The sequence below is a fragment of the Mytilus trossulus genome, chromosome 2 (assembly GCF_036588685.1).
Source record: "Mytilus trossulus isolate FHL-02 chromosome 2, PNRI_Mtr1.1.1.hap1, whole genome shotgun sequence".
In the NCBI taxonomy this organism is placed as follows: domain Eukaryota; kingdom Metazoa; phylum Mollusca; class Bivalvia; order Mytilida; family Mytilidae; genus Mytilus; species Mytilus trossulus.
The window spans coordinates 83,293,296-83,365,384 of record NC_086374.1 but is presented as its reverse complement, the minus strand read 5'-3'; the positions used below and the strand labels follow the sequence as shown (position 1 = coordinate 83,365,384).

General features: G+C 31.5%; 3 protein-coding genes across 7 annotated transcripts; 1 reads left to right on the top strand and 2 right to left on the bottom strand.

The window, feature by feature from the left end:
* Positions 1 to 3,947: 3,947 nt before the first annotated feature.
* On the bottom strand, positions 3,948 to 16,128 carry LOC134708175 (protein lifeguard 2-like). Of its 3 annotated transcripts, none has more exons than XM_063568507.1 (11): positions 15,847 to 16,062; positions 14,300 to 14,484; positions 13,422 to 13,519; positions 12,655 to 12,719; positions 11,880 to 11,936; positions 9,604 to 9,694; positions 8,733 to 8,770; positions 7,821 to 7,908; positions 5,955 to 6,071; positions 5,442 to 5,489; positions 3,948 to 4,394 (listed from the first exon to the last, which is right to left on the bottom strand). In XM_063568507.1, the coding sequence occupies exons 2-11, from the start codon at positions 14,463 to 14,465 to the stop codon at positions 4,248 to 4,250; spliced, it is 915 nt and encodes a 304-aa protein (XP_063424577.1). In that variant the 5' UTR covers positions 14,466 to 14,484; positions 15,847 to 16,062; the 3' UTR covers positions 3,948 to 4,247. The 3 variants fall into 3 exon arrangements, with proteins under 3 accessions (XP_063424577.1, XP_063424578.1, XP_063424576.1); XM_063568508.1 differs by lacking the exon at positions 15,847 to 16,062 and adding an exon at positions 15,675 to 15,832; XM_063568506.1 differs by having other exon boundaries at positions 3,954 to 4,394; positions 15,908 to 16,128.
* A 4,525-nt stretch (positions 16,129 to 20,653) lies between these two features.
* LOC134708174 (dnaJ homolog subfamily C member 9-like) lies at positions 20,654 to 27,315 on the bottom strand. Its single transcript, XM_063568505.1, has 5 exons — positions 27,145 to 27,315; positions 24,488 to 24,640; positions 23,095 to 23,214; positions 21,772 to 21,986; positions 20,654 to 20,940 (listed from the first exon to the last, which is right to left on the bottom strand). Exons 1-5 carry the CDS (start codon positions 27,236 to 27,238, stop codon positions 20,740 to 20,742), a joined length of 783 nt encoding a protein of 260 aa, XP_063424575.1. The 5' UTR covers positions 27,239 to 27,315; the 3' UTR covers positions 20,654 to 20,739.
* Positions 27,316 to 35,811: 8,496 nt separating this feature from the next.
* On the top strand, positions 35,812 to 70,670 carry LOC134708173 (contactin-like). 3 transcript variants are annotated; one of them, XM_063568503.1, is made up of 25 exons: positions 35,812 to 35,882; positions 46,501 to 46,609; positions 48,457 to 48,551; positions 49,787 to 49,872; positions 51,042 to 51,202; positions 52,097 to 52,210; positions 52,591 to 52,920; positions 54,103 to 54,198; positions 55,917 to 56,144; positions 56,623 to 56,728; positions 57,977 to 58,158; positions 58,752 to 59,021; positions 60,358 to 60,660; positions 61,034 to 61,203; positions 61,792 to 61,918; positions 62,274 to 62,435; positions 63,193 to 63,354; positions 64,004 to 64,098; positions 64,894 to 64,983; positions 65,813 to 65,960; positions 67,174 to 67,295; positions 67,538 to 67,724; positions 68,609 to 68,724; positions 69,701 to 69,884; positions 70,293 to 70,670. In XM_063568503.1, exons 2-25 carry the CDS (start codon positions 46,549 to 46,551, stop codon positions 70,412 to 70,414), a joined length of 3,717 nt encoding a protein of 1,238 aa, XP_063424573.1. In that variant the 5' UTR covers positions 35,812 to 35,882; positions 46,501 to 46,548; the 3' UTR covers positions 70,415 to 70,670. The 3 variants fall into 3 exon arrangements, with proteins under 3 accessions (XP_063424573.1, XP_063424572.1, XP_063424574.1); XM_063568502.1 differs by lacking the exon at positions 35,812 to 35,882 and adding an exon at positions 36,424 to 36,526; XM_063568504.1 differs by lacking the exon at positions 35,812 to 35,882 and adding an exon at positions 39,136 to 39,261.
* The last annotated feature ends 1,419 nt before the right edge of the window (positions 70,671 to 72,089 follow it).

Here is a 72,089-nt window from a genome sequence, read left to right as displayed (position 1 = left end):
AAAAGCTCACTTGGCCCTTTGGGCCAGGTGAGCTAAAAACGAGTATAATACATTAGCATTATCTTACCCTCCTCAAAAGAGTAAATTTTGTTTGCAAACGAATGTCTTACCTTCTATTCTATAGATATAAACTCTGTGTTAATCAATTAGAAATATCAGACTTCAATTGTATATCAATATGTTATCATGCGATTGCTATAAGGTTAACCTTTTCAACAAATATGATGTTAAATGATGTTCGTCATGTTATCTTGAAGTTAGTACTACAATATGCAATTAAAACATCCAATGTTAAAGCTTACAATGTTGGAAAAGACAGAAAATATTTACTGAAAATTTGTGAAATAGTAGGCAGACCCTGTGTTTTAACGTGCCAAACATAATTACACAAACCTAAAGTTTGCCCACAGCTTGATAACCATATTATATTGTCAGATCATTACGACAGTATAACCTACTTGTTCCATCTTTAAATCTTAAAACTACAGAAGGTGGGGCATAAAATGACAACATAGTTTTTATGCAGTTTTTAGTCCAAAATTATGAGTTTAAGAACAACAGACATGTGCTAGAGAGGAACTTAATCAAACAATATAGCAGTGATTAAAATTACTGATGACAATATAAAAGGACCATTAAGTCCACTTGTGTTTATATCCTCCATAGAGGTTTTAAAAAGTTTGCCAGTATGAATTTGATTTGTACCATGAGGCATCTTCACACAAGATATATAGATTATCCAGATTTTATACCTTCTCAACCAGGAGGTTTAATACAAGAACATATTGTCGATGCCACATTAGACAAGACAATTGTTAGTAAATATACCTAATAACCTTTTGAACCAAGATGAAAAGAAATACAACATTATACAGTACAGAAAACATTTATTTCATATAATTTTGACTTTAACAAATGTATACTAAATATATTTACAACAATATACAGTATAGAGGACCTTCCTTTTTATAATATTGAATTTAACAGATATATATCAAATCTCTGGGAAACGGCATCAAGAATGGTCGAAAAATGTATATCCGAAAATATAAAACACAGACCATAAACCTACTTTTACATAAAAACAAGATATATTGACTAGGGTTTACCAAAGATATTCAAATCTGAAACAAACAGACACAAAAAGTACCCTTCAGTTCATTAACAGTTTTTAATTAAAAAAAGAGCCAGTTTAACTAGTAGGTATTTTACTATTGCTAGGCTATTATATTGACGAATTATATATACAGAATGTGTTATTAAGGTGGTATGGGTGTCTTCTGCCATCTTGGATTGTAAAAAAAACAGAGAACCTAAGGTCCACAATTTCTATCAAGTTAGCAAAATTTTATACAGGAATGCAAATATTCAATTTGAATATTTTCATTTAAAAGAACCAATTTATAAGAATATAATTATAAATATTAATATTTTTATAAGTGTTGATTATTTTTGGTTGTTTTAAAATATTTATGAATTTTCCTGTTTTGTATTTAAGCCGGTCAAAAACGTTTGGTGACGCTATCTTTGGTTTTGATATTCCCAAAGCATGGTCTGAAAGCCATCTTTTCCTAATTCATTTTACAATTATATCATTGTTTAGTGTGTAATCATCAAATGGTGTTTTTTTCCTGGATAATCCATACAAAATGTGTGATTTTGTCTCAACCTGTAGCTTGAGAAAATGTGCGGTGACCTATCATTTTTATTATATTTTTGAACATATATCAATAGATACTACATTTTGGCAAAGTATGAACAAATTCTATTATTTTTATTTTAGACTCCCATACCATCTTAAGCCTTGTATCACTATACATGTATATGTGAAATGTTATTATAAAGGAATGTGTCTATGCAGACTTGTATAAATATATGTCTCCATGTACTTTTTTAACACAATTTATTTATAAAAATATCTTCTGGCAAATACAGCAAAATTGAAATAGCTTACTTTGGTACACTAGCAAAGGGACATTTACATTCACATTTAAACTCTAAATTCCAACCAAATTTTGTTAAGACAGTAAACAGTTTATACACAATAAAAGATGAAATATATTACAATAAAACATACACATATCTTCCCATGATGCTAACTTAGAAACAAAACTGTACGAGCAAATGACTCACTTCACCAGTCCCCTCCCCCCAAAACAAATGGAAATTAAGGTGGTAGACCTTGGTTCAGGGAGATAACTCTTTAGATTAGTTAAGCGTTTGTAAAAGTCAAGTTCATCAATGTATTTTAAGCATTTACCTGAAACAGATTGAAAATAATCTATGTAACATAGAAGCTTAGAATATATTTTTGAAAATGGTTGACACAAACGTACTGATGATTTAAAGAGTTATTTCACTTAACCAGGTCTACCTCCTTAAACAATGATGTTTATATATCACATCTTCATGATGATATTTACAACATTAAGACATCAACACTTTGATAACATTATAACAACAATCATGACAATGTAACATTTAATTGAATAAAACATCAATTACAAAGTCTAGCAACTTCATATCACAGTTACTTCAATCTCAGGCTGGTCATTTTTAAAAATAAAACTTTGGTCAAATTTCAACTGTAACAATGCAATACCAACCATTCTGTAAAATTTAGACTTAACTGGCCAGCTGCCAAAATAACCAAAACATTAAATGGTCAGATACTATAAAAGGAACTAGTTTGTGTTTTTATAAATGACCACATGTAAAACATCTTACTATCAACGTTGTAGAAACAATCTAAAACAAAACACTCAATATCCTAAAGTAACCTATTATAATATACTTATGAACTGATAAAAGTCCAATGTCTTCATATTATTATAATGTTGAATATGACAAGTTATTGAATTAGTTAAGGCCTAAGAAAGGGCTGTTCAATTTTTGGTCTTTTCAATTATCCTTTAAGTTAAGAACTAAGAGGGTGTTGTTAAATTTCTTGGCTTATGTAATTATCTTTTCAGTTAAGGACTAAGAAGAGTGTTGTTAAATTGTTTGCTCTTTCAATATTTCCATATTATAAATTGTTTCAAGGCCTACAGCACAGTACAATTAAAAAATTAAAGTGTATTGATTTTTCTTAGATATCTTTGATCTGTTTCGTCAAGAAAGCATAATTCTATTGTATAGTGTATAACCAATGATCATATAAAATTTTGTTTAAAGAATATAAAGATTCAAATAAGAATAAGAAATAATAATAAATTATCTTCTGCTGCATGAGGTTATAGCGTAAAAAAAAATTTACAGGGTAAATACAATGAAATTAAAATATTCAGTATAAGAAAAATATATAGTCATAATTATACCCTTTCATCAATATTCATGCTACTGGAATAAATTCCTGCATAATTTGCAAAAAAAAAAAAATCAGCAAAGTAAAAAATAACAGAATAAAAAATATCAAACAGATATATCATTCCAGCAAAAAAATGCTGTTGGACAAATACATTTTTGAGCTTGAGCTTTTTTCTACGTAAAATACGAAGTTATTTCAAAACATATAAATACATCTTGTATTTTTTTGACAAAGGAAAGATAAAATTATTCCAAAAACATTTGATTGCAAAATAATAATAAAACAGTTGTAAAATAAATTTGAAGATGATATATAAATAAAACCTAGCGATGTACAATTGATAAAGAAATACTTTGAATGCACTTTTTATCTATTTAAGTTTGTAAATAAGTATTCCAAAGAAAAGAGAATGCAATTTTTCTAATTAATTACATCATTGTAAAAGTATAAATTTAGAATATCATGTAAAATAAGTTCTGATCATAAAACATGATCTCCTTTGTGAGTGGTTGACTGCATAAAGTATAATTTTATAAAAATCAATTAAAAAAAAATCGAAGAAAAATTGAAATTGAATCATCATCACTCAAATCTATTAAATAGTTATAAATTAGCTTACTTACATATGCCCAATACTTTGAGAAAAAAAATTGGATGTGTAAAATCACAGACTGCAGTAGTCAATTAATTTTTACTACTTGAATCTATTTACTACTTAATACAAACAAAATTTTTCTTTGTGCTTTAATTTAAACTATGATTTTTCTGAAACTTTGACAGAAAATCATTTGTACCAAAAAAAATTGAATTATATAAACTTTTGATTTTAATAATAATTACTGACAATAAAAAATATCAATTATATAAACTTTTTATTTTAATAATAATTACTGACAATATCTAACAAAGTACAATACAGCCTTGAATATTCTGTTCCTGTTTAATTACTCTTTCCAAAACAGGCCAGGAGGATCAAGAAGAGGTAGACTATATCAATATACAGCTGTAGGGCTCCATACACATACTCCTCGGGAGAAAGCTCATGTTTCTTACCACCTACTACCATCTGGGTGTCGTACACAAGGAACTGCAAGAATGACAAATTAATTTATAAGTAAAAGTATTGTACATGTTTAGGGGAAAATATGACTTTTGTTGTCTGGCTTTAATTTCAGCTTTTTTCCCTAAAATTAATCAATATACATACATATCTATTTCTCTTTACAGAAAAAAAAGGTATTCCATATATATTTATGATGACTCAATCAGAACAGGATTCTTTCAATATAGTAACTCACCATTCTGCATCTGTTTATAAAATAGGTTGTGTAAGTTGTTGATATTTTAATTTTGAAATATTTCCAAGGAGCAATAGAAAAATTACAACATTCTCTGCTAAATTATTGTACACTAGTTTCAGATAATCTTTAGCTCAAGTATCAACTTCTTACTACTTATACTTTTACCATATTTCACTTGTTACTTGATAATCATATCAAAACAATGTAATGTGCTTAAAACTTTTCAAAGAGAATTTAGGTGTGAAAATCTATTTGCCCTTTGATAAATGTACACCATTAATCTCTGAATTTTGTAGAATATTCATTATCATCCTGTCTTTAAATATCCAAATTCACCGGGGTTTGAAACCCACAACAAAAACAGGTGAGAAAAATTAGTTTCAAAGATTTTTCAATATATGTTTGTTTAAATAAGAAAGAAAGAAGTGAATTTTCAAAGGTTACTGACCCAAAGATTGAATTTTTAAGTACTGTAAATTATTGAGAGGTTTTTAATAATGCTAAAAATGTGACTGGGTGAGTATCACAAAAATAAGAACTCGCATTCTTATATCTGATACAAATATCTAAATGCAGTTTTTCCTGACATCGCAATAATTAATCTTGCATTTTTGTCCATTTTTTCCAAAATCGCAATAATAAATGCATGCAATAATTTCTGAATTTACAATAGTTGCCCATCTTGTATTTTATGAGTCAACAGATTTCTCATAATGAGTAAAATATAACAATCTTAAGTGGCCCACGTCTAGATTAAGGGGCAATTAGCTTCTGGGCCCCAGCTATATTCACATCCCGTGGACAACATCAGGCCATTATAATAAATATCTTACAAGGCTGAAAACCAGAGCAGCAAGGCCACCATAGACACAGTCCAATATCTGAAATTAATTAAAACATTTAAAAATATTATCCATTGAGAATATCCATGTTACATCACTAGTTAGGGAGAAGGTTGGGCTCACTGTTTAACCCTGCCACATTTTTCATGTGCCTGAAGTTCAGTGATTGTTTTGGTTCATGTCTGTTATACTTTTATTGGTAAATTATTTTGTTGTAAATAAGGCCATTTTTTTCTCACTTGAATGTTTTGGTTTTTTTTTCCATTTTATAGACATACTGTATGCCTTTTCATTTATGATGGCCATACAGTTGCCTATAATTGCTTACATCCATTTTATTTGAACTTAGGTGGATAGTTGTTTCATTGGCAATCATACCACATATCCTTATTTTAACAGATAGACAAACTATTGCTTAAATAGCCTTTTGAGAGAGGTGAGCACAAAAGACTTAACAAAGATTTTTTAAAAGATCAAACATGAATAATAATTAAATAGACCTACCCTCCAAGCAAAAATATTGGCTGGGAAAATCAAATAAAAAATCAAGCAGGACCATCCAAAAAAGAACAGTACCATCACCAAGGCAAACAACAGACCACTGCACAAAGTGAAGTCAATCTAAAACATAAAATAAAATTAGTTAAATATTACAGAACAACATAAAGAAGTGTATTCCTAAATGGCAAAATGTATGCTGTTATCTGCTCGTTGATGGGTTGTTGTCTGTTTGACATATTCCCCATTTCCATTCTCAATTTTATTCACCGGTTAAAAAAATGTCATTTTGATATATATTTCCAAATTTAACATAATTATAAATAAGACATGAATTATGATTTTTTTCAATAAATAGCTTTGAACAGCATACATGTAAAACAAATGAATATTACTGATTCATTTTTCCTTCAGTCCAGACCACCATTTATTTCTTTTTGTAAAAACATCAAAATCTCCCTCCTTCCTTAGAAAAATCACATTCCCTCCACATAGTAGGTAGATCTTACTATGCTTGTTTATCAATAATGTCCACATAGTAGGTAGATCTTACTATGCTTGTTTATCAATAATGTTGTTTTCAATTTTATTTTATTCATTATTGCAATCAAAATAATATAATATAACTGCTCATACAAAAATCATAATGAAAGGGCAATAACTCCAATAGGAAATCCACTGACAAATTAGATAGGGAGAAAATGTCAGAACAGCTTAAATTTCAGTTTTTTCCCTCTATCAGAATCTTCTTGTCAACTTCAGTTTTCAAATCATAAAACAATTATTTTTATTTTTCTCCCATATTTTATTTCTAGTTATTGCAGAAAAAATAAACGACAGAACAAAATACAATTTTAGTAGAAAGGGTTACTCATGATAGAAAGCTGTGGTGTAGTGGTTAATGCATCGGACTACTAGCGCAAAGGTTCCTGGTTTGATCCCCAATCCACGGAGAAAATTTGAGGGACTGAATTTTCAACTCTCTCTTGACACCATTTGCCAGTATGGTCTCGAGGAAACAATGATAGTCCGTCAAAAGGGGACTATAAATGGCTCACCCGTGTTAAGAGAGAGCCATATCTTTTGCACATAAAAGACATCCATATAGATTTCGAAAAAGAGCAGGCTAATGCCACTACAAGGCAGCACTTGGACCCGCAAAGTGAAAAGGGATTAGTATAAGTTGCAATAACTTGTTTACAATCCACTATAAATGAGTAAGTTTAAACTAATTCATGATTTCTCAGGTTTGATTTATTTTGTGTTTAATAGTTTCAAATATTGGTAAAATATATTAATTCTGGTAAAATGTGGAGAGGCATCTTTAAGATCAATCAAGCTGTGTTTGGGTGAAATTGGTCAAATCGTTGCAGAGAAATTACGAGGTGATAGCAATATTTCATACAATCCTAAAAGTCTAGCAAATCTTAATATAAGTTCCATAACTGCCTATTCTACAATATTTATATGGATTGAGGAGACAACAGTGTCGTATTCATGGGATTGGAACCTTCCCCCTTTTTTACAGCCATATTCATTGGATTGGAACCTTCCCCCTTTTTTTACAGTCGTATTCAGGGGATTGGAACCTTCCCCCTTTTTTTACAATCATTACATTTGAAAGGGGATATATAGGTGGAAACACCCCCCCCCCCCCCCCCCCCCCCCCACCTCACCCTCTCAATTGGAAAATAGCTGGATCCGGATCCACCCTGGGATAAAGATCTGGCTTGGGTGCTGTTGAGTATATTGATAAAATCATCTTTACAATTTTCAGGAATGAAATAATATTAAAGTACCAAGGCATTTTCATTTTAGATTTCAAAAGATTGACTTGTTTTTATGAAGAATCCAAAATAAATCATATTGTACCTTAGTCTGGATGGCAAACAGAGATAAAGACAGACAGACAAGGCATGTTACTCCTGCTGCCACAAATACACTGGTTGTGTCATAAAAGCTACAAAAATAATACAATTTATAAAACACATGACTGCTAAATTGACAACTTTAATCCTATATCAAAAGTATAAAAAAGCACATAACTGATTACTAGCAAATATATTCCATATTTTGATTTAACACCTAATGAACATGACAATGCATTTATATTAATGCTGCAATGGCTTTTCAAAGCTTTTTGTACAGATCACACAAAAAATGGACACAATGAATTTGATATGTGTAGTAATTGATTACTTCTTGCAGAGGAGATGCTTAGATCATTGTTCTGATGTGGATGTGTATTGTACGAATCAATGTGCATGAAAACATTAAAGGTACGTGTATTTCTTAGATTTGAAATAAAATTCCAAGCAATTTCTGGCATGTGTTCAGGCATTGTAACAGGTTATAGGTTCAAATTATTCATCTAAACAGTGAACGGGTGAGAAAAATAAACCAACACAACAAGGAATGTAGGACCTTAAATAATCAGACACATATTAGAAAAATTTAATATAACTACTTAAGGTGGTACATGTCACTACAGGGAGATAACACTGAGCGTTTAAATATAGATCTTTTAATAAGGAAATATTAAGCTTCTCAATGATCAGAGTTAGTGTTTGTCAGACTACTATAAATCCATTGAAATTTTCCAATAAAGTGTGTGGTTCATATTTGTTGAAATTTTTGTATTTTTGTCAAAAGGTCAAAGTAAATATTTTTTCTTTTTTTTTTAATATTAAACTAGCAAAATCAATTTTAGTCAAGGTGTTTGGTACCACCTTAACTTTGACAACTGAAAATAGATAGTAAATATTTGTGTGATATATGCCCTACCTGCTGATTGTTCCAACCATGTAAGAAAAAGCCAGGGTCTGAAAAAAAATAACAAGAATGTTATTCCATAAAAATTATACTGTGGAGTGTCACTCACTCACTGGATTCAATAGTGGGTCTCATTGGGGTCTAAGTGTGAAGTGGGATTCGTGACTTTTTGTAAGTGTGACACACGAAAGTCAAATAGTTGTGCTGTGAAAACAGAAAATGAAGTGTAGCGGAACACGGGAAATTACAAAACAATGAGAATTGCTTTAATATGTACATAGTGTAAGCGGGATACAGGAATCTAACAAAAAACAGTAAGCAGGATCTGGGATCAGAACCCCCTTAATGAGACCCCTACAATATATATCTCTCAAAGATTATTATGAGAAACACATTTGTATGGATTATTGTGAGTAAAGGCAAACCACAAAATTAATATCTTCAGCAAAATACATTTTTTTTATAGACTTGAATTTCGGCGTCTGCAAAATTACGAAATCTAGTATCCACAAACCAGTCAGTTCATGAAAAGTATATATATAGAACTATAATATGATCAAAATTGATGATACACTTATATATTTGATCAAAATAACTGTCTTTTTGATATTAACTTTTTAGGAATTGGTGGTAAATGATTGCTATCCTTTATTAAGGAGTGACCAAGTCAATGTCTTAGCCTGAGAAACTGACTGTTATTTAAGAAATTTGATTGTCCATTATCGTTTTTTGTAATTACAAGAAATGTTGCACACAAATAAAGCTTTCAATATTCAAAATGGGATTTATTTTTTTATTTTTGTGAAACTTTGAATATACACTGTATATGCCTTTTGAAATGTAAATATTTCTAAATTATTTATCCATGGTAAATTGTACTTACAAAAACTGTCAAGCAAATAAAGTTTCCTGGATACTTTCGTCTAACTGATGGGATACACACTAGAACTATGTAAGTCACAAGGAATGTAGCACTGAAAGAAAATCATACATCACTATAAAAAAATATTAATAAAAATATAAAAGCTATGCTCTCATTTCACTTTCATTGTTCATTGACAAAAAATATACTATTTTTATATTTTAAAAAGTTTCACTTAAATCTTTGAATTACTATACAAATGTAATTTTCCTTAAAGACATGTATCATAAATGTCTACATTTGAGAAATAGATAATTTCTTACTTAACCCCGCCGTATTAACCCGACCACATTATTTATGTATGTGCCTGTCCCAAGTCAAGAGCCTGTAAATTCAGTGGTTGTCGTTTGTTTATGTGTTACATATTTGTTTTTCGTTCATTTTTTTACATAAATAAGGCAGTTAGTTTTCTCGTTTGAATTGTTTTTCAGGGCCTTTTATAGCTCATTATGCAGTATGGGATTTGCTCATTGTTGAAGGCCGTACAGTGACCTATAGTTGTCAATGTCTGTGTCATTTTGGTCTTTTGTGGATAGTTGTCTCATTGGCAATCATACCACATCTTCTTTTTTATATAAGTAGTAAATACAAGTAAATTTTGTGAAATATAAATCCTTAATATTATTGATAAGTCACATGTACAGGCATTATCAAAACAAAAATTTGTCCAAAAAGCTGTTTGAAGTATAGGTGTCAGACCACCAATTACTCCCTCCAATTTAGAACGTATGTAAAAGTAGTCCTCCTTTGACACAAAATAGTGCTTTTGATGTCAATGTTTACTTAAACTAACCAACAAATTTGCAGAAATGAAACTTTTGGTGAAAGGGACATATATTTAGACCATTTTGAGCCAAAATTCACTGGCCTATGAGTTTGCATAAAAAAATCAGGATTAATGCGCTACATAGTACACTAATTTAAGATTTCCAGAAAACCGGGAGTTATTTTGGTAGTACCTGTCTTTTCAAGTTCAGATATTTGTTACAAGACTTTAAAAATTAGTTGAAAATTGGCATGTAGAAAGGTGATACATGTACAATTCAGTATATACGTGGTTTCCTTGAAGTTAAACTTATTAAGGTAAAATATTTAGAAAGCTGTGAAAATTGCAAAATTTGGTTAAACAGATAGGGATTTCTAATTGGTGGTTTGACACCTATATAAGTGTATATAACATAGCTTGCTCAATATCACACACAACATCCCTTAACCAAAATAATACATTTTTGTACCTCTAACAGAGCTCTCGGGATTATATTGGTGTCTTCAGTTGATATGGTTATGATATTGAAAAAGATATAGGAGATTCTCTATATAATAATGGTAAGGAGATAAATAAGCAAGAACTAGTTTCATTCAAAGTACACAAAATAAAATAAAACATGAGCACTGATGAGCTCTTTAACATACTAACTAATGGTCAACAACAATAATCCTTTTCTATTATCTATATTTATCCTGCAATTTGTGTTCTACTATACACATACAGCCCTACAGATATCGCTATGCTGTATCTGTATACTATACAGAATCGCTTTAAAGCTCCGCCCACTGCCGGACTGAGTATTGTTTGAACCTGTGTGACCTCAGAATGTGTATTCCAGTTGCATTCCAATGACGATGACAATAGTCGATTTCAAAACTTGAATGTGTACTATTGTGTTACAAAATCAACCATGTCAATTTCAGCATGCATGTTTAGTGAATGTCAAGTCTGAAGCATAGGACAACTCGTACACTTCTGTTTCAAATTTGACAATGTTTTGTTATTTGTTTTTACTGTTGAAATTAGTTGTTATGTTAAAATAGATAATTATTTACCTTGAGCGATGCATTATTGCCGACTATTCAAGATTTTTTTTTTGCGAACCCACAGCGTAATGTGGGATTTTGATATTACTACACAGGCCTCAAGGGATTACTAATCGAAAATAAATGCTAAATATGTTTAGATTTTGTGTCTTTCAAAACACAAACAATATACAGAATTAATTGCAGGATAAAGACAATAACTGTTAAGTGTCTTTAAATATCAGCTGTATTTGTACTCGGCTCGAAACAGGTTTAGTAGCTCGCTAAAAGCTGGCATACACCTTGTTTCCTAGCCTCGTACAAATACAGCGGGTATTTAAAAACACTAAACAGTTATTGTCTATATAAAGATGTGATATTGAGAAAGCCCTATACCACTGTCTATATATACAGGTGTGATATAATATTAACTATATACTTACTAAGATACCCAATAAAACCAAGATCCTGTTGTCTGTATAAATGTTTTGATTGGTTTACTGAAAGGAAAAACAAATGATAATTGGTTGTTTAACTTGAGAAAAATGTAAATATTCTGGACAGAAATGATCCACTTGTATTATGTGGCGCTAGCTATTTGTGAAATTGGATTGAATTGTTCCAGGTTTCATTTCTATGAAATGTACTACAGAAGGACCTAAAATTGGTGGTCTTTTAACACAGGTTTTTGTTTTATACAGAAGTCATCTTGACAATATAGTATGTCTACAATTAAGGTGGAACCTAACACTTAAACTAAAATTAATTTGGCTCTTTTAATTTTCTTTAAATTTTGACTAAGTATTTAATCAGAAAATTATACTGGTTATATAGCAGTTTAACAAACACTTATTTTGATCATTGAGATGCTTCATATTTCCTTTACAACACAACGTAATTAAAACGTTTAGCTGATTTTTGTTATTTGGATGGAGAGTTGTCTCATTGGCACTCACACCACATCTTCCTATATCTATTTACAGAGTTATCTCCCTGTAGTGTTAGGTACCACCTTAAAACTGTAATACAGTTAATGTTTGTGTTTTCATAGTAACAGCACATTTAAAGGTATCCATAATATTAACTGCCTCTGTGTTGTACACTCTACTGGAAACATATTATAAAAAAGTTTGTTTTAAAAACTTAGTACACCAAAAATTGAAAATAATACAAAATATGCTTTGATTTTAATGAATGCCATTGTATGTTATAACTTACACAAGAGAAAACAGACAAACAAATCCAAAGGTCACCAGTAACTGAACCATCAGTATAAGGTACACCTAAAATTAAACAAATATATGCATTATCAAAAATTTCAAAACAAATGATTTCTAACTGTAATGTATTACACTAGCACATTGTATTTGGAAATTTTAAATGTATTCCATTTTGTTTGAACATGTTACCTACATTTATGTTATTGTATATTAATATGAGAAATACATTTAACAGGCTATTATTTAAACTTGGAATTATTTTAATTATGGAATTTGCCTAATTTCTTGTGCTTGAAATTTTTTAATAAATTTCATGTTTATTCTGTACTTAAATGTTCTGTGCCATGCACAACACTTTCTGTTACAAAGAAGATAGTACATTTTCAATAGAATGTACTGTGCCGCGAACAACACTATCTATACAAAATACATTGAATATAAAGTGTTATGGGCAGCTCAAAACATAATAATACAAAATAAAGAAATTATGCAAATTCCATAATTGAAAATAATTCCAAGTTCAAATAATAGCATGTTATTTATAAAATTGCAAAAAAATCATTCTTCTCTTGTTGGCTGAGACATACATGCCTCTATATTTGTTATCTGTTATCAAAAGAATATGCAATTCCACATTTATTTTGTTTAAAATTTGTATCTTTTTATGTAAGATCCTGTAATAATGAAGTACAACTTTGTCTAAGTCTCTGAATTTCTTTACTTATAAATAAGTAGAGAGGTAGAGAGAAATTCATCTAACCATACCTTTCTGATGAATGCATGTCTAACAGCCTTGTCACCGAAAGAACTACCAAAGGGACTATCTGCAAAGTTTGTCTCATAGTTACTGTCAGCTGTTCTATCTGAAAAAAATGTATTCTGGTTATCATATTCAATTTGACGAATTTGCTAAAGATGCATGAATTTCAATCATTGAAGCAAGGTAAGTTAAATTTAAGATAGAGTTATCTTTCTTTGTTCATGATTGTACATTTGTAGTTGGTTCCATTTCTTTAACAGATTCATCCACCATTGATTACTTATGTATTTTTTAAAGGTATGGTAATTCAAATACATGCATGTTGTAATTTAAATATCACAATATAAACATATCATCAATAAATTGCATGACATTTACTAAAAAGGACCTAAATAATAATTCACTGCAACATTTTTTTTTAACTATCAGAGATCATGGCCATGGACATACAACCTATGAATATTAAGATATCAAGTCATAACCATAGGGTTTTGATTGCAGTTCATGCAATCTTTACCCCAAAAACTAAGGTTTAATTATCAAGTTCATTTTCTAATATTTCATACAAAATAAAACGTATATCAACATACCATACACAAAAACTATACAATGTCATATATATGTTGTACCCAAACTTTTGTAGTATGTTCACAATTTGTAATTTTAAAACAAAATCTATTACATGTAAACCAATTTCTGTGGATTGTGTAAGTAAAGGTAAAACAATGAATATGATGTTCAAATGTACACACCTTTTTCTTAAAGCAATTTTAGCAAATAAAATATCCATGAAAATATAAATTTTCCTCAATCTAAGAAAATTGGTATACATGAAGATAAATGAATCCACATTGTTTCTTTATGTTGTATAAATAATTCTTACTTTTAGGTACATGTACATTGGTTGGTGGAGGATTATATGACTTCTGTGGAGGAGGATCTACTGCTGAAGCATATGTTGGAGGGGGTGCTGCTGGTGTACTGTACTGTGTATTATAATTGGACCCCAATGGGTACGGTGTCTGATTTGGTTGCTGGTTATAGGCCATTATAAAATGTATCTTCTATCTACAAATAAAAACAGTACATCGTAAAAAGACCTCAATGTCTACAAATAAAAAAAAATACTTTTCACATATAAAGAATGGCCACTTAGATCCATTTAGGATTTTTCAGTAAAAGGAAATATAGATAGTAATTCTAATATGACGTCCTTATTACGCTTTGTAAACAAAGCAGTGTTCTAATGAGCACAAAAAATATGCTTGACACATGCGCATGGACTTACTGCTTATATCAACGTTATCCTTTAAAATATCGACAAATATAATGCCTACCCATGTTAAAATGAGCATAGAGCATGACATGAAGGAATTATTTCTTAAACTGAACATTGCTAGAAAACAAACGAAAGTTGATACCAACGTATCTTAAACTTAAACAATATAATAATATAAAAAGACATGGTTACCAAGACCCTGCACTTGCTGCCTCTTATTCAATATTATGGTAACATTTTGGATGTAAGGAAATATAGCAGCTGAACAAATGTCTGTGATGTATTATTGTGTCTTTTGAGTGGGTCTCATTTGGTTCTAAGCATGCAAGGGATTGGCCAATGTTTAAAAGTGTGACACATGAAAGTAAAATTTTTTAGCGTGAAAATGGAAAAATAGAAACAAAGTTAGGCTGGACACTGGAAATAGCAATTGCTATTATGGCCATGATAGTGAGATATAGGATTCCCCTATAGTCCAAATAATTATGACGTCTTGAAAGGCTATTTTATATTTTTTCTTTGACGCCTTACATCGATGTCAAAGAAAAAAAATATAATAGCCTTTGAAGACGTCATAATTATTTGGACTAGTCGATGTAAGGCGTTAAAGAAAAAAAAAATATAATAGCCTTTTAAGACGTCATAATTATTTGGATTAGGATTCCCCCTGAATGAGACCAACTTTAAAAATCTTTCGATATATATTTGTATGATGCCACACCCTTATCAAGGTATAGTAGAGACCCATTGAAGAAAAAGATGTCGGAATATAATTTTTATTGTTTTAATTGAAAGAAATATATAATTATGAGCAAGTGCATGCTTAAATCAAATATATGGATACTTGTCTCACTCTGACATGGAAACAGTTCATCTAACAATAATATATATGTACCTGCTCTGGCAGAACCTGAAAAGGGGGCTTCTGACTTAATTTTGTAACAATTTGTAAAGCATCAACAAAAACCATTATATTGACCTTTGAACATGTTGTAGAATTCACTTAAGTTTTGATTTAACACAAATCAGTATCCACATATTTGTTTTATACGGACCCCGGTCTCTTTCAATTATGTCACACCCTATTTCACACCTCAACACCTGGCTGCTTCGTATTATTTACATAATAAAATCATTTGTAATACTAATACCATGTCTTCTACGACGTCATGATTACATAAACAGCAGAATGATTTACAACAAAAATCTTACGATATAAGCAATTCTAAATATTGTCTCCTGTCAATGTTTGTTGTGAAGCGCAGTTCCAAATACCAGGAAGTCAAATATAGATTAGGGGATCACATGAAAGGGGGAGCGGAATTACGAAAGTGTCGTCTATTTTTAGAAATAACTAAATTCAGGGCTGCCTAAATTAAAGAAGTATTTTTCTGATCGTGAAACCAAGGTTCGCTTACGTTTAACTTAAGATTTCAATCAATGGTTAAGGGAAGTGCCTCACCTGCTCATATGATGTCATAGAGCCAATCCGTACAATAAAGGCAGGACAGGAGTTTTGAGTTTAAAAAATGGCAGGCTGAGCAACTTGGCAAAATAAAGGTCCGATGACAAATAGTGTAAAAAAAAGTCAAGAAAAACCAAGGACGTATAACTAACATATATATATCTAATATACGTCCATGGGAAAAAATTATAAAAAAAAATGCAGAACCGAATAGAATGGGGAAAAGGCAGGACAGAGATCACAACTAAACTTAACTTTTTGAAAATGCAGTCACACAAAATATCTGTCATCCTAGCCCTCCCTCTCCCTTAAAAATCAAGGCAGTGTCTGCGCGTACCCGCATGCGGGTACGAATAGTCAAATTGCCGTTCTAGGCTGCGCGTACCCACATCCGGTTTTCTAATAAAATGCCATTGGATCGGGTATAAAACGTGAAATATCTACGGAAATTATCGATAAAATGGGGATATCGTGTAGAACGAGTGAAAAGTCTGAAAAATAATATTTTCAAATTGTATTTATCAAATAATGATACATAATAATCATTGCAAAATTAAATGCACAATGATGGAAAATGAACCTGTACAGTCCCTGTAAAAGAAAAACATGATAGAAATTAATACTATTATAAAATTTTAATGCAAATTTAAATAATATTTTTTTTATAAATTAAAAATATACCCATATGATATTTTAAAATAATCTTTAAGTAAAATGTAAAACAGAAACTAAAATTTTAAAATATATAAAACTACTAAAATTAAAGCATGAGTTTATAAAAATTAAAATTTAAAGAAGCAAGTAATAATGATTTATGAAACGTGAACGGAGGCTGGCAACATTTGAAATGTGCAGCCGGGTTGAAATCCGTGCCAAAACAATCATATTTGATATGCAAAATGTGTTCCAAATCTTAATTAGTTACACGAATCTTTTGTAATTGGTTTAAATTGATATTATAACTTGCTTCTTTAATTTTTATAAACTCCAGCTTTAATTTTAGTAGTTTTATTTTACTTTTTTCTTTTCAGGGACTGTACAGTTTCATTTTCCATCGTGATTGTGCATTTAATTTTAATTAATAAATACAATTTGAAAATATTATTTTTTCATATTCTTCACTCGTTCTACACGAAATCCCTATACTATCGATAATTTTCTTACATATTTCACGTTTCATTCCCGATTCGATGGCCTTTTATTAGAAAACCGGATGTGGGTACGCGCAGCCTAGAACGGCAATTTGACTATTCGTACCCGCATGCGGGTACGCGCAGACACTGCCTTGTTAGCTAACAATTCCAGAGAGCCAACAGTTACTAGAAGTATCAAAATCCAAAAGCTAAATACTAATATAACCCAACTGTAAAGAAGAACTAAATGAGACAGCATAAAAGAAGATATGGAATTTTTTTTATATTAAAATTAAAAAAAAAAGCCTGAACAAAAGACAAACATCAATATACTCATGTCCACAGCCAAGATGGCCACCAGCAAGGGACTTCTTTTAACAAAGGACCATATATGGACAATACAAGCAGATGTTTTCTTTTAGTGAACCCCTGAATGGACTGAAACCAAACATGGAATATATGTTCCTTATGAGGTGTTGACCAATTGCGGTTACTTTGAAGCCGATCAATCATTAAGATCTGAGGGTCACTAGTAAGTCTGTCTGTAAGTCTGTCTGTAAGACAGACAGACAGACAGACAGACTAGAATAGAAGAGACAGAAACAGAGACAGACTTCGTCGGTAGGGGAATACTAAAGCATGGCATAACAGCTCCTAATGAGGTGCTGACCAAGTGTTGTTACTTTGAAGCTGATCCATTTGTCTTCTTGTGAAAAAGCACTGAATGGAATGAAGCCACTCATGACATGAATATTACTTATGAGGTGCTGACTTAGTGTTGTTTCTTTGAAGACGATCCATCATCCAAGATGGCCACCAGCGGGGGACTTCGTTTAACATAGCGGACATATGGACAATACATACAAATGTCTTCTTTTAGAGAACCACTGAATGGAATGAAACCAAACATGGCATGAATGTTTTATTATGATGTGTTGACCATGTGCTATTACTTTAAAAATGACCCTTCATCCAAGATGGCCACGAGTAAGGGACTCAGTTTAACACTTCATAATCTATCTCGAAAAAAGAGATGGTCCGATGGATAGCTGCTCGGTATGCCTGCAACAGGTATCATAACACTAGCAGTGTATCAATCATGCGCAATACACCCAACTGGTCACAATTAACACAACACAGACTATGTGCACGCCTGGTTATGATGTATTAGATCACACATCATGTAGTTGCTATACCATCTAGCACAATTATCATCAAATCATTCTCACACCTTCAGACATATTTATACATCCAAAGACTAGTACAGATTTTCATTTTTCCCATACTTATAGGTTTCATAACGAGTGAGAATTAGATATCGCTTGATATCAACTCGAGTTATTTAATTTCAATATAATAATAAACGAGCCTGTGGCGAGTTTGTTATTACTATTTAAATTAAATAAAGAGAGTTGATATCAAACGATATCTAATTCTCCCGAGTTGTGAAACCTATTTCTCTTATGGTAAACATGCTTTTTGTGCTTAATTAAAAAAAATCCGCGAAACGTCGACCCAGTCGCTTGAACATAACTGCATTGTGACGTCATATGTCCTGTTCGTCGTCAATCTTCAACATAAGACTTTTTTAAACATTTTGTACGCTTCAGAATGTAATAATATTTGAATAAGAATATATAATAAGGTGAAAAGTGTGCGTATTTTCTATATTATTGAAGAAATCGCTTATCTCCGTTGCAATGGAGGAAATGTGCATCATTGTGACCTTTAACTGTCAACAATGACCTAAAGAATAGCCAATGAAAATGCCGCAATATCGTTTCAGGAGGTTTCGTTGGCCAATCAAATTAACGCATTTTTCGTATCACTTTTTCGTATCACACTCCGGACAGTGTGATACGAGAATTATCTATTCATGCGAGAAATAGATAACAGGCCCCAACCATAAGAGAAAAATGGATATTCCTTATGAAGTGCTGACCAAGTGTTGTAACTTTGAAAACAATCCATCATCCAAGATGGCTACCAGTAGGGGACTTAGTTTGACATAGGACCCTATGGACCATAAATACAAATGTCTTCTTTTAGAGAAATACTGAATGGAATGAAACCAAACACGGCATGAATGTTCCTTATGATGTGTTGACCAAGTGTTGTGACTTTGAAGACAATTTCATTGAGCCACAACTCCTCTAAAATCATACAAAGTCGAAAAATATTTGATATGACATACAAATGAAGCGTTTTGTACTTCTTAAATTTGTCTTTCTAAAGAATCTTTTTAATAGAAAACGCTCAGAGAAGTAAGAGATTGAGTTAAGATGTCAGGCTTACTACCTGCAAAATTCAAAATCTTATGGTATTGAATATGTGTATTTCCCAACCAAGATGAATGGGGTCTTTTGCATTATATATATATATATATATGTTTATCTTATTATCTCTATGAAAATGTGTCTTGCAAATCCTAATACAACTGTTTACCAAATATTATTGACAAAACATTGATAGTTAACCTTAAAACTAAGCTAACATTTAAAGTTAATAGACCATGACTGAGTGGGTGGAGACAAATAATAATAAGTAAACCAATGCTAATAATTCAGCATACCTAATCAAGCTTCACAACACTTTCAAAAATAAAGGCCTGGCCTTGAAGGCATAAAACTTTGCTCAGTGCTTGGAGCACAAAAATCATGCTCGAAACATGAAATCCAGCAATTTGATTGGTTGATTTTCGAGTCTGAGTACAAAAATCATGCTCGAAAGTTTTATGACTGTGAGGCCTGGAGCTAAATTTTAGGCTAAATTTTGTTAAAGGCCCTACAGAAATTTTACAAGGTCGGGCTGCTGTGCCTGTGGTTAAGTGTGAAGACCTATGTTATTGACCTTCTACAAGTGGTTACCCATAAACTGACCTAATCGTTAACTAGTAGTATTAATACATGTAAACTTACAGCATTTAATCCCTCTGCAATTGTTTGCACCTGTCAGGAATCTAATGTTCAGAAGTTGTCGTTTGTTTATGTAGTTCATAAGTGTTTCTTGTTTTTAATATAGATTAGACTGTTGGTTTTCCCCATTGAATGGTTTTACAGTAGTAATTTTGAAGCCCTTTATAGCTTGCTGTTCAGTGTGAGCCGAGGCTCTGTGTTGAAGACCTTGCCTCGACCTATAATGGTTTACTTTTATAAATTGTGACTAGTACTTAGATATTTTTTTTTAATGGCGGGCTCTGCTGGACAGTCTCCACAATGACAGATCCATTCCAACATTGAGAAAGTGTATCCTGTGGTATACACAAATGCCAGAATTGAATTAACATATACTAGTAAAAAATATACATCTTTTGTAATTAAGATTCTGTACATCAGATTGTCATCAATAAATACTATAAAGTTAACAATGTAACATGCCTTTTATTATTTGTTTTGTTCAACAATAAATTATATAACAACAGGTTCATAAACAAATTACACATCAGTTCATTTTCTCTTAGATTTTCCTTTACTTTTTGTCTTTTTTTCTGGCTCTGCATATTTTGCCTCTAGATCAGCAAAGAAACTGTCCATTTGTTTTGCCCGTGACTGCTGATTTGAATGAATTAGAGATTTTAATGCCTCGTCTTCCTCCCCAAGTCCTAACTTCTTAGCCTCTTCCTCAGCTTCATCTGCCTCCTCATCAGCCTACAAAATGGTAAAATGTCTCTTTGAAAAGATTCTTGTTATGCAGAGTTAAAAGGTTAGCAGACCATGCAAGACTCTAATGGGAAAGGTCAATAAAAGAAACCTTCATAAAAAATTTGGTTTACAGCAAATTCCAAGGAGTATGTAGCTAAAGCCGTAATATATGTGGTTTAAAGCTTGCTTGCTAGCTGAACTGTGAAGTCAGTGTTAGGTAAGGTACACAACCCTCCTTTAAGAGTAGACTAGTCTGACAGGTGACACATTTATCTGTCTGTAGGACTATAATACTTCTATAGGAGGGTAGTGTATCTTCCCTAATAATGACTTCACCGTTCAGCTAGCAAGCAAGCTAACCAAAGATATTACCTTTAGCTACATACTCCTTAGAATCTGCTGTAAAAATGCATTATTCAGCAGTTTTCATGTCCTACATGATACACGTCTTTACTAAAAATTAAAAAAAAACATGCAAGACTAACAAAGACAAGAGGCTCCAGACTTGGGACTGTTTGTTTACTTCACTTGTGCCCTTCATAAAATGGATTGGCAAAAAGTCATAGCATCACCATATTCCAAAAAAAAAAACAACATTATTTGTACCTTTATCAAAATAAATCTAGAATGGGGACTATGCATGCACAAGACAGAGAAATAACAACATTTTACAAAGAATGGATAAAAATGAAGACAAATAAAATAAAATTTCCTTTTAAATGAAATTAATAATTTGTTGTAATATAAAAGTTATCAATCTACTGGAGCATCAATTAAGGGAAAATATCTATTGTGTTGAAATTCCCTGTTCACAGAATATTGTGTGTTTGTCCCTACCTTTCGTTTTCTCTCAGCTATTTTTGACTTAGTTATGCTTTTTGTAAAGCCTTTATACTCTGTAATTTCCTTTTTCTTTATTAAATCTTTGATGATTTGTATAAACCTTGGTTCATCCTCGGCAGTACAACACATCACTCCATCCATAATCATGCCCATATCACCTTCATATTCACAGTACAAATCTTTTAAGTCAGCTAACTCTTCATCAGAGCCTGAAATTCAATTACAAAAAAATCATGTAAATAAAATTAATAATACTTTTATATAAATATGTAGGTTATTTTATTTTTTATTTCAGTAGTAAGAAACAACATGTATATCCCCTAATCAGAGCCTGAAATTCAATTACAAAAAAATCATGTAAATAAAATTAATAATATTTTATAAATATGTAGGTTATTCTAAAAAAAAATTATTTCAGTAGTAAGAAGCAACATGTACATCCAACAGTCATTGGATTTGCTATATTTAAGAACAAGCACTAAATTAAAGTTTTATGCAAATATGGAATTAAAAGAAAGATTTTTTTTTTAAATTGTCATTCTACATGTTTTATGTATAAAAAAAGGTAGAGTGGGGTGCCCATATTCGCCGGGGACACAATTTCGCCGTTTTATGATTTTGAGGTGTTAAAACTTCAAAGGATGGCTTAAATGGAAGAAATATACCGGTAAATGATATTATATAACAAATATGATTATTTTTTAAAGCTGAGAAAAAATTGCGACACCTTCCGAAAATCACCGAAAAACGGACAACAATTTTCGGCCAATTTCCTGAAGAAACAAACACAAATTCAAAGCAGTAATTCTAAGTAATTCTTTGACTGAATGCCCTAAATTTCAGTTCTCAATACCTTTGGATAACTGCTATTCATCTATAATGAAATTGATTAGATCAATGTTGTTTAAAGCTGCGGTTATTTGGTTTTAAATAGATGTGTAAAAACGGCGAATATGTGTCCCCCATTAACAAAAAATCAGGAAATTTCAAACACCCTTTAATCTTACTTTTCAGATGATTATGTTCAAACAAACACATTTACAAGCTTAGAAATAGTTTGCATTTGAAGTTATCTTCATATAAAAACATCAGTTTACTTCAAAAACATTTAGACCTGAACATAAACTGTAGAAAACATGAAAAGATGTGGCGAAAATGAGCACCCCACTCTACATGATCACAGGTAAACTGTAAAGAAAAATGCATTTGTTCTTTTAAACCTTTCATGTATAAGTTCATTCAATGCTTAACTTGAGTTGTTAGTTTGCTGTCTCGTAACCATTTACCAAACAGTTTGTTTATTCATACTTGCATTACCTTTATATTTTTCTTCAAATTCTTTAATATCCTGAGGTGTGACTTGATGAAATAGAATTCTCCAGTAATCATACCAATCCTTGTCTTGTGTCAAAACATCATCTTCATCATCAACTTCACCTAAATGTACAATATCAGTAGTCAAAATAAATTTGATGATTTTAGACAGGTCTCCCTGGAACAATTTTTTAGTCCCTTCATAGATTTGTTGAGGCCAAACATACATGTTTCCTGTTACCAGGCAGAACAAATATTGGAAGACAGGAAGGTTAAATGATTTTAATTTTCTAAGTATTTTGCATTTACTATACAGTACAGGTAGGGACTTATTTTTATGGATGCCTTAATCCGTCTAGATGTCAGACTAGTCGGACAGTAGTCCCTGTGTATATATTGTAGAAAAATTATATGTCACCTAGAATTGTGTATTCTTATAAAATATGTTACAATTATTGTATGAAAATGGTAAACCTATTCTTATATGTATATATATATAATTACAAGGAATGCCTGCAAACATAGCAGCATTCAAAAATTTGAATATATATATACATGTATGATGGACATAACATGTAAATAAAGGTCTGAGACAAATGTATTAATGACTTTTATTTTCTAGTAAGGCCTAAATTAAAATATTGTTTGTTTCCCCAATCCCAACCCTGTTGGTAGGTCTGGGAAATCATTTTATTTTTCCAAAAAGCTTGAACATTGTCATGATTGTCGGATGATTCGGCAAGCCTGAATATCCAAAACAAATAAAACAATATTTGACTTAGTTTTGATAATAAAATTATATGAGTAGCACCAATTTTCTAGGGTTGATCGGGATTGGGGAAACAAACAATATTTTATTTTAGGCCTAAGATTTGGTACAAAAATAAAATAATGTCCAACAAAAAATTGCAGTTTAAGGCTTTTCAGAAAGGTTATACTTGATCATATGTTTATACTTGTGTGCACTGCTCAAATATACGTAGGAGCCGCCTAAAATTTCAATACATTTTATATCAGTTCTGAACATGCTGAAGTTATTTTATAAGGCATTTGAAAGTTTAGTTTACAATCAATAGCATACATTGTACATTGTAATCTGAAAAAGCTGAAGCTTCATATATAGTTACCCTACGGAAAATGACTAGTTACAGTGAACTTATATACTGCACTAGCTCTCACCCCATTTTAAATTTACTGACCCTGTATATATTGTATTAGGTAACTATCATTTTGTGTAACAATTTATCTTACAGACTATCTTGATATGTGTAGTTTATATTTACTCTTTTTCTTGCGCCCACCGGAAGCGTTGACGTATTGGTCAAGTTTGACATATCAACGTAGAATGTAGATGTATATATACACTTAGTCAGACATTGTTGTAATCATTTTGTACCTGTTTCATCATATACTGCTCTTTTGTCTTTATCTGACAGAATACAGTATATCTTTCCAAGGACCTGGAATTTCTCTGTGGCCGTCTTCTTTCCATCTCCATGGACTCTGTCAGGATGTACTTTCAGAGACAGCTTGTGGTAGCCTCTTTTTACTACAATGAAAGCAATAGACATAAAAATATTGTGTTTATTCATGTAAAATCAAAGTAAAAATGATGAACTAAGGAATGTTCAAAGCTGTAGAAATAACTAGTTTTTTGACATACATGTCACTACGTGAGTACCTATGAAAACAAATATTATTTTTTGTTAATCTTCCATACATGTACATTGTGTAATGACAATCATGAAGAAGCTCGATGAACTTAACATGTGATCACCTTTATGTGGTATTTTACATCATAACATTAAAGAGGCTTGCATTATTGACAAAATTTTCCTGGTAAGGATCACAGGCGCTTGGGTCTATGATACAGATTTTTTTTTTTTTTTTTTTTTTTTTTTATTAAAATATTCAATTTTCTATATTTATAATACATATCTATCACTTCTGTGCATGTCTCACCTAGTTTCGAGTGATTTAAACGACCCAGAGAAAATACAAAATTTTACTATCCATACTAAGAAACTAGAGGCTCCAAAGAGCCTGTGTCGCTCACCTTGGTCTATGTGAATATTAAACAAAGGAAGCAGATGGATTCATGACAAAATTGTGTTTTGGTGATGGTGATGTGTTTGTAAATCTTACTTTACTAGTCTTGCTGCTTACATTTATCTCTATCTATAATGGACTTGGCCCAGTAGTTTCAGTGGAAAATGTTAATAAAAATTTACAAATTTTATGAAAATTGTTAAAAATTGACTATAAAGGACAATAACTCCTTAGGGGGTCAATTGACCATTTCGGTCATGTTGACTTATTTGTAAATCTTACTTTGCTGAACATAATTGCTGTTTACAGTTTATCTCTATCTATAATAAAATTTAAGATAATAACCAAAAACAGCAAAATTTCCTTAAAATTACCGATTCAGGGGCAGCAACCCAACAATGGGTTGTCAGATTCATCTGAAAATTATAGGGCAGATAGATCTTGATCTGATTAATAATTTTACCCCGTGTTGGATTTGCTCTAAATGCTTTGGTTTTTGAGTTATAAGCCAAAAACTGCATTTTACCCCTATGTTCTATTTTTAGCTGTGGCGGCCATCTTGATTTGATAGTCGGGTCACCGGACACATTTTTAAAACTAGATACCCCAAAGATGATTATTGCCAAGTCTGGATTAATTTGGCCCAGTAGTTTCAGAGGAGAAGATTTTTGTAAAAGATAACTAAGATTTACGAAAAATGGTTAAAAATTGACTCTAAAGGGCAATAACTCCTAAACGGGTCAACTGACCATTTCAGTCATGTTGACTTATTTGTAAATCCTACTTTGCTAAACATTATTGCTGTTTACAGTTTATCTCTATCTATAATAATATTCAAGATAATAACCAAAAACTGCAAAATTTCCACAAAATTACCAATTCAGGGGCAGCAACCCAACAACAGGTTGACCGATTCATCTGAAAATTTCAGGGCAGATAGATCTTGACATGATAAACATTTTTACCCCACGTCAGATTTATTCTAAATGCTTTGGTTTTTGAGTTATAAGCCAAAAACTGCATTTTACCCCTATGTTCTATTTTTAGCCGTGGCGGCCATCTTGGTTGGTTGACCGGGTCACGCCACACATTTTTTAAACTAGATACCCCAATGATGATTGTGGCCAAGTTTGGTTCAATTTGGCCCAGTAGTTTCAGAGGAGAAGATTTTTGTAAAAGTTAACAACGACGACGGACGCCGGACGACGCCGGACGCCGGACGCAAAGTGATGGGAAAAGCTCACTTGGCCCTTCGGGCCAGGTGAGCTAACAAAAAGGCAACTAACTCGACGCCATTTTTCTGCTATCTATAAATAAATAGATTGACCTACCTGGATTCCCCAACGATTTCTCTGGGAAAACGTGCCTTCCTTGCCGTCAGATCGCACACATCGTTGATATTTATCAAACTGGTATTGTTCGTAACATTTTTAGTCCATCTCCAGGATATAATAAAGAGATTTTAACTATTTTGACTAATTTCAAATTTACGTGCCCGGAAGTTGACTGTTTTTCCCGAACTTTTGTTAAAGGGAAGTAATAAAACAATTGAGACATGTATTTGTTAAGAACAACCAGAAATACTGTGGCCAAATGGACTATGCCTTTAGACTATGGGCTAAACCGATGGCGGGATAAATCATAAATTATTTAGGGGGGGGGGGCTTCATACTTTTCTGAGAATAATTTGGTTGATTAAATAGGGAATCACTGAATCATGACCAGAGCGAGCCCGCTCTTGCACAGTCAGTGGGCCCCCGCTTATGAACATTTCTGGGTCCCCACTAGTCCAAATAATTATGACGTCTGGCAAGGCTATTTTAATTTTTTTCTGGGACGCCTTCCTACGACTTATGTTGTAGGAAGGCGTCTCAGAAAAAAATTAAAATAGCCTTGCCAAACGTCATAATTATTTGGACTAGGTCCCCACTGTAAACGACTTGGCCGAAACGTCTCGAAAGCACAGAAATAATCAGAACTGGGCGAATTAACCGATAACCTTACCTTCACTAGGAGATGCATTTTTGGGGAGTGAAAGAACTTTGTACAGATCTTTAGTTTTGAACAGTTTCTTGCAAGACTCTAATAGTCCTGGCATTGTCAACCTTATTCTCAAAACCTTTTGTTTATTATGACGAAATTTGGCGCGTCTATTTTTAACGAAGAAAATCGCATTAAAGGGAAATAATCCAAAGGAAGGAAAGTCTAAAACATGGAATGTGAAAATGATAATTTTCTTTCATATATCGATAATAACTCAATCTAGGTTTCAGATTAAAACATTATTTAAATGAGATTAATTTTCTTAACACTGTCAAATGACGATTGATTTTCACACGCGGTTATTTTACCGACATTTAAGGCACCAAAGTATTGAAACATCTTAGTTCAAGCCGCCAAAATAGCCCTTTTCTATAAAATTTCACTGGCACCAGCAGTGAATTTGTTGCCGGCGCTGGAAAATAGTATATGTTATTTAAGCGCATAAAGTGAAGTTAAAAAGTATTTTGTTTCGCCATAGATCTATGCAATTCAAAATCAACAACAACAAAAAAAAAAGCTAGATTTAAACATTGAATTTTGAAGCTATGTGATTGGTTTTTTTTTTTAATTTGTATGATGTTTTAAATTGTGTTATTTACTGTGCATTATTGTAATGCGATCATGTTTTAAGTTATTTTAAAGTTGTATAACACAGTTAAAAAAATCATTAGATTTTATTCTTATGCATAATACATGTAGCACTAGACTGTCTGATTTTATCAATAATTCCAACTACATGCTTTGATAAAACTGCAAAACCAACAGACACAGAATTATTAAAAAAAATATCTTCCGTCCATGTCACTGAAATATCATGATTGCAAATTTCGTTGCGTTTAAAAAACAAAATGCAGATACTAAGAACCGTTTGATTCATATCATGAGTAGGCCTATTACGCCAATCGTAACTACTCGGCCATTCTCGCTACGCAGTAGTTATTTCTTCGTGCAACCAGAAAGGCCGAGTTGTTCCGATTGCCTATTAAGCAACATTCCATGAACCTTGCATATTCACTTGATGCATTTTTTTAATTACTTTAATCAATCCCCCACCTCCCACTACGCACATAGGGTAAAGATACGTAACAATCTTACCTAATCCGACGCAAATCAGCAACCTCTGATATTTTGTGGTTAGTGAATTAATTTGTTTACTAAATAAACATAAAAAAAATATTTAAATCTTGAAGTTTAAAAACACCATCTTCATCCATTTTCGTTTTGATTCCTTTTTTTCCAGTAGCAAAAAATATCACCAGAAATTTCCGATACGTTAATCATGTGGTTACTTATCTAATTTGTTTATCAATCAAATAAGGATAAACACATACTAGTATAAGAAATCCGATTTTGATTATAGAATATTTATGAATAAAATCTTCAGCAGATAGATACATGTAAGTTACTCGATTTAAATTTTACTGTTTAATGACCCCCGCCGAAGTCAACGGGGGAATTAATAAGTGTTATCCTTGACATTCCTCATCCGTCCGTCCCATTTTTGATTCCGCACTCTAACTAACGATTTACTGATCCAAATCTTATGAAACTCGTATAAAGTGATCAGAACAGAGTTCAAATTTGGGCAGTGAGTCACTAAACTTTCTAGAGCTATGCCCCTTTTTCATATTGCGAAGCTTGAACGGGGCATTCGTATCCTCAGACACATTTTTATTTGATTTTTTCTCTAATTTAACATAGAAACAAGGTTTGGACCATGTATTAGTCACAGCTAAAGGCACCTTTGTCCATAGGCAAACGTTAAATAAGTCCTCTTTGATAAGAAGACAAATTTCCGTACTTGGATATCATAACATCAATGTGGGTCTTTTGACTATTAAAATTTTAAATGTAGAAAGACAAAACGATTTTACCACAACACTTTTTTAGATTTTGCATCATTGCAAACTTCAGAATTTGAAAAATGAAAGACCAAGATGTGATCTATGTTGCCAGTAAGATAACCGTCCAATAGAGACAAAAGGACGTGGATGTTCGGAAATGTATATAAGGCCATGTATATGGCCGTCAACAATGAGCAAACCCATACTGCAAAGAAAGCTGCATTCTATAGTTTAAAGTAGAAAGCCAATGGTCTAATTAATGGTAGAAAGTTCAAACAATAAAAAAAAAACAGTTGAGGCAGACATCAACCATGGACAACAACTGAATTACTATATCTTGACTTGTGACAGACACATACAGAATTGAATGATGCGGGTTAAAGATAATTATTAGCGCTCAAATATCACCTATCTCGGGACAGTAATGTACCAGCACTACATAAGAACAGACTGTATGAATCGGTATAAGAAATGGTTTGATTCATCAGATCGATACCAAGCACAGCAACAGCTAGTACAGAAAGAGAAAGGACACATAGTACGACTGTATATGTATACATAATATAGTAAATAAAAAAACATTATTTCAGGTGTCATATTGATCAAATATGATAATTTTCTTTTTGAAGTTTTGATAAAGATAGAATATATCTGTGTCATATCTCTATGTTAATAAAGATAATACGTTCAACAATTTATCTACACGAATTATGTCCTGTTTTCACAACACTAATTGATTGTCTCATTAACTTTGTTACGTTGGTAAACTATCCGTGACATATGATGATACAATTTGATAATTTTACGAAAAAGTGGTGATATGATTATATGCAATATTATTATAAATCATTAATCCTTTCTATTCATAATTACAAAAACTACATAAACCTGGGGTAAAAAGAGGCACGAATTTTTAATGTTGAACTCGTGTGTTTTTAAGAGGAAAGAAGTATACTCAAGGATTTTAGAAACGCAACACATATTTTGGTGATTTTGTTTTACCAAAATCATGGTTGATCCTCATAGAACTACTATTCATGCCTACCAGGCCTATTCATATTTAGAAAATTCAAAAGGAATTCAGTACACGTGGAAACTGGTTTGTAACCTCTATCCATTGGGGTGATAATCATTGATTTTAAAGTGAGAAAACACATAAATTTACCCTTTACGTTGTTTGAATGATTGTTGTTGCGCGAACGTGTAAACAACAGCGCGACCAATCTTTTTAACAGGAATAAGTGACCACACAGCTATGTGATAGATAAATAAAAAAATAAATAATTAAATAATCTTTATTTCAAGAGGATGATCCCATTAGTTAAAAACTAATCTTACTGAGAGTCCTCAAAATAATAATAACATAGTTATAAGTACAGACAGTATTATAAAGTTATATTATACACAATATACAATTGTATTGAAATGATAATGAAAAGGCATATTAATTTGCACAATTGATGAAAAATTTGTAACATTTTGTTTTAAAAGATACAAGTGTATCACTCATTTTTATTTCATTTGGTAAACTGTTCCATATTTGAGAACCTGAATATGTAAATGTTTTCTTTAAAAAAATTGTTTTTGGTTTTGGAAGATTTAATAGTTTTTCATCAGCTGAACGTAAGTTATAGATTTGATTATCAGTAAAATGAAAATTTTCTTCTAAATAGTTAGGAACCATGCCATTAACTGATTTAAATACAAGTATTGCCTTTTGGTATTGAATTCGTTTTTCCACATTTAACCAGTGTAAACCTTTAAACAATAAACTGGATGATGTCATAATGTCAGCTTCTACTATAACCCTAGCAGATTTCTTTAATAACTTATTAAGTTTATTTATTCCACTTTCACAACAACTTCCCCATATATTGCAACAATAATCAAATAATGGCAAAATATAAGCATTAAAATAGATAATACGTATATGCATAGGTAAATATTTTCTTATCTTTTGTAATAAATTGATTCTATTTGATATAGTAATTGACATTTTATCTATTTGCTGATTCCAATTTAAGTTTTTGTCAATATATAAACCAAGTAGTTTTTCACAATCTACATTTTCTATTTCTTCATTTGAAATATTGATATCTAAACTGTTTCCAGTTAAGCAAAGCCTTTGTTTTGAACCAATAATCATTGGCATTTAATTTCATACAATTTTGCAAACACCAGTTTTCAATAACATGAATATCATTTTGAAGGTTAGAAGCTAACTGAATAACATCATTACCTCTACAATGTAATGTAGAATCATCTGCATATAAATCTATTAATGAATGATCTATATTAAGTGGTAAATCATTGATATATAAAATAAATAACAGATGGCCCAGGATAGAACCTTGTGGTACACCAGTTTTTATGCATTTAGTATTAGACATGACGTTATTGACCTTAAATTGTTGGCTTCGTTCAAACAAGTATGACTTAAACCAGTCTAGTGTACTATTTGAAACATTATAATATTCATTTTTTTTCAATAAAATTATATGATTAACCAGATCAAAAGCTTTCTTTAAATCTAAAAATATAACTCCGTTTATCTCTCCATTATCTATATTTGCTAACCATTCATCTACTAATTTAGTAAGTGCAGTAGTACTCGAATGCTTAGGTCTGAAACCTGACTGTGTAGTATTAAGAAGGTCATTGCTATTTAAAAATAAATACAAACTATTAGCTATATGTCGTTCTATGATTTTAGAGAGACAAGGCAAAACTGCTATTGGTCTATAATTATCAGGATTACAGGCATCGCCACTTTTAAAAATTGGGCATACTCTTGCAGGTTTAAAAATACTTGGAAATTTACCACATTTGATACTTAGATTAAATATATATGTCAAAGCTGGTGCTATGACATCGCTGCACATACTCAAAATACTTGGTCCGACATCATCTAAACCAGTTGCTTTCGACTAGTCAAGTTTTTTTTAAATACATATTTACATCTAAAATACTCATTTCTGGTATAAGGAATTTTTCACTACCCCTTTGTAACCTTGATTTTACAAATGTATTGAGTGCATCAAAACTGGCACCATCATCACTATTACAAAATTTGTTATCAACTATACCTTCAGCAATATTTGTGAAATGCAAATTAAATGTATTTGCTATATCAACATCATTTTGAATTACACTATTTTTATATTCTAAATGCGTGATATTATTATGTATTTTTTTTAGGATTAAGACTTTTGACATACTTCCAAATAGTTTTACTATCTTTACAATTTGAAATAGCATTTTGAAAATATTTTTTCTTTGCTTGTTCTACTAAAAATGTAACCTTATTACGCCAAATCTTATAATTGTATATATCATTAATTCTGTGAAAATGATCTCTTTGGTGTCTAGCGCTATTTATATCAGAAGTCCACCACTCTGGTTGTTGGGTATTTTTTACCCTTTTAATTTTCTTAGGAGCATGTTTCTCTAGAGTGCTTTGAAATATATTATACCAATAATTAGCTGCTTTGTCAACATCTCCAATCGATTCAATGAGATGAAAAGGAGTATTTGTTAAATTTTCAATAAATTTATTTTTATCAAATTGTTTGAATGATCTATATTCTATGGACAAGTGCTCCATTTTTGATATTTTTGGGTTAAGTTTTCTTGTTACACAAACAGGATAATGATCACTGACAGCATAACTAGGCACATTTACTTCTATAATGTGGTCTACATCGGTTGTATATATATATGGTCTATGATCGAAAGTAAGAATCAATCCTTTCTATCGTGCACAGTAGATTCAAGTATACCACAGAAAACACTACATAGTATGCTGGATTCATTATATCCCGCCTCCTAAAATAATCATTGCAGGCGCTTGATGTGTGGTTATTCATGAAATACGCTACAGAATTACAATGTGTCAACTTGTCTAGAAAAATGTTGGCAAACTGCCTTTATATGAACATTGTGATGAAGAAGAATAGCGTCAGAGTCGGAGTCACAGCAAATCTAAAACGAGACCTAACGTCTTAGTCAAAAGCACATCTAGCAAGGTTACAAGACATGACGAACATAGCTTGCACTGCAACAACGAGACATGACGACTTAGTCAAAATCACATTTAGCAAATTTACAAAGAGACATGACGACTTAGTCAAAATTACACCCAGCAAGGTAACACGATATGACGACTAAGTCAGAATCACAGCACGCTTAACTACTATGAGACATGACGACTTAATCAAAATCACATATAGCAAGGAAATACGCCATGACGACTAAGTCAGAATCACAGCACGCGAATCTACAAAGAGACATGACGACTTAATCAAAATCACACCTAGCAAGGTAATACGCCATGAAGACTATTCAGAATCACATCTAGCAAGGCGTCATGAAGACTAATTCAGAATCACATCTAGCAAGGTAATACGCCATGACGACTTAGTCAGAATCACATGCATCTAGCAAGGTAATACGCCATGACGGGCTAATTCAGAATCACATATAACAAGGTAATACGCCATGACGACTGATTCAGAATCACATATAGCAAGGTAACACGACATGATGACTAAGTCAGATTCACATATAGCAAGGTTACACGACTTAACGACTAAGTCAGAATCACATCTAGCAAGGTAAAACGCCATGACGACTAATATAAAAAAAAGAAGATGTGGTATGATTGCCAATGAAACAACTATCCACAAAAGACCAAAATGACACAGATATTTTACAACTATAGGTCACCGTACGGCCTTCAACAATGAGCAAAGCCCATACCGCATAGTCAGCTATAAAAGGCCCCGATAAGACAATGTAAAACAATTCAAACGAGAAAACTAACGGCCATATTTATGTAAAATAAAAATGAACGAAAAACAAATATGTAACACATAAACAAACGACAAACACGGCTCTTGACTTGGGCAGGTACATACATAAATAATGCGGCTGGGTTAAACATGTTAGCGGGATCCCAACCATCCCCTTAACCTGGGACAGTGGTATAACAGTACAACATAAGAACGAACTATAAAAATCAGTTGAAAAAGGCTTAACTCATGAGATAGACAAAAATAAAAGTGGACGTGGCCGGGTACTTATACATCCCGACACAAAAAGAAACAATGAACAGATCTGAGAGTACTCGCAGTTATCCGACAGCTAGTTCAAAGCCACTAACAACTAATAAAAAAAATCATGCATCTAAGACTAAGTCAGATTCACATATAGCAAGGTTATACGACATGATGACTAAGTCAGATTCACATATAGCAAGGTAATACGCCATGACGACTAAGTCAGATTCACATATAGCAAGGTTACACGACATGATGACTAAGTCAGATTCACATATAGCAAGGTAATACGCCATGACGACTAAGTCAGATTCACATATAGCAAGGTTACACGACATGATGACTAATTCAGAATCACTGCACGCTTATCTACAACGTGACATGACGACTTAGTCAGAATCACATCTATGAAGATTACACGACATGACGAACAAATCAGATTCATAGCTTGCAAAATCACAACAAGATATGACGAATAAGTCAGACTGATAACAGATCGCACATCTACAACGAGACATGCCGACTAAGACAGAATCATAACTCGTAAATCTATAACAAGACATCACGTCTAAGTCAGAACCACAGCTTTTGACGGAAATGAAATAATACTTATTTTGAAATTCCAGACAAATAAAAATGGTTTACCTTCTGTTAATGGAAGCAAATTAACAACATATTTAAAATGCAGAGTAACAACCGATAATTGTCACCACGAAACTAGGTGCAATATTTGAAACAAAGAAATAGTCCTCTATTTTGTATTCGATTTTCAAAAACAACATTAAATAACCTGCCTCAAAATTTAAATAAAATAAAAAGAGAAATTTCAAAAGACATTTTGGTCTTTAACCTGTTTATATGAAAGCATGCTGTCCTACACTCTAGTTCTGTCGGTCTATATATAAACTATAAAAACAAATAAACAAACACAACATCAACAACAACAACAAATACAATAAAAAAAATATACAAATACATTATTTGAAATTTCTTTTCACTGAAATAAAATATTCCAGACTGTAAAAGGTTTGTTATTGTATTTCTCATAAGATAGTGAACTATAATATGGTAAACAAACAAATTATATAAACTGTATCATATAATTATATACATATCAAATGCATATGATATTCTGATGCTCAGGGCAAACATACATTATGAATTAAAGAAGGCTGTTGTTTTAGATCATCTTCTATTGATATTGGCAATTATTCAGTATTTTTTTTTAATTATTTTTTCTTTTCTTTTTTTGAGGGGGGGGGGGGGGGGTAACCGGGGGCTGATATGTTGTACAGAAAATTTTCAAACATCGAAAGCATTCCCAATTAGGGTTCAATATAGGAGTAACTAGACATGTACAGTTGGTTTCAGATTACAATCACTGATCATTACATCTGATACCATGTTTACATGTATAAACTTTTAAGTTCAATTTAAATAGTACATTACTGTCACAACATTTAATTCCACATCTGTTTTATATACATATCTGGTTTACATCACAAGTTCAGGTTATAACCTTACTTTATTCAAATGTTATTATGTAAACTCCAAGAACTCCTCACGTTTGGTTTTAGGCTCAGTTCTTAACGTCTTATGAGTGGAGATATGTATTGTATATAACCTTGTCATTATGTTAACATTACATGACTAAATAAGGCAGATCAGTGTGTAATCAGCTACTGTTATCAGGTCTAGATAAAAATTCCCTATGACAGTACTGGTCAATTTTATCAAAGGTTATACACATATCATGGTTGATAGGAACGGAATATCTACAGGGCTGGTTTGTCGACAGGTACGTTTGTGCGTTTAATTATATTGAGTATGAGGTTTATTTTTTAGATTTAAAAAAAATAGAGGTAAGATTATTAGTTTTGATGTTCCTATTTTGTGTTTCCATCAGTTTTTTTTTTATTCAGTTTTCATTCATTAATTATTCAGGTAACAATAAAGTAAGAGGAAAAGGAGCTTTAACTATAAATTTGCCACTTATAGGTTTGATCTAAAGACTAAACAATTTACTAATGTTGGTAATTCGAGATGGTCCTTTGATTGAGGTATTTCTTTTTAAGAATATTTAGGCTTTCTATTACTAAAATAGTACAATTTTGGAATCTTTATATAGAATGTTGACCTACATTGTCCTCCTTGTAGTTTTTTTCTTCTGGTTGATATATTTAAGTCAGTTTTTACCCGATCGGTTTTGAATAGTATTATTTCAACTCGTTTCATTTTGTTTAAATGCAATGTAGCTTTTGACAAAGTAATGCTACGATTTTCATACATGTATTCTATGAGGAAAACAATCCGCCAAAAAAGGGTAGTACTATGTGTAACATAACGACAGACACTAACTGTAGTTACTTCTGATAACACAACGGAAGCAAAGAATGCGCAAGAAATATTTTCAAACAGGAAACCATTCAAGAAAACAGAAAGGTAATTTCACACAAATACATTTCCAATGCTTGATAGTTTTAATAGAACTTACAAAGTCTAAATTCCAAAGACATAATTGTACTCTTTATATTTTAAATGTTGGTTTTTTTCGGGTTCTTTTTTCTTTTATCTTAAAAGACATGGGATTTACTTTTTTTAATTCGGCGCTCAGCATTTTTGTATACATAGTTTTAATAAATTTTTATATCATATAATAATCTTTATTTGTCATATAAGTAACATTATACTTGTGATATAAACAAAAGTAACAACAACAATAAAATAACTGAGTTGAACACACACATATCTATATAAATACAAGTAAAACTAACTAAGAGTCCCCTGTCCTCAGCTCTAAAGACTGTTTTATAAAAGAACCTGTTTTTTTTCACTTGGTTTATATTAGAAGGATTTAGAAGGACTTCTAGTTTTTAAGTATCAGATAGATTTAGAAACATAGGATTATTTTAATCTGATACTACATAGTTTGTTTATACTTATTGAACGATATGGTAGAAAACAGTGACACGATTACTGTTTATAAACACAGATAATGAAATTCATCACGATTTTCCTCAAAACTCAATATATTCTATAGTGTACTAATCTATAGAGATTTATTATTGGTATTATGAAATTATGAATACCGACGCCATCTTCAAAAAATCAACATCTCTTTATTAAATGAAATGAAATAATTATTCGTATTGGAAGAGTATTTCATCATTATTATTATTCTGGTATTGCAAATGTTTTGTTTTTTTCCATTTCAATGTGTGAAAATGTTTGAAACACCGTTCATTGTTCGGTCACCATGGTTAACTCTCATATGATCAACCAATTCGTTTTTTTCAATGAATAAATTTTGTTCTCAACCATTCTGAAAAATATTTTCTTGTTTTCAATAAGACTCCACCAGAGTTTGACATGTCTGGTTCTATTGTCTATAATAGTTAAATGAAGAGACTGCAACAATTTCCAGAATAATTTTGTAAAAGAAAACTGGTTGTCGCCTAGCATATAGCTTGTTTGTCTTTTGTCATCCGGAATTTGTTAGTTGTGTTTTGATTTTCATGCCGATTTTATTTGATACGCCAACTTATTATTACAAGTAGCGCTGTCAAATATTGGGAGGTTTGCGCACCAACAACACATTTAACCCACCACATTCTCCAAAGTTTTTATCATGAAAAACGATTTCGTTGAGTACTTTCGTCTGACTGTATATTGGCTCTGTTATTCCTTGTTTAATTTAAATGCTAAATAAAAGAATTTCAGCGTATGGTTTCGCTTGTTTGGACGAACATGCAACTTTAAATCAAAATTGTATTAAATTGTTTAAATGTAAAATAAATCTCTTGTTTACTTTTTTACCTGTTGCGAATTGATTACAGAAATGGCCTTTTAACAGATAAGAATATTCATTTGAATTACATTTTTTTGAATAAACTATATTAGTTTTTTTTAGATTATTTATTTTAGTTTGAATATTATTTTTTGAAAGAAAAGCTCTGAAGGGATTTGACAGACATTCCCAATGGAAACACAGAACATGTTTTAATTATAATGACGAAAACGATGTTGTAATGTATGTTCTACAAAAACAAAAAGAAAACACAAAGAAAAAGGTGCAATATAAGTTAAACCAAGTACAAACTTTGCTATCTTTTTTAAATTTTAGTGAACAATTCATCTGATTATCTTATAAGTATACATAAAAGAATGGTATATTAAGATATACAATTTCTTGGTATATAAAAATAAAAAGGTAACTTAGCATGATTGTTCCATCATAAGATAGGACGAAACAAACCTTTACACAACACCAATAGGAAACATAATTCCAATTAAATTTTGATCCCTCATAATACTAATTATCTCCCCCCCAAGACTGCTGCGCATTTGCAAACTTGAAATGAATATTCCAAAGAAAAGTCAGTGACATTGCATATCAAACTATAGACAGTTAGAACCTTGAAATTTTCACTTATTGTTTTAGCTTTAAACTTCTCAGATCACAAAAAGAAAATAAATTTCAAAGAAAAGTCATTGACTAAGAACAGTTTAATAGAACCTTGAATTCTTTACTTTTTTAGTTCAAATCACCAACAGAAATTCGTGTTATGTCAGGTTCTGGTTTCAACTAGACTGATCACTTCAGAAAAAATAAAGCATTTAAAGACTTATTTAATCCGGTTATTTGATTTGATATGAATTCTACTACGTACATCATAATACTGCTTCAATCCAGTATTCATTCATTTCCTATGTAAACCGAGATTTATGATGCTGGTTAAATACTTTCAAGTGTTAAATTCTTCCCTTTCTAACCTTTGTTCATTGACAGATAACTCCAAAACAGTAACTGTGAATTATAAATGAGAAAATAGGTATCACTTGTATTGTATGAAACTGTATAACATGTAAAGTAAAGTATTTAGTTACCCGTGTGATACCTGCTGCGATACTAGAAAAAACCTATCTGAAAGGAACATTAGCATATTTATAATTAAATGTTTATTTTTTAGCTTGTTTACTAACTATTATGTTTTATTAAGTTTAAAGGGGTATGAAAATACTGGGGCGTCTTATAGCAAACCAATAGTCGATCGAGAAAGGTTAAATTGTTTCATCATAGATCAAGGACTGGATGTTCACATTTGAATCAAAAGATTGAAGTTAAATAGCATAAATTGGAATAATTTGGAGTCTAACTGATTGATTAATAAATAAATGTATGTATTTATTTATCTAAAAAATTATTTATTCATTAATTTTTATTAATTTTTTGTTATTTTTATTTATTTATTTATTAACTTTGATTTATTTATATTTTTTTATTTTTTTTATTTATTAACTTTTATCTATTTATTTTACTATGTATTTATTTATTTATTGTTTATGTATTTCTATGCATGAAAGTAAGAAAATATAAAATCATAAATAGAACTTTACCATAGAACACATGAATACATTGGCAAACATTTTCCCGCAAATCAAACGGAAAAGACCAAAGTACTGTGCTAAACAAGATCCTTCTCAAATATATGAAGGGTCTCAGGTTATCCGAAAGGGCATGCACTTCCTGTCCCACTAATGACATGCGTCACTTTGCCAAAGCTAATATCTGATAAGTTATAGACAGTGCTAAGGGTTCATCATGTAGAAATTAATTATAAAGTAAAAAAAAAAAGTAACAACTCGAATTAATAATAATTTCCTGTAATCTTCTTTTTATGTTTAATATCTTTCCGACTAAATGCGCCGAAAGCTAAATTTGATAAGTTGATTGAAGTATTGCACGTCATCTTTTATTGCATCTGGTCTCACAACTGGTTCAGTTGATAATATTACAATGTGACTCTCACATTTATTGACTAGCGCAATAATTTCATCTATCCGGCCGAGTTTCTAAAGAAGATAAGTTTATGTGTATCGAGGGATGGGGACCTTAAATGTCAAATAAATCCCTAAACGAAAGAAAATAGACAAATAGCTGCTCAAAGGCAAAAGACAAAACAAATCAAAAGTAATGAAACATTACACAGATAACTAAATATTGAAAACTAAATAACTCTTATGTTGAAACATCGCATTTTTTCTGACTAACCCTTGCACTTAAACATGACAAAGGAATTAATTGGCCATACGCTTTCAATATAATTGTTTACTTTTTAAATTGTTATTTGGATGGAGAGTTGTCTCATTGGCACTCACACCACATCTTCCTATATCTATTTTTGAGTAATTTGTTGTTTTCTAAGGTCAGCAATATAACGGTGAATCACCATCAACTGATATGTATGGTGGTAAATGTATTTGAAATCATTTACATATATATGTTTCACTAATCATATACAACACTTTTAGCATGCCGGAAAACCAGGTTCAACCCACCATTTTTTTTTTTCTTAAAATGTCCTGTACCAAGTCAGGAAAATGGCCATTGTTATATTATAGTTTGCTTCTGTGTGTGTTACATTTTAATTTTGTGTTTCTGTTGTGTAGTTGTTTCCCTTTAATATTTGATGAGTTTCCCTCAGTTTTAGTTTGTAACCTGGATTTGTTTTTTTCTCAATCGATTTAGGAATTTCGAACATCGGTATACTACTGTTACCTTTATTTAACAGTCGAATAATTTATTTTAACTGTTTTTATATCAGTTAATAAGAAATGAAAGAATAATTCATGTTAACATAATTATAGGTTTTAGAAAAAAGTAAAATCTCAATAAAACTGAACTAAGAGGAAAATTCAAAACAGAAAGTCCTTTATCAGATGGCAAATTCAAAATCTTAAACTCATCAAACGAATGGATAACAACTGTCAGATTCCTGAATTTGTACAGGTATTTTCATGTAAAAAATGATGGATAAATTAGATATAAGAAGATATGGTATGAGTGCTAATGAAAAAACTTTCTATCCAAGTCACAAATTATGAAAGTAAATCATTATCGGTCAAAGAACGGTCTTCAACACATGCTCAAATCGAACAGCAAGCTAAACCTCTCACTTGTATGGCAGTCGCATCAAATTCCATTATATTGACAACGATGTGTGAACAAAACAAAAAAAATAGGAAAAATGTCAAAAATAGGGGTACAGCAGTCTATATGTGATATAATATCAATCATTATAATAAAGATAACAAATATATAGTTAAGAAGCACAAAGAGTCATATAGACAAAGCATATTAGCAAATATGAAAGACATAAATAAAAAAATTACCATAGCCAAAATGGTACGTAGACCTCAGACGAGTTTAATCTTAAAACATCGGATTAAATGGTTCAAATCTTACCTTGAGGGGTTAACTATTTTAGACGACCGACTTCACTTGAAATGAAAATAATGTCAAGGTATAATATCAGAATATTATTCTGTCTCTGGAATACATGTACTTGCATAAATATATTAACTGAAATCGCTGGTTAGAAAATGAATATCATGCATAAAATAGATTGAAGTACAAACAGCATAATAAATTATTTTTCGTTCCATATTGTTCATTTTCTTTTTTTTTATGTTACATTCCTTTGGCTCCTTCTTCTGTTGTGAATCTTACCTAACTGTCATATTCCTGACTTGTTACAGTCTATACAAACTATAAATGCGCTGACGTTTTTGCCTAGTTTGTAAAAAAAAAGACGTGTCGTGTGTAAAAATGAAAAAAATGCGGTAACAAATTTCGTGCGTCCGAAACGATAACTCAAACATAACTTTTTAAAGTTAGAGATGTACGAATAAATAGAAACGTTATTTATCTTTATTAGCAAAATCAAAACAAGAATAGCAAAATGCCTTTAAAAATTGCTATAAAAATTGTTATGCAAAATATTTTTTACATTATTTTCATCCTTAAGGTGGTATTGGAGTCTAAAATAAAAATGATAGAATTTGTTCATACTTTGCCAAAAACGTAGTATCTATTGATATATGTTGAAAAATATAATAAAAATGGTAGGTCACCGTGCATTTTCCCAAGCTACAGGACGTGACGAAATGACACATTTTGTATAGATTATACAGGAAAAAACACCATTTTTATGATTAGAAACTAAACAATATACTAGAATTGATAGATATTCAAGGAAAAGATAGCTTTCAGAAAATGCTTTGAGAATATCAAAAGAAAAGATAGGGTCACCGGACGTTTTCCCCCAGCTAAAATGCAAAATAGGAAAATTTCATGTAGAATCCCTTCAAAAAATGCACTGCTTTAGAGTTACCTCCCCTTAAAATGCCATTTTTTTTAAAAAAACAACCAAAAATAATCAATATTTGCAAAAAATATTAATATTTATAAGTTATATTCTTATACATTAGTTCTTTTAAATGAAAATTCACATTAAATATCTGCATTCCTGCATCAAATTTTGCTAACTTGACAGAACATCTGGACCTTTGGTTCACTGTTTTTTACAATCAAAGATGGAGGAAGACACCAATATCCCCTTAAACATTACATAAAAAAATAATTACATTTTCAAGTCCAATTCAAAACAGTCTTTCATGTCATGTCCAAATAATCACAGTAATGCTTCAATACACATGCTATCCCTATAAGTTGCATTATGCAGCGACGTATATTTCTTATTTTATTTTCTCTGATTTTAATACACAGGTTTAATGTCTAAGGGATTTCACCAGTTATATCCTTTTTATTTAATATCTAATTATGTTGAAACGATAGTTCACCGCCTCATTTCTTTTGTTTTTTTGGAGAATGAAAACAAATACGGACCACAAACTAAAACCGAGCGAAATGCATCAACTATAAGATGAAATTAACGAAACAACAGAACACGAAGTGCAAATAATGTGTGTATTCAAAACTTATAAATTGACATAAAACTGACAACGCAAAAACAAAATACTAAAGGTGGTAAAAAGACTATATCGAAACTTCAGACTGTGTTATATGCACACCCTCAAAACACTGGATGTAAATTTTATGTGCCCGAAAGGGTTGTCAAGTTATGCCCTCTCATGTCATGGGTCGTGTTGGTCGATATAAGTATAAACTCAGTTATATGTCTCATTCGGTTACAATCGCAGAAAAGAGGACCGCACTGTGGTTGTGACAATTGAAATAGTAATGTGTTCTGTTGTTTGTCTGTTTGTCTTCTTTCTTTTTTTGACAGGCGTTGTCAGTTGTTTTTCGAGTAAGGATTTTGACTGTCCCTCTGGTATCTTTCGTCCCACTTCTGAAACTCATAACTTCGTTGAAAGCAGCAACTCGCTATTAAGAACAACATGATAGAAAACAAATCTAATTTGAGATATATACTGAATATACAGGCGCTTCTCAAATACTGCTACATAGAAATAGAAAAATCCTTGTAATTTTTTCCCAACCTACACCATTGCAGAAGTCACCAACATTTAAATTTATTGGTTTTCGTCCATTTTTGGGAGCTCATGTATAAAGTCTCAACAATACACAAAAATCTCAATATCAAACTCATTAAAATATACTTATAACAAGAATATGTCCTCAGTACACGAATGCCCCAATCGAACTATCATTTTCTATGTTCAGTGGACCGTGAAATTAGGGTAAAATCTGTAATTTGGCATTAAAATTAGAAAGATCAAATTAGAAAGATCATATCATAAGGAACATGTGTACCAAGTTTGAAGTCGATTGGATTTCAACTTCATCAAAAACTACCTTGACCAAAAACTTTAAGCTGAAGCGGGACAGACGGACGGACGGACGGACGGACGGACAGACGAACGGACGAACGGACGCACAGACCAGAAAACATGATGCCCCTCTACTATCGTAAGTGGGGCATAATAAAAATTAGTTGACCGAAGCGCTTTACTGTATTAATTGGTCATCAAAGGTACCAGGATTATAATTTAGTACACTAGATCTTTATATGTGACACTTAAAGCCGAATATCTAAGAGCCATGGATGGATAAGAGCTGAAACATTTGAAGCGTTAAATGTGTAAAAAGTAACTACACAATAGCCAAATCAATCTAAGATCAACTTCGCTTCATGAAGTTGAAACCGTAATTTCTTATTAGTTTCTAACTTTTTAAAAGGTAGTGTACATCTCCTTCTTATGAGCATACCATAATGAAAAAAAAAGTAAACCATTCCTTCGGAGATTTGACTAGGTTCAATTACATGTTTACATTATTTTCAAGGTAGTTTAATAAAATGCACTGGATAGTCCTAATTGTAATAAGACATATTTAGTACCCATTATTCAATTATAAATTACGTAACACCAATGATATGCTTTTCATTAAAAAATCACAGTAACGTAAAAGATATTTTTTAATCGTTAAAGGAGCAAAAAGTAACTACGAAATAGCCTTATCCATCTAAGGCCAACTTTGAGTTAAAACCCTTTTTCTCATTAGTTTATAAATTCATTACAAGAAGTGTACAGGTTTTTTTGTACAAATCATGTCAGTTCTGAAGTTCTAAGTACTTTTTAAAATCTCAAAACTGGACAAACGTCTCAATATGAATATTAAACCAAATTAGACTACATTCGATACATTGTATAAGTCATGAAAGTGTGCACCATTGTCCATAGTTGAGGCCCCTCATGGGGGGGGGGGGGGGGAGGGGTCCTAGTAATCACATAATCACAATTTTTTTGCCAATATAATCACATAATCATTAAATATTTGCTTATCTTTAGTAATCAAATAATACAGTCCTAGGTAATCAAATAATCATGAAATATTTAGCTTAATTATCAAATAATCATTAAAAAAACGGCCAAGTAATCACATAATCAAAAACCCCATGAGGGCCCTCATAGTTAAATAAATTGTAGCACATGGTATTAGTTTTCAGTTGTACATCTTCTTATGAGCATACCATTATTAAAAAAAAACACCGAACAAAGTAAACCATTCCTTCGGAGATTTGACTATGTTTGATAACATGTTTACATTCTTTTCAAGGTAGTTTAATAAAATGTAGTGGATAGTCCCAATTGTAATAAAACATATCTAGTACCCATTATTCAATTATGAATTACGTAACACCTTTGATATGTTGTTCATAAAAAAATCACAGTAACGTAAACGCTAATGTAAAAAATATAGAATGAAATGTAATACACTCACAACAACATACACATACTGTAGAGTTTCAATTTCCAAACCTTTAATTGAATGTGTAATATATATTGCTGGGATTATAAAACAGTTTATGCGAAATGAAAAATTGTTGCCTTTCCGATTTTTTTGGTGCTTTTAACATTTTTTCATTCGAGCGTCACTGTTTAGTCTTTTGTAGACGAAACGCGCATCTGGCGTTAATACAAAATTTCAGTCTTGGTATCTATGATGAGTTTAATTAGATAAAGACAAGCGCATAATAATCATAGAGCAGTACGCAAGGTGTTACCAAAATATTCCAAGTAGTCATAAGACATGAAATCAATTTAGCAGAAACATACTTCTGGACATGTCTTTTGTAGTGCATTTCGATGTAAAATATTGGCCGTATATGCTTTAAGACACTGATTTATCAAATGAAAACGGATAAGTATAAAGGTTTTTTTGAAGATATGAACTGATTTGAATTACAAATAATTAGGGATGTCAACGAGTACTCGTGTACTCGAGTATCGCTCGGTAGTACCGATTATCGAGTACCAAAATGATACTCGACTAATCGGTTTCTTGTTAGGATGTTGTGGTTTCTTAGGTCTATAAACAAAACCAAATTTTATTGTGAGTGCCTCCAGGAAAATTATTATACATTAATCAAAATCAATAAAAAAAATTATATACGATTCCAATGTTGGCGTTTAACTGTCATTTTGAAATATCTCCTGGCAAATGTACATATAGGATATATGAACAAGACTTACGTTTTTAGCTAAATAATCTTAGTCACTCTCCTTTCTCTGTACCAGAGCATTTCATCAGCAAGACTGTTAGTTACCTTAAAAATTTGAGAAATCGTTACGTCCCAGACGAAATAATACTGTTAAATAAGAACAAATTCGCCGCACCCTGTGTCAACCCTCAGAAAATAATTAATGGTTTCAGTAAATTCCAATCATCACCGCTTTGTTGATCACTAAATATGTTTTTCTACGGTTCCCAAATACTGTCATTTGAGTTATATTTTTTTTTAGATATTATTTAATTACTGGATTAGATTATTACCATTTTACATAATTAGTACATGTAGTAAATGAGCTAATAATTTTGGTATAAAATTGCTTGGACTATTATCTAGTTCTAGGTAAAAATGTTGAGGGTTTTTCGATCATACGACAACGACCCAAAATACATGCATATAGACTGGTATTATTTTGTGTTTCCACTTTTGTAAATATTTTATCGAGCGAGTACTCGAGAATCGCTCTGTAAATCCAATGAGTAATCGATTAGTAAGTCTTCACCGAGTTGACATCCCTACTAATAATGTTTTCTTTATCATTTTTTTTTACATCAATTAAAAATGACTTCTTCATTCCAGGTGCATAATAATTCTAACAGCTAACACAGACATGTAACAAAGAAAACAATGTCAGTTGCTTTTTCGTTGTTGTTTCTAGTGACTGTAGTGGCATCACAAACACTGACAGGTAATTATTACAGTTTCTATATACAGGTCAATATCAAGAGCTCTCTTAATTACTAGGAAGTACTCATTTTAAGTTATGGTTTCGGTGGCTTAAAAATTGTCTTCTACACACATTAGCATCCTTTTTTTCCTTTGATTAGCGTTCATTTTAAGGGGTTAGAATTAAACGTTATATAAATGCTATTTGTGCTTCTTAGTTAAATATTTGTTAGTTTTTGTTCTAATAGAGATTGTAACACAGTGATGACTGTTGTACCCATATTTTGACAATTTTACCTCGTATGTCTGGTTTGTTCACGCACCGTTGTAGATATAATGAAAGTTGGTGCGACTTTCATACAAGTGACAGGTTTAGCGCTATGAAACCAGGTTCAATTCACCATTTTCTACGTTCAAAAATGCCTGTACCAAGTCAGGAATATGACAATCGTCTATTTGTTTGATGTGTTTTATTATTTAATTTTGCCATTGGATTAAGGACTTCCCGTTTTGAATTTTACGCGGAGTTCAGTATTTTTGTGGTTTTACTTTTTTTTATACATATATCTACTCTATGGTCGGGTTGTTGTCGCTTTGACACATTCCCCATTTCCTTTCTTAATTTTATTCTGAAGAGACAAAGGCATGGATCACAATGATCACAAAGATCTTATAATCTCAATCGATTTGAGGACACTTATTTTTTCAGAAGGTTATGCTTTTAAAAATCAGACATCTTTTCAGTTTTGTATACTTCATATTTTCAGCTAAATAAACTCATCATAGAGACCAAATAGACTAACTATTGTAAATACGCCAGACGATCGTTTCGTCTACAAAAGACTCATTAGTGACCCTCGAATCCAAAAAAGGACAAATAAAGTACGAAATTGAAGAGCAAGAGATGGATTTTGTGTTTCCCATTCCTATCAATTTACGAATGGGCAGCTTTGAAAGACACTATTAGGAATTTCTATTTTCTTTATTATTAAGTTTTTAATTTATTTGCATTATTTCTTCTGATCCATTATTATCAGCATAAAGAAAAAAATAAGAACAAAATACTGAACTCCAATTTATATTCGAAATGGAGCAATGCATAAAAACTAACAAAATCAAACGCTATTAATCAACAGAACAAGTTAAATAAAACACCTGCCTTATTTCCGTCATTTATAATTCTTCAACTGCAATGTTTTAAATCTCTTTGCTTTATTTCTTCCAATCCAATCCCAAAAAAGTTAAGCAAAAAAATTTGAACTCCAAGGCAAATTCAAAATGGAGAATGTCGTCATGACAACTGATAAAATCAAATGTTTTCAATAACTGGAAACTGAGTAAAATCTCCTTCCATATTCTCATCATTTATAATTCTTCAATTGCCATCAACATGATCAAGTCATCACTAATAATTCTTTGACATCACGATAATACTCGTAATATCCTTTTCGTTTTAAACAGTTGCCCTATTCCTCTTGTTTTACTTATTTATTCATATGATTTATATTGATATTTGTTTATTCCACCATTTTACCAAGTCATAAATATGACAGTTATTATCCATTCGTTTGATGTGTTTGAGCGTTTGATTTTTTCCATTTGATTAGGGACTTTCATTTTTGATATTTTTCCCTCAGAGTTCAGTGTTTTAGTGATTTCACTTTTTGCATGACAATTTTATTTAGCAGGAAAGGATTTATATTACCCTTCCATGTACACATGACTTCGCATCCATTTTCTCCTGTTGTTTTAAAAATACATACTTATAATCTTAGTTGTTTGTATTTAGAAATAAGTCATTGAGACTCTAATAATCTGCTATCAAAAATAGAAAGTTGTCTGATTAATTTTTTTTTTTTTTAATTTCAGAATGTCCACTGGAATGGATTCTTTTCAACAATAATTGTTATTTATTCAAATTCTATCCACTACTGTCTTACGAAGTTGCCGACAAGACATGCTTGGTAAGTAAAGTGAAAAATCACCTATTTACATTATCGACTTAACAATATTGGAAACGAATGTCCAGTAAACTTATGGTTGTATTATAGAAATAAACTACCCCAATTATAAACAATCCTGACAATATCGAATGTTTACATAATATCAATGATCCGAATGTAAATTTGCCACGAGCAACCTGACGGATACTTCTATAGAAACAGGGTCTTCTTGTCCTTCCGTAGCACACAAGATTACTACGACGGGGAGCGCGTCTTCTATGCATTAATCTTCTTCGCTTTTTGAATCCATACTTAGTCAAACTGTCAAAATATGGAAAATAGTTCACACGACTCTTTCTGGTATCTAAGATGGCGAAAACTTGTAGCTAATGTCTACCAATCCATAATTCATCAAATGTCGATTTCAATCGTTTTTCCTCACAACTCTGTTGGAAAGAAGTTTCTGTTAGAAGCACTTTCCTGTTAAAACAATTCATGTCGTATGAACATGCACGCAAGTGACAATATAATGGAGATATGTTAACGCCTAACGATGGATCAGTGAGTATGTTTCTGTCCATAAATGGTAATCACCGCGTTTGTCATATATTCATGTTTTAGTCGCCTATTTGTGTCTTTATCGACGAGGAAGAGACCAGCATATGAAGCAGACCGGTCTTAATACGTCATTTCACGTTTGCTAGGATATATGAGATTCAAGTATTCTCGGAAATTTTGGTTATCGAGAAACAAGACATAATCAATATGCTTAAATGTGAAATATTAGGACTAAGCAAACATTCATTTTGATTTGTCTTGAAAAGAATTTGTATGAATTCTACTTCTGCATCATTTAAATACAAAACAAGTTAATAGGGGTACACAGTAAGCACCCAAATGAAAAAGCGACTATAATTCATGTTGCAATATCGGTTGAAAACATTTTACAAACGATTCACCAGTGATGGTTGAATAAAAAAGTTAAAAGACCAAATACGACCCGACGAAAAGGTATTTAGGAATCAAAATTCCGAAATGTTTTGCCTAAACAGTTCTTCTCCGTCTTAAATGGTAGATAAGCATAACGTTTTAGGTTGTTTTTTTGCGTCCGTCCATTCAATTGCGTTTTTTTTCGGTAAAAGTTTTGATTTACGGTAGGTTGTTGTTTCATTAATAGTAGACTTTGTATACTTGTTGCCTGGTACTTGTTATTTTGTATTACTTCGTAACTATATTATTACTATGTTCCATTCCAGGCTAAAGGTGCCGGGTTAGTAAGTGTAAACAACGACGACGAAAACAATTTTGTAACATCAAATATAAATCAGTATAATATTCAGGGGTAAGTATAAAGTAAAAATACAAAAATATTGAACTCTGAGGAAAATTCAAAACGGAAAGTCCCTAATCAAAAGGCAAAATCAAATGATAAAACACATCAAATTAATGGACAACAACTATCATATTCCTATCTTGATGCAGGTAACTTCAATTGTAGTAAATAGATCATAAATAAAATTGTTTTCGATCTTCAAATCTTGAAAAAATGATTGAGAAGAGAGAGATACCGGGTGCATTAACAGGTTAAACGCTTCCTGTTTTGCACGAATCACCCATCATGCTAATTTAAATTCAATCAACAATTCAACAATCAGGAAAATGACAAATTTGGTTAAATTTCAAATTTGACGACTTTGGTATGTAAGATCTAAGACGGCGAAAAATATGTTACAATATCATATCAGGCATGTACAACCTGTGATCCAGGACCTTTGATACAGTTTGATTGGATAACTCTAAATTATTTCTATGAAAAATATGCGCAAGCACAGACGACATATGACAGATTTTGAATGTATGAGTTAACTTTCTCTTCTGTCAGTTTCATTAGAATGGAGATAATAATATTGAATTTTAAGCTTACGCGTAGCAAGTAAACTTAATTTTCGATCATCAAATCACCAATTGATGCCGTTGGAGATTACAATTCAATGCAGTTATCTCATAAATATCAGCCATGTGCCAACTGTATAGCAGGGCCTTTGATACATTGTTAAAATGCTATGCAAATAGAAATATCAATTGCTTTTTATAACTTCTATACATTTTTATTGTAAATCAAGTAACCTTATTTAGCTAAAATTTCTTACTCACAGAAAAGTGATGTTTTGTCAGTTCTATATTTGCGAAATATTTGTTATGTTGTTTATGGTTAAACAAAAATCTTTAGTACTTTTATAATCACATGTAATTGTTGGTCGTATACAAATTTTTCCAATAATATCTGATAGTAAATTTAGTAAGGAATTTACTCATTTTACTATTGAAAAACATTGACTAGAATTTATAGGAAAAATGATGTTCCATTCTCAATTTTATGTTAAGGTATTTATCAAGAACTGGTACATGAATATGCTTCTACACTACATGTCTTTATACATATCATTTTCTACAGAATAAAAAAAAAGATACATTATGAGTAAATACTTAATTTAAAAGGAATTATTTTAGTCGATCAGTATGGTATACAAGCGGATCTTATTTTGATATGAAGTTAATATGGGAAGGCGATGGAACAGCAGGGAATGACGACGATAGATATTGGATCAGCCTAGACAATAAACGGTCTACATACCAGGGTATGCGGATTGCATACAAATACTTTGTCTCAGGTTGGTTCTTCATCTTTTATGTGAAATATCAAGCCTTTAATATACAAACTCATAAATTTGCTACTGTCTTAAAAATGTTTTGTTGATTCCATTATACAATCTCATTAAAATACGTTTGCCACACTTGCCCCGTTACTTTATACAATTATTGACACAAAAGATCATGAAGAGCAGGTATGTAAAGTTCCTATTTTATAAGATTGATCCCTCTTACTTGCCTTAATCGATACTCCGTACAAGTGACAAAAGACGTTGAGATAACATTTAAATCATGTTTATATTTTCTAACATTTGGCTAAAAAAAAAAATCCGGGAAAAATTTTAAACGGAAAGTCCTTAATCTAATGGCAAAATCAAAAGCACAAAGACATCAAAATAATGGTAAACAACTTTCATATTCCTGACTTGCTTATGTAGAAAATGTTGGATTTAATCTGAACTTAAAACTAGACAAACCCCTCATATGTAAGACAGTCGCATCGATTACATTATATTGACGTCAACGTGTAAACAAAATAGACAAAATGTCAAAAATAGGGGAACATAAGTCAGGTTGTAATCTTAATGACTGTAAAACCAAACAAAAATGTCAACAACAATAAATAAGAAAGCATATTGACAAGACACATAACAAATACAAATGTTCTTTAAATATCATATCATTCAAATAAGCAAAGGGTTAATAAACTATTACGGGAAAATGTTATTATACAAATAGGTCCAAATAGTTTGTCATATATGAACGTAATATGCCAGCAATTTGTCATAAACATTTAAAGTAACGTTTGAAATGTATGTACCTTTTATTCTAACAATCCGACTTCTTAAAATAGAAATAAGACTGGTTGCATTCAGAGAAGACGATTTTCTATTCAATTTGATTTCCATTTTCAGGATCAACTTCTTCATACAAATGGTCTAGAGTGACAGAAGATACACTGGCTAGTTATATATGTGAAATACCTCTCGTCGAAGTCTCACGAATAATTGAAACTGGGCGAGATTTTAGTAAGATAGCAATTAAATATATATTAATTGAAATGTTTTCGTGATTATATATATTTTATTTTTTAGTACTTTATGTATAGTGGAGGTACATCGAAGGTTTAAGGATAACAGATGAAGTCAGCATTTTTTTGTTTATTAATATAAGATCATGAAATACAAGTATATTTAAAACAAAACCCTGTTCGTTACTTCTTGACGTCGCCGTTTGGTTTCTTATTTGACAAATACACATGATCAGTGCAGTAAAATTACAGATTTATTAACATGGTTCTCTACATAAACAAATTATTTTGTTCTATAAATACTTCCATTTTAAAATTATGCTATTTCACTTACCATTAAACGGGAACTTATATTGTAACTTTTTTTTGTATTACCAGCGTATGGCTCTTCGATATCAGACAACGAAAATGCACCAAAGGGTCCTGCAATGAAGATACAACCACAAAACCTAGTAGTAACATCACATTCTATCGAGCCAAACTTAGAATGTGCCGCTGTAGGAGTCCCACAGCCTCATTACACGTGGTACCGATTAGAAAATACGGCTAAAACAGTGATTACAGCATCGAGAAATTATGTTATAACTAATGGCAAATTGACGTTCTTAAATGTTTCATCAGAAGTTGCCTATAGTGGCAATTACCATTGTAAAGCCGAAAACCAGTTTGGATCGATTTTGAGTAATGTTGCAAGGATAACACATGGATGTAAGTTTGAGTTTCTATTCACAAAATATATAAAAAATAAGATATCGTGTTTGAGACACATATATACAATAATTAGCAATAAGCCACAAAAGGATTCAAATCGCTTTTACTTGTTTTTTTTAGGAATCTGTTTATTTATTTGAATGTTGGTTTGAATTTTTAAATGGGCTCTGTTTGAAAGTGTGTGATCTATGTTTACAAAGTTTTGGCTACTGGATCCTAATTTATTTCATGCTTACCAATTATGTCTATTTGTATTGATGACCCAATTTTGTCAATGAAACGGAACAGCGTTAGTTAAATATTAAGTTAACTATACAACCACGGTTAAACTTGCATGTTCTTTAGAAAATGCATGCAGACCAGGTATTTCATATTTGTTCCGTTGGTTGATCTAGTAGAACACTTGATTTTGTCTGGATTTAAGGATTTCCACCTTTTTAATTTACTTTGGTTATTTTGTTTATTTTTTGTTCATTTTTTATACTTTTTCCCGACTAAATCCAACTCTTTCCGGCAAATATGACTTTAGCATTATTTTGCATCACTGTTTCAACGTTTCTTCATCATTGCCTTTCAATGTTTTAGATTTGAACGTTCGTAGTGAACCTAAATCTACACTAGGGACCATGAAATGTTTTAAGTATCAATTTGATTTGAAAGAACATAAATATGTTATATGTCAGAAAACGTTTGCCCCTTCTGTGTATTTTCTACAGCGAGGTTACTAATAATATACAGCAAGAAACAGACAAGAAAAAGGAATATCATTCTCTGTAAATTTTCAATATTGTATATAAACATATAAGCTTTATTCAAATTATCTATGAATGACTTCTGGACTTCTCTGAGACAGGTGATATATATAGACTTAAGACGTTATTACGAGCTCAACATCCTATCGATATACCAAAACATATTGTATGCATAGTTTTCAAGCTATTTATCTATGAATGATATGATGGGGGCGGGGCATTTCACCCAAGGATAAAACTAATTATAAGTGTCTGATTGTTATCAAAGTACGTAAAGTCATGTGGTTGATATCGAATTCCAGATGTCTATTATATCAAATTATGAAAGAAATTTGATAAAGTCGTCAAACCTTCTGTTACATAATTATGAAAACCCTTGTCAGTGCTGTTTAAGCTTGATAACTAATGATACCATATTTGTTTTCAGTTTTAAACGAGTTTTCAAACGTGGTACCCGGAAGATTTAATGTATCTTTATACAAAGGGACATATCTGAACTGTAACCATCCTACGTATAAACCAGGTAGTTATATCCAGTTGGAATTGAATACTTGAAATGTTACTCTTTTTTTATAAAAGGTTTCAAATGTTATAGATTGGCATATTTGGATTGTTTATATCCGTTCCAATTGCTATTAAAAGTTCATAACCGGATTTTCAGCAGTTCAAGATACTAGTATTGGAATTTTTTATAGTTATTTACAACAATATACATGTATAAAAAGCAGTTTCGTGATTTTATGGATCATTTAAATTAAAGAGAAATACATGCTACTACAGTTGGTTAAAAAATTTGAAGTACACTTCTTTCGCCTATTTTACCCTATTTTGTCATGGAGTAAAATACCTTATTCATGACATACATAAAGGCAACAGTAATACAGCTGTTCGAAATTCATAAATTGATTAAAATAAAAACAAATCCGGGTTACAAACTAAAACGGAGAAAAACACATCAAATATAAGAGAAGAACTACGACACAACAGAAACACAACATAAACATGTTACACAGACAGACACAAACTTTAATATAAATAAAGGCAACAGTTTACTGCTGTTCGAAACTCATAAATCGATAGAAAATAAAAAATCCAGGTTACAAACTAAAACTGAAGTAAACGCATTAAATATAAGAGGAGAACAACGACACGACATTAAAATGTAACACACACAGAAACGGACTAAGCATTAGACAAAATCCGATAAGAATAACTAATATACCATCAAAACTAAATACATGAGTTTGAGATAGAAAAGTACCGTGTCACGTCTTTTAGTAAAGTGAATTCACACTCAAATATAAGAGGAAACAAACGATACAACAGAAACACAACGTTAAATGTAACACACACAGAAATGAACTATAATATAACAATGGCCATATTCCTGATTTGGTACAGGACATTTTTTTAAAGAAAAAAATGGTTGGTTGAACCTGGTTTTGTGGCATGCCAAACCTTCTGCTTTAATGGCAATGTTAAATATAACATTACAGGACTACAATACAAATAGATTTTTGACAACATTTTGGACAAAGAAACACACGAATAATAGCTAACAAAAAGGCACCAGGTTAAAAATTATATAACAATTGCTATTTTCCTGACTTAGTACAGACTTAATTTAAACATATTTGTTTATAGTTGATTGGGAAACAAGTTTTACAACTTATATTAATCCCTTTCCACTTTGCGGGTGCGAGTGCTGCCTTGTAGCGGCATTAGCCTACTCTTTTTCGAAATCTACAAGGGTGTCTTTAACGTGCAAGAGATATGGCTCTCTCTTAACACGGGTCAGCCATTTATCGTCCCCTTCCGACGGACTATCATCGTTTCCTCAAGACCATACTCGCAAATGGTGTCAAGGGAGAGCCGAAAATTGAGTTCCTGAAATTTTCATCCCAAACGGGAATCGAACAAGGAACCTTTGTGTTAGTAGTCCGACGCACTAACCACTACACCACGACTTAATACATAAGACAAAAAGTCTGGCTCACAATTCAGTGACCCCTATAAATTCTTTGAAAAAAACAATATGATTACTGATATTTTGGTTTTAAAACAAATTCGACAATATTGCTTTTGAACAATATGAACACAAAGATGTCTTCTGGTATGCGTATGTGCAATTATAAAATACCTTTTAAACTATAGTGTCAAATACTTACTTTTACCCTAAGAACTGGGGTTGAACTTTTCATTTAAGTATTTTTTACATTGAACTATCTTTTTAATTTACAGCGGCCAATTACCAGTGGCAGAAAGGCGATGAATTTCTGCAGACATCACTAAATCAGTACTATTTCTTATCAAGTGATGGTAATTTATATTTCTCTGAAGTTCAGGCTCAGGATAGTGGGTACTACCACTGCCTGGTTACATTAACGTCACTTCCGGATGAAAAGATGTGGACGTCACAGCCACCTAGTGTTACTAGTAAAGGAATATACCTAGAGGTGACAGGTCAAAGTATGTATGTTATATTATATTATAAACTGTTTTTTAAAAGTGTGATTTAAAAAAAAAATGGGTTTTTTTTATTACTGGTCTCATTAGTCTATTATTTCCATTTCTAATTCCAAAGTTGTACTTGTCAAGACGGAAATATCGTGAACAGACAGATAGTAAGCTCTATAGCTCTATTAGAAATGCAAGTGAATATTATGAATTGAAAAAAATATACAAATATATTCTGCTATAGATGAAACAAATGTCTGCTGAAACAATCATCTGTGTTTAAAATTTCAGTTCACACACACACTGACACTCTGATGTTCAAACAATTTGCGTGTGGTTGGGGTGGGGAGATGGATACAATCACTTAATCGCTAATAATTTTTTTGGGTTGATACTGGTTCAATATTTGAAACTGTATCTTTTTTCCAAAGAACGTTTTTGATTTTAGCAATTCGATATTAAAAGTATGAGTTCGTTTATTATGTTTAAGCTGCCGCTGACTTTCCACCTGAGATACAGGATAGTTTCCCTAGAGTTTACCCAGTAACACCAATGAGAGGATTCGAGATACGACTGGAATGTTTGGCTTATGGCAGGTAAAAAGAAAAATCACAAAACTCTGCGGTAGTTTCAAAAAGGGAAGTCCCTAATCAAATTGCAAAATTAAAGGCTCAAACACACCAAACGAATAACTAAGGGCAAAAGTAGTATACCGCTGTTCAAAACTCAAAAATCCATTTACAAAAAACAAAATCGGGGTAACAAACAACTGTCTTTTTCCTGACTTTGTACATGAATTTTCTTCTAAAGAAAATGGTGGATTGAACCTGGTGTTATAGCTATCTAAACCTCTCACTTGTATGACATCATAAATGCATCAATGTCTCGAACAGAACAGAAAACATTCTATTCATTAAACTAGTTTGATCCATTTGTGAAATAAGAATCTTTAATGTACATTTCATTCGACCTGTTGATACTGTTTATAATGCTTTTTTGTTATTTTTTTATTTATATGGATCCTGTCTGTACACCAGCTTTGATTATTTGTAATATCTTCAATTTTTCACTTATTCTTACAACATTTGTATAAACTTCAAGATTATAAAAAAACGGTTTTTTTTTCTAAAGTGAACATTGATTGGTTAAATATTTCTCAGTGTGTTTGAATTTGTTTGTTAGCTTTTTGGTCATGAATGTTTGTCTCTAATATTTAATTTACTGTGCATTTGTATTCAGATATGGCAGATCAAATTTATTCGTTCATTGTGTAATCATACGTTTTTTGATTGAGTTAAGTCTGCCAATTGATATTTTATTGTATGTTTTTCTATGTTGTGATGTTATGCTATTGTTTCAGAAAAAGGGAGAAGGTTTGGATCCATTAAAACGTTTAATCCCGCTGCAAATATTTGCACCTGTCCTAAGTCAGGAATCTGATGTACAGTAGTTGTCGTTTGTTTATGTAATATATACGTGTTTCTCGTTTTGTTTATATAGATTAGACCGTTGGTTTTCCCGTTTGAATTGTTTTACACTAGTAATTTTGGGGCCCTTTATAGCTTGTTGTTCGGTGTGAGCCAAGGCTCCGTGTTGAAGGCCGTACTTTAACCTATAATGGTTTACTTTTTAAATTGTTATTTGGATGGAGAGTTGTCTCATTGGCACTCACACCACATCTTCCTATATCTATATACACATTTGTCCACGTTTATGTGTTCGGAATATACCTGTATTTTTATAAGACCTTGCGATATCTCGATCTTTTCGTCCTTTTAGTATCATATTTTATCAATTGACAATATCGATTCGGTGTTTTCACCAAATATTGTTCTTACCTTCAGAATGCCTCTTGAATATTCCTGGTCCAGAGATAGGAAGCCCATACCCGGAAAAACACGTTATGAAGACTTAAATCGTATCCTGGTGATAGAGAATGCGCAGTTTGAAGATGAAGGAACTTATATATGTAGCGTCAGCTCCACCAAGGGATTTGACGAAAAAAGATTCACTTTTGCCCTTTCAGGTAACAATTTCACTATAACATCTTATTTAATGTTTACAAACAATTAAAAGCAACAGTATATTGATGTTCAAATCTTGATAATCCATTTCAAGTACTAGTATGATAGAATAGAAACTGAGGGTATCTTATGATGTCTACACGGAGAAAACACGACTGTAAAATTTAGAGACTGGGTCTGTTTTCTTTACTCGTTTTTCATTGTACGCCATGATTATGAAGAACTGTAGAAACTAAATGTGTCGACATAATAATGAAAATTGTGAACATTTCTGAAATTTGATGGTGGCGTCTACATGATATCAATATATATATATAATCTTTCCATGGACGCTTTAAGAGTCTCACAGCTACATCTTCATGTATGCCCTCCAATAACTGTGTATTCATGATAATAGTGAAATACTCCAAGATTTTCTGCTTCAACATGATCACGCCAAGTCAGTAATTTAGGATACATACATTTGCTGATTTGTTTCTGTTCACAGATTGAGGCTAGAAGGAATAGTTTAACCCTCAAATTTAATTCGAAGGATAATATTGTACAAATGCTATAGGCAACATGTAAAAATGATAACAATTATATTTATTTCTAGCAAAACCTTATTTCATTCATGCATTGCAAGATATGCATGTAGACATCAATAGCCAAATTACGTGGAGATGTGAGGTGGTAGCCAGGCCAAGAGCTACTTACACCTGGTACAAAGATTCTAAAGTGATAACATCCGTACCAGGAAAATTTGAAATACACTCCAATGTCCTTAAATTGACCAACATTCAGCTAGGAGATGGTGGAATGTACCAATGTGGAGCATCAAATGTATATGGTACAGTGTTCGGTGGGGCTCAGTTAAGGGTCCTCTGTAAGTATATATACCAGTGGGGAGCATCAAATGTATATGGTACAGTGTTTGGTGGGGCTCAATTAAGGGTATTCTGTAAGTATATGTTTCAGTGTGGAGCATCAAATGCATATGGTACAGTGTTTGGTGGGGCTCAGTTAAGGGTCCTCTGTAAGTATATGTACCAGTGTGGAGCATCAAATGTATATGGTACAGTGTTTGATGGGGCTCAGTTAAGGGTCCTCTGTAAGTATATGTACCAGTGTGGAGCATCAAATGTTTATGGTACATTGTTTGGTGGGGCTCAGTTAAGGGTCCTCTGTAAGTATATATACCTGTATGGATCATCAAATGTATATGATACAGTGGTTAGTGGGGCTCCGTTAAGAGTCCTCTATAAGTATATATACCAGTGTGGAGCATCAAATGTATTTGGTACAGTGTTTGGTGGGGCTCAGTTTAGGGTCCGTTGTAGGTAATAACAAAAACCGAAAACAACACTTAATAAAATGAATGCATCCAAAAAGCCGTTCCCTGCTTTACCTCTATCAGAAATGTTAAAGCTGCAATCGCACTGGCATATATTCAAGATATCATGTGGGAATAATTGATAACTCATGGTAGGTTAAGTAATATGATTCATGGTGTAGTTAGATTTTCTGAAAAGAAAATTTCCATGATCATTTGATAATGATAACTGATCTTGGTAATCCCTTTGGTGTCAATTGCCTCTATTTACATTCTATATTAAAACATATATATTTAAGTTTAGTTCTATCAGTTTTCCTTTTTAGTTTAAGTCTGTGCAAAAACTATAGTTACTAGCTGATACTTCGTTATAATAGTATTACAAAACAATGAATTTCTTTGCATTTGATACAACAACAAAAAAAGCATCTAGAAATATAAAAAGACAAATTGTCAGCATATAAAGGTACCATCTTGATTTTTGTATAAAATGAATTATTTGATATACTGAAGAGTATGATACAGAAGCTTAATGATAGTGTCAAGATATCACACAAGTGATAATATAATGCTAAAAAAAAATCAGAACCTTTAAAACAAAATATCTTATTCAATTTTTCAATGTGAATTTTCGATGCATTTAGGTATGGTGTTATTGTGTAATGTATACATCACAGCTATTTCGCCTGTGATGCGTTAAAGTAAGAAATCTGAATGAAACATTTTGTACACCTTATATAATCAATTAATTTTAATATTTTATCACAAATACACTGAAAAGAAGTCAATTTTATTAGTTGCTTGTTCGAATCAATGCTACTTTTCGTACTTTATTTATATACTATACTTTATATGATGTGTTTTACTATCGAAATCTATTTTTTTTCAGCATTTACACCTTCGTTTGCCAAAAGCCCCTTACAAATAAAGATGCTCGCCGCTTTGAATGGAAACATAACAATACCATGCAATCCACAGGCAGCTCCTGCACCTCAGATCACATGGTTAAAAGATGGTATAGAATTGAGCGTTCCATTATATAGCACGATTGACTCCAACATTGGAGCACATCGATTACTGAATGGACATTTGATTATCACAAAAGTTACTTTAGGAGACGCAGGCGTTTACACTTGCAGAGCAACGAATGACTTGGGGGAAGCCGACTCTTCTACGGAGTTGACCGTTGCTAGTAAGTTTGATTCACCTTATCCATAAGGGTTTATCAGAATATCAGTTTAATGCATTTTTGATTTGTCAATGCACTAATATACGAATGCTCCTCATCCAAACGGATTTTAACGGGACAGAAATAATAAGGACGTCTCGGGTGATGCTAGAACTGCCCATTTTAAAACAAAAACATAACCAAATACTTTAGAGGTATTAGACCTTAGAACTCATATTATAATTAAGATGTGGTTTGTAATCAACGTCATACTTTGTAATGTTTATGCAAAGAAAACGGTTTAAAATACCATAATTTTCTAACTATAGTAAGTATAGAACAACAGGAAAATATGTATCATCATGAATATATTTATATGTGTTTCGTCTATTTTTAGATGAAATAACACTGCCTGTAGTTCCGGCAGATGAAACATTTGTGACCTGGAATGGAACGGCGTTTATACGATGTGAAGCATCATATGATTATAACAAATATGATCTGATATATGTGTGGAAATTTAACGGCATGATGATAGATGTCGAAAATGATCCATATTTCGTAAAAGTTTGTATTTATTTCAAATTGAACATTACTATATAAATTTAAATGTCTTTCAAGTATTATTATCTGTCCCGTCTGTTGCGGAAAGATGTCTCATTTAAAATTATACAACATCTCCTTATTGTATAATAATTGGAAAAGGAAGTTGTAAATCATGTTCCTCTTAAATCACAGAATTGACAATAGTCTTACTGAATGTTAGTACATTACCTAAATAAATAAAGGCAACAGTATTTATTCGAGGAAAACACATCAACTTTAAGAGGAAAAGTTTATTGCAGTTGTACAAATTCTGGAGTAAAAATCAATTGGCCATAAAAACAATTAGAAAACTAAGGGATTTGTGCGTTTTGAGCTTTGTACATCTTATATTCCGTTTATCAAAACAACAGTTAACATATAACCGGTAGGTCTGATTTTTTTTAATTTTGTATATGCCAAATAAAGGATATCGTGTACAGCAAGCAACATAACTTTCTCCCTACGTTGTTATAGTTAGTTATAATCTGTATTTAAAAAGACAACGAACACTTTTTGTTTTAGGAAAATGAAGTTAACATGCATAGTTTAAGGATACGTTTTTTGTTTTAGGAAAATGGAATTAACATGCATGGTTTAAGGATACGTTTTGCACAGTTTAAACACGATGGATACTATGAATGTGTGGCAACAACCACTGTGGCATCCGTTAGCGCCATTGGTAAACTAACTGTCCATGGTATGCTTTTCTGACTTATTTTTTTATTCATATCCTTAAGTTATAAACTTTGAATTAAATTTCACATGATTTTTTTCAATTGAATTTCAAACAGCCCGGGAAGCAATAATTTGAAATTTACTTTTTTGGCAATTATCAAATTACAATAAAAAAACATTCGCGTATTTTATTCCTGCACATAGCGTAATACAACGAATTGTGTGTTAGATCACAAAATCCCATTGCATAGTTGATCGAAATAGAATTGATCATGAATGTTAGAGATGAAAGATATTACCATACCCGATCAAAGACTAGATATTTGATGTTTAGTAGGAAACGAAAGAACGTTAACAAATTTGTGTACTAATTACAGGTCCTCCGGGAGAACCTGCTGGTGTTTATGCTATTAAAGGAACCGCTACCCCATACTCAATATCGCTGACTTGGACGAAACCAGCAGAAAGGGGAAGCGCAATAACTAAATACACTATTGAGGCTATGACTACATTCAATCCTATATGGAGAAAGGTTGGAGGTAAGTATCAAAATAATAATTAACTGTTTCACTTTGTTTGTACTTTGATGGGTTATTGTATCGTCGGCACATCTTTATATATTTTTATACTAAGATATGTTGTCAAATTTGAAAATAAATAAAAATCAAGATATATAATGATTAAGTGCCAGTCTTTGTAAGGATCAGGCAATTTAGGTAAAAAATAAAACATGATTAGAAAAAACCCACTGAGTTAATCATGCTATTTATTACAAACCATCATCCTGAGTTAAAAATTATTAGTCTTTCGTTTGTGTGTGTCTGGTAATATCAAATAACTGGGTTAGAAAATTGGTTAGAATGATAGCAAATTACAGAGTTATCTCCCCTTATTTGTTAATTTCTAGTGCATTTCAACCAAATTGTATCTTCTATTACCAGAACAGAAAATGGAAATGAATGTTATTTTTGTGCATAACTACATATTATGAACTGAAATCAATGTCAAATTGGGTGGGGTTTTTTGGTCATGTTTTCACCACTGCCTGATTCTTAGGCAGACTGGCACTTAAATTGGTTCACTTATAAAGACACTAGTAATGCTATGAAATGCTACATTTAAATAAAGTGGTTTAAATAACAGTATACCAACTATGTTTTACTCTTGAATAATGGTTGCAAAAATCTTTTAATTACAAAAAGGTTTCTAATTTATCTGTGTTGTGCATGATATCGTATTTTGATTATTTCACTTAATTAACTTTCCCTTCTATGTATTGAAATGTTTGCTTTATAGAAATAAGTGATTTTGGTGCAAGAAATGTCCCAACAGATGATAGCACGGATACTAAAAAGAGAACATACATAGTAACTGGTCTGTTACCTTATAACAACTATACTTTCCGGATTTTTGCTTCAAATGCCTTTTCTGTACCGGGATACCCAAGTATACCTTCCAGTAAGTATTGTTTTATCATGTATTTCGCTTCATTAAGAAGAAAATTGAGTTTGCACTTAGTTAATTCATCTGTTTCATAATAGTTATCAAAGGTACCAGGAGTATGATACTCATCAGTGACGCTCTGATCAAAATAGTTATAAAGCCAAACAAGTACAAAGTTGAAAAGCATTAAGGACCTTAAATTCCAAAACATTGTGCCAAATACGGCTAAGGTAATCTATTTTTGGGATAAAAGTACCAGGATTATAATTAAATACGCCAACCCATGCCTCTAGGGAGATGTTTTGTGTTTTTTATGTACTGTTTCCCAGAGTAGAATAAGAAAATTTAGGGTATATGATGTATATAGAAGGGAATAAATCCCCACAAAAAATACTAGAAACTAACTGCATAAAACAAAAGTGTCATTATTGTTCTTCAATGTTCGTAATTTTTCAGAAACAACTAAACAGAATGAATTCGTTTTGTAAAAAGTTAAATTAAAAACATACTGAACTTCGAGATAAATTCAAAACGGAAAGTCCCTAGTCCCTAAGCTTCAACAGTAATGAGTTTAATGTGTATAAGCTTGTCGGATAAGTCAGGCATGGCGCACTTAAATATAATGTATGAATGTTCTTCTATTTTATATCCATTGTTTTCACAGAATCTTACACTATACCTGGTGCCAAACCTGAATATCCAGTCCAGTACGTCGGTGGTGGTAATGGAACATTTGGTACTTTACAAATGTCGTGGCAAGTAAGTCATTTCGGGGCCTTTTATAGGTGACTGTGCGGTATGGACTTTGCTCATTGTTGAAAGCCGTACGGTTACCTAAAATTGTAAATGTCTCTTGTGGAGAGTTGTCTCATTGGCAATTAAACCACATCTTTTTTTATAAACAACTCACTGACAATATTTGTAGTTAGCAACTGTTCTCTCTTATTTTGAAAAGTAAGAAAAAAAATCTAATTCATCATCAATTCACCTTTTCAGAATCTAAAGGACTATTGGTAATCTCATTGTTCGTACACTAAAATAAAAATAGTATACATTGGATGGATTTAAATTTTTTAGAACATTCTAAACCAATCACAACGTTTTGGTGTACACTTTAAAAATATTACCCAGAATGCATAAGATTCTGAAACGGTGAATTATGGTATAAGACTCAGAGGATTAACTGCCAACATTAATGCATAGAACAACAGCTAAAAACATGGGAGCTCCACAAAAAAAGCGGTGATTTCAGATGATCTGGAATGTGATGAGTTGATTTTCAATTATATTATATTAAAAGCACTAAACTTTAGTTCCTGTGGTCATTAATCAATATGATAGGAACTTCAATGAAATGGTTTAGTCTAATACGTAAAGATGTTAGGTTTAATAAAATATACTCTCGAGGATGAACCAAAATTATATGTTTTGTCATTTCACCTTTTATTTCTGACCCTATACCTGTATATTTAGAAATATGTGATAATTGTATTTCGAGCATCCAATCTACTGTTATATTTTATTATTGTGTCAAGTTTCCATAATATATTTCAGCCCTTATCCTTAGAGTATGAAGGAGGTCCAGCAATAGAATACCATGTGTATTGGAGGAGTAAGGAAAACAACAATTCACCTTATCAATTTGTAAGTTTGAAATGAAAGATTCCATCATAATCATTGTCATCATTTGTTAAAATGGCATATGGCTTCATCCTGTAGTTATGAATGAAATATTTTAGAATTTTTTAATGAGATAATAACACAATGATACAACAAGTCAAATATAAGTGAAAGATATCAAATAATCTATTTCGAAAGAACATTGTAACACAAAAATATCTTGAGCTCAACAAAATAAAAAATATACAAAACCGTAAGATATTATAAAATACATTTAGGATAACTTTTATTAAATTGATACAGGTAATTACTTTAGAACTTTTGGTCCTCGACGATCTTCAACTTTGTAGTTGTTATGGCTTTCAAACTGCATACAAGGAGCATGATGTTTTTTTGTAAACCGAATACACGAATCGACCAACCTTTACCTGCTGATCCACATTAGCACATGGATTAAACGGGAATATGAATAAAAGCAACTTTGATGTTTGTAAAATCTACTAACTTCTCAATTTTAAACATAGATAGCCAAAGTAAGGTTACCAGTGGAGTTTCATGTAAAAAAAACCTCTTATAAATCATTGTTTGATATAGTCAATAAATATGCTATCCGTTCTTTTTCTTTTGATAATCAATGTTAACAAATATAGGGTTTATCATTGGTGTAAGTTAGTTATAGACCTTGGGATACGGCGTGTCAAAATAAGAAACCTATCCGTACGTCGGGGTTTCTCATCTAAACACACCTATCCATCGGTGTATAACTATTACAAAATTATCCACAAATTCAACAACCAGCCTTTTCAATAGATTAACTCAAATCACTTTACTTTAACCCATTTTATATCTATAGGTAACACTCCCTGGACGACAGAAGAAATTGGTGAAAACATTGACTTCTAATGATTATTACAAACAATATGAAATTATTGTCGGTGTAAAAAATAGATACGGAATCGGTCCTAATAGTACCATGACAGTGATTTACTCTGCTGAAATGAGTAAGTAAACACGTAGAAGGAGTAAAACTCTGGCGAACTCGTTGTAGCTTAAACTGCTTATTCATAGTTTATATTTGAAGTATGTCTGAACATCAAAGTGTAAATGATGGGTTTACGTCATAGAATTCGTTTCAGTTCAAAATATCAGTCGAAGGCACTTAAATTGATATCTAATTCTACCTAACTCACGAGCCTTAGTCTCAAATTGACACATGGACAAGATAACAAGATAAAATATATTTGTGCTTTTTTGCTAAGGTTTTCATAGGACCATTGTCTTTTAAACAGAAAAAATATCACCGCGCTAATAGACTTGAATAATACGAATCTGAACTGAATTTCCTAAGGTGGTACCAAACACTTCGACTAAAAATCCATTCGGCGCATTTAATTTTTATAAAACAAAACTTTTCAAAATACTTATTTTAATTATTGAGAAGCTTATTGTTTATTTAACAATAAAGTGGGATTAAAATGTTGCGCTGGCATTTACAATGCTTATTTCCCTGTACTGTTATGCACTACCTTAATAAAATAAACATTCTTACTACCTGAATTTGAATACTGTATAAGACTATATAAGACCGTGAGATCAGTCACAATCAAACACTAAATGAAATAATGAGACGTGATTTGATTTTCAATAAGACAACTTTCCACAAAGACAAAGATTGAACAATATACAACAGCAGGTCTTTTAGAATAATCATACATAGACCCCGGTCTGAAAAAATGTAAAATAATTAAACTTAAAATAAATACAACAGTAGTATACCCTGAGTATACCGCTGTTCAATAGTCAAAACTAGGCAGACAGCAACTATCTTACACAGCCTTCCAATAAAATGTCTTCTATTGAAAAAGATATGACATGGTCAGAATAACAAATCACCGAAGTTTATGTCTAGGTTAGATATTGGAAGATGTGGCGAGAGTGTCAATGAGACAACTCTCCATCCAAATAACAATTTATAAAAGTAAACCATTATACGTCAATGTACGGCCTTCAACACGGAACCTTGGCTATGATTATCTGTTACTATTGTGATGTGGATGTCATTATTTTGTTTTCACTGATAATTATGGCACTAAATTTATTTTGTATCATCTTTTTCTTAATGCGTTAATTAATATCAATTATTGAATAACTTGTGTGATGACAGAACACAAAGTTTAACAAATTTTATTTTTTTGTCTTTAATACTAATTTCAGTTCCTCCACATCCTCCAAAAGCCGTCGGCGGAAGTGGTGTAAACGGTACAGCTTTGTTGGTCTACTGGAATCCAATGCCTAATACTAGAGAAGTCATTGGTGGCACAATACAAGGATTTGAGGTAAACACAACTTAAGTTTAATCATTACTTGAAAGAGAATCTGACGGAACTACTTTGATTTATTTGCTAAATGTGTAAAACATTTGATGAAGACACCAACACGTAACATTTAAAAAGGGATGATTGGTTGTATGTGGTGAATAGATACGAAGCCACGTTCAACATGATTATGTTGGAGCTTACCTAAATTACATGGTATGTAGTCATAGTAAACGTTAAGATACCTTTGTTCGTTTTTCCAGATAAATGTGGTTGACTTGAATGATCCAAACAGAAAATCAGTGACAGCCTATATTTATGGTATTGCAAATTCGGGTTATGTTATTGGATTAGAACCAAATGCTGATTTCTGGGTTACTGTCCAGGTGTTTAACACTGCAGGAGAAAGTTTTCCTAGTGAGAAAACAAGAATGAGTACAAATGCCGAACGTATGTATTGTTTTAAAAAGATAGTATAAATAATGATTGCAAGGTTTTTAATCGCATATAATTTTGAATATTCAACCAATACGGTAACACGATTTCACGAGGATCCCACAAATTTATTTAAATCAAAAGGACACATACATTTGTCCAAAAACATGGTGTTATACTACTTGAAATAATATTTAAGACAATAAATGGCTTATATTTCTTCATATTTGATGTACAAGCTTCATAAATAATGGACTAGTTTGTCTATAATTATATTACAAAATTGTCCCGTTTCTTAAAACCCCAAGTTGTTATAATAAAGGAATTGATTTTTACTTTCTGTGAAGCAACAGTTGATGATTACATAATCTACATGCATGAAATACATATCGTTTTTGTTTAATGGTATATATTAAACATATCAAATGCCAGTTTGACTTTGCAAATACACAGCAACTTTTCATTTAGGATACTGTCCCATTATTGGAATTTTAATAACTTGCTGATATTCTATGTAATGCACTATATAAGAATTAAAGAATGTTGAATGAGGATTTATCTTGATATTCCCGTTAACTGGTTCATATTTCTTTTAACATCGCCATTTAACCAGGAGGTTTGGCTAGCAAAAAAAAGTTCAATCGACCATTTTTCTTAAAATGGCTTGAACCCAGTCAGGAATAAAGCAGTTGTATTCAAATAGTTCGTTTCTATGTATGGCGTTTGTTTTGTTCCGTTGTAATCCTCTAATAGTTGATGTGTTTCCCTCGATTCTAGTTTGTAACCCGGATTTGTTTTCTTTTTATTTGTCCCTCTTTCTTAAATAAGATTAACACAATGTCTCGTATTCATTTAAAAAGCCGCATATAATAAAATGATAATAAATTCAATATATACAGCACCAAGGCATTATCCTGAGTATGTAACAGTGCGATCGCATGGTCCTGACAGTGTACATGTGAAATGGCGAGGTGTATTAACTGGGATCAATGAAGAAGTACTGTCAGGATATAAGGTAAAGACTGTGTATAGTCTAAGTTGGTAAAAATATTCAATTATAAGAACGATAATTTGAACTTATTTATTAAAAGTGTTGTATATAGTCATAAGCTTATGTGAGTTTTTTTCATTATATCTAGTTTTCAGACTTTATCAGTCATGAATATCAGTTCAATCAGAATCTACATGTTCATTGCCTGTGTGATTACAGCTACACGTACATTGCTATCCTTGTAAATCTACACGAGCTTTGCGACCCTTGTGAAATAATCTTTTGATTTTTATCCGATCTAATTGTTAATTGAATATAGTTATCAAAGGTGCCAGGATTATAATTTAGTACACCAGACGCGCGTTTTGTTTACATAAGACTCATCAGTGACGCTCATATTTAAATTATTATAGAGCCAACCTAGTTCAAGTTTGAAGAGCATTGAGTATCCGAAATTCAAAACGTTGTGCCAAATACGGCTAAGGTAATCTATGCCTGGGATAAGACAATCCTAAAAATCTACGTGTCGGATTTCTACGAATAAATCAAAAATGTATGTATGATACAATTGTGAACTTATTCCTATATTTTAGAAGTATACAATGTATACAGATATATAAACTTCATCAAAACATATGTAACTCGTTTAGAAATTACAATCGGCGGCTGGATCACTTTCATTTATGTTTTTGTATAAATTGATAGTAATGTGGTTAGAGTTTGTTGTTTTAAGAGGCACTACGTCTCAAATTGCCTTTAAATCCTCTTGGTGTTTGATATGCCGTGGTGGAAAATGGATACATAAAGTAGGAAATACAATATTCCTCTGGAGTAACTTGGTCCTTATTCGTTTTCAATTTCGATGGTTAATTCTTAAACTCTTGTTGTTAATTTCTACCTGTATTTGTTATAATTATATGATTTATATATGAAACAGCTTGAACAGCAGTGCCTCTTTGAAAGGTTTTCTTCAACTTATAAAGAACATTTTTTATTTTAGTTACGATGGTATCCAGCAAACGAGGATATAAAACAGGCTTTAAAAAACGATGTTATAATAACCAACAGAAAGACTGAAGGTATCATAACCGGCATAGAAAAACGTGTGATATACAAGTTACGTGTACTGGGATACAGTAATGGAGGTGATGGGAAGATGTCACCGGTCACATATTTCACTTTAGGTTTGTATCTCGTTTTAATTTTTTTAATATTAATGTTGTTTTATTACAAACGAACCTTTTAAAGACTACTCAGTAAACAAAGTTTGGGTAATTTTTTTTTGAAGTCATACAATGGAAATTAAAAAAATTGTTGATTTGATATTACTAACACAATCTATGATCAATATAATTTTCTCGAATGGTCATCCTTCGTTTAAATGCCTATGAAATCTGAGACTATCCTCAGTGGAAATCGCTTTGTTCATTTGTCGGTTTTATGTGCAAAACAAATTGCTTTCCGTCATTTACCTTATGACGAAAGTCTGTTTTTCATGAACTTAATTTTTTCTTCATTTTGTCAGTTTTGAAACGAAATGTGTTACAATATATATTTCTGCTCATTGCAATTTGTCATTTGTTAATTTTTAGGAGGACAGGGAGTACCTGTTACTGATCCAGCCATGACAGATATTGTTGCAGGGTGTCAAAGACTATCATTTTCACTAACTTCGTTCTTTATGGGACTTGTAATTTCGTACTTGTTGATTTAGTACTTAAAGTTGATATTATATTTTCGAATGAAAATAATAACTTGAAAACATGAACTAGTGCTATCCCATACCCTTTTTCTGTTTACAACATATGAATAATACTTATTGACTTAGGTAGATAACATTCATCATAAAGACAATGAGAAAGTATTGTTATGAAGAATTCGCCTTTTCAGAATCTGGAGGACTTTGTGTAATCTCACTGTTCGTACAACAAAATGAAAATAGCGTTATGCTATTGGTTGAATTTCTATTGTTTGTCACGTTTTAAACCAATCACAATGTATGCCTTTAGAAAAACTACCCAAAAAGCATTAGATTCTGAAATGGCGAATCATCACATAATTGATTATTTGGCAGCAAATTTTCCCAATGAATGTATATTTATAATATGAATATGGCATAACATGCTTCATCTTCTCAGGTAAACAATGGTTCAGATATTTAAACTTTTTTGTTTAAATTTTACCCTTTATTTAAAGGCCTTTTTTTATGTAGGATAAATAAGTTAACCAGACAGTGACATTAATCATTATCAATATCCCAATAAGAATTTATTGAAAAAACATATTGATATTGAGTAAAATGCTACGTTTAAGCTTTGAAAATAGTAATTTGAAAAGAGTGAAATTGAACCGTAGTCATAATACGCAGTCTTTCACAAATGAGGAAATCCATTGCATTGTTTCTAAAAAACCATTCCATTAAACAGAACTGTACATTAGTATAAGTAAACTACAGCGATTTGTTGTTGTGGTAATTATATTTATGTATATTTACATATTGCTTAGTTGTTACTATGTTATGTTTTTTTCCATGGTCCCATCTTTACATGTTATGTTCATTCGTTATTGATCTAATTTATGTATAACTGAAAAGAGTACATTTGCACAATTTTAGATGTAAAAATTAGAATATCGTTATAATTAACATTATTTGTATTGCTAAGAAACAGTTTTAAAAAAAAACGAAACATACATGATCCAGGATCACGAAATACCAACCTTACAGTTTATCGTTTGACAACAATATTTTTATATGTGATACCCCTTCAGCATATATCAAATTTTAATTCTATTTGTCCAAAAGTAATTATAATCTAATATACATTAGGAAAGACACAAAGAAGTTTTTATATAAAATAAGAAAAAAACATGTTTAGCGTAGTAGTTTCTCTGTAGATCGGCAATTAAGTTAATCTGTATTTCTACATACTATTCTCTATATTGATGGGCTTACATTGTGCCATTGAATAGTTTTATGTAGACAAAATGCGCGTTTGGCGTACCAAGTTACAAATTACTGGATATTTTTGAATTCATAATATGTTTTAGCCGTAGAACATCATTAAATCATATCATGCATAACTATTTAGATCATCATCTTCATAAAAATAATTGTACATTCTAATTTTCATAAAATAATTGTACATTTCAATTTTCATATAATGAAATCCATGTAATGATCTTTATACATTGTTTATATATTTTTTACAAATAAAATTCTATAACTTTTTTCCTTTTTTTGCTGTTACACTTCATCTTTGGTGTGGCCTTCAAAACTTTTTAGAACGAATAAGCCTAATGTAGAATAAACTTTCGTCTGATGCATAATATTTAAGGAATGAATGTAATATTTTTTCTGTCTATGAAGAAATAACATCAAAATATGGTGC

Excerpts from the sequence above, each read along its gene's own strand:
- LOC134708173 (XM_063568503.1), top strand. The coding sequence starts at position 46,549 with ATGTCAGTTGCTTTTTCGTTGTTGTTTCTAGTGACTGTAGTGGCATCA. Across the intron at positions 49,873-51,041 it reads AATCAGTATAATATTCAGGG|TCGATCAGTATGGTATACAA; the intron begins GTAAGTATAAAG and ends GAATTATTTTAG. Across the intron at positions 58,159-58,751 it reads ATTCACTTTTGCCCTTTCAG|CAAAACCTTATTTCATTCAT; the intron begins GTAACAATTTCA and ends ATTTATTTCTAG.
- LOC134708174 (XM_063568505.1), bottom strand. The coding sequence starts at position 27,238 with ATGCCAGGACTATTAGAGTCTTGCAAGAAACTGTTCAAAACTAAAGAT. Across the intron at positions 24,641-27,144 it reads AAATGCATCTCCTAGTGAAG|TAAAAAGAGGCTACCACAAG; the intron begins GTAAGGTTATCG and ends CTTTCATTGTAG. Across the intron at positions 20,941-21,771 it reads TAGCTGAGAGAAAACGAAAG|GCTGATGAGGAGGCAGATGA; the intron begins GTAGGGACAAAC and ends ACCATTTTGTAG.
- LOC134708175 (XM_063568506.1), bottom strand. The coding sequence starts at position 14,465 with ATGGCCTATAACCAGCAACCAAATCAGACACCGTACCCATTGGGGTCC. Across the intron at positions 9,695-11,879 it reads TGGTTTTATTGGGTATCTTA|TGCTACATTCCTTGTGACTT; the intron begins GTAAGTATATAG and ends ATTTTCTTTCAG. Across the intron at positions 5,490-5,954 it reads CCAATATTTTTGCTTGGAGG|ATATTGGACTGTGTCTATGG; the intron begins GTAGGTCTATTT and ends AATTAATTTCAG.